The 70,276-nt window shown below is 35.0% G+C and overlaps 6 protein-coding genes and 1 long non-coding RNA gene across 16 annotated transcripts; 4 read left to right on the top strand and 3 right to left on the bottom strand.

The window, feature by feature from the left end:
* The first annotated feature begins 243 nt into the window (after positions 1-243).
* On the top strand, positions 244-19,268 carry LOC142542977 (TATA-binding protein-associated factor BTAF1-like). Of its 3 annotated transcripts, none has more exons than XM_075649919.1 (29): positions 244-392; positions 736-926; positions 1,445-1,539; positions 2,304-2,521; positions 2,689-2,743; positions 2,973-3,054; positions 4,405-4,790; positions 5,037-5,145; positions 5,217-5,784; positions 6,106-6,238; positions 6,335-6,403; positions 7,248-7,459; positions 9,054-9,294; positions 9,498-9,668; positions 10,200-10,622; positions 10,759-11,196; positions 11,335-11,454; positions 11,535-12,017; positions 12,645-13,183; positions 14,922-15,414; positions 15,489-15,557; positions 16,307-16,411; positions 16,516-16,728; positions 16,806-17,069; positions 17,154-17,203; positions 17,379-17,488; positions 17,556-17,638; positions 18,198-18,407; positions 18,720-19,268. In XM_075649919.1, the coding sequence occupies exons 2-29, from the start codon at positions 878-880 to the stop codon at positions 18,885-18,887; spliced, it is 6,156 nt and encodes a 2,051-aa protein (XP_075506034.1). In that variant the 5' UTR covers positions 244-392; positions 736-877; the 3' UTR covers positions 18,888-19,268. The 3 variants fall into 3 exon arrangements, with proteins under 3 accessions (XP_075506034.1, XP_075506033.1, XP_075506035.1); XM_075649918.1 differs by having other exon boundaries at positions 264-406; XM_075649920.1 differs by having other exon boundaries at positions 264-406; positions 4,405-4,742.
* A 179-nt stretch (positions 19,269-19,447) lies between these two features.
* LOC142541522 (uncharacterized protein At4g15970-like) lies at positions 19,448-21,115 on the bottom strand. Of its 2 annotated transcripts, none has more exons than XM_075648046.1 (3): positions 20,661-21,115; positions 20,144-20,515; positions 19,448-20,033 (listed from the first exon to the last, which is right to left on the bottom strand). In XM_075648046.1, exons 1-3 carry the CDS (start codon positions 20,985-20,987, stop codon positions 19,557-19,559), a joined length of 1,176 nt encoding a protein of 391 aa, XP_075504161.1. In that variant the 5' UTR covers positions 20,988-21,115; the 3' UTR covers positions 19,448-19,556. The 2 variants fall into 2 exon arrangements, with proteins under 2 accessions (XP_075504161.1, XP_075504162.1); XM_075648047.1 differs by having other exon boundaries at positions 20,144-20,510; positions 20,661-20,796.
* A 2,511-nt stretch (positions 21,116-23,626) lies between these two features.
* Positions 23,627-29,538, top strand: LOC142542978 (uncharacterized). 5 transcript variants are annotated; one of them, XM_075649922.1, is made up of 5 exons: positions 23,627-23,702; positions 28,156-28,277; positions 28,676-28,746; positions 28,827-28,913; positions 29,009-29,538. In XM_075649922.1, exons 2-5 carry the CDS (start codon positions 28,169-28,171, stop codon positions 29,273-29,275), a joined length of 534 nt encoding a protein of 177 aa, XP_075506037.1. In that variant the 5' UTR covers positions 23,627-23,702; positions 28,156-28,168; the 3' UTR covers positions 29,276-29,538. The 5 variants fall into 5 exon arrangements, with proteins under 5 accessions (XP_075506037.1, XP_075506041.1, XP_075506036.1 ...); XM_075649926.1 differs by lacking the exon at positions 23,627-23,702 and adding an exon at positions 27,461-27,609 and having other exon boundaries at positions 28,162-28,277; XM_075649921.1 differs by lacking the exon at positions 23,627-23,702 and adding an exon at positions 27,494-27,562 and having other exon boundaries at positions 28,152-28,277.
* Positions 29,539-30,658: 1,120 nt separating this feature from the next.
* Positions 30,659-33,308, top strand: LOC142542979 (uncharacterized). Its single transcript, XR_012819609.1, has 4 exons — positions 30,659-31,397; positions 32,200-32,307; positions 32,630-32,675; positions 32,794-33,308. It is a non-coding gene; the product is annotated as an uncharacterized LOC142542979 (long non-coding RNA).
* A 1,272-nt stretch (positions 33,309-34,580) lies between these two features.
* LOC142542980 (uncharacterized) lies at positions 34,581-38,540 on the bottom strand. Its single transcript, XM_075649927.1, has 3 exons — positions 38,035-38,540; positions 35,774-37,359; positions 34,581-34,798 (listed from the first exon to the last, which is right to left on the bottom strand). Exons 1-2 carry the CDS (start codon positions 38,382-38,384, stop codon positions 35,811-35,813), a joined length of 1,899 nt encoding a protein of 632 aa, XP_075506042.1. The 5' UTR covers positions 38,385-38,540; the 3' UTR covers positions 34,581-34,798; positions 35,774-35,810.
* A 19,498-nt stretch (positions 38,541-58,038) lies between these two features.
* Positions 58,039-60,594, bottom strand: LOC142542981 (uncharacterized). 2 transcript variants are annotated; one of them, XM_075649928.1, is made up of 4 exons: positions 60,436-60,594; positions 60,030-60,127; positions 59,029-59,243; positions 58,039-58,463 (listed from the first exon to the last, which is right to left on the bottom strand). In XM_075649928.1, the coding sequence occupies exons 2-4, from the start codon at positions 60,117-60,119 to the stop codon at positions 58,187-58,189; spliced, it is 582 nt and encodes a 193-aa protein (XP_075506043.1). In that variant the 5' UTR covers positions 60,120-60,127; positions 60,436-60,594; the 3' UTR covers positions 58,039-58,186. The 2 variants fall into 2 exon arrangements, with proteins under 2 accessions (XP_075506043.1, XP_075506044.1); XM_075649929.1 differs by lacking the exon at positions 60,436-60,594 and adding an exon at positions 60,282-60,303.
* A 7,118-nt stretch (positions 60,595-67,712) lies between these two features.
* LOC142541523 (serine/threonine-protein phosphatase 7 long form homolog) lies at positions 67,713-68,991 on the top strand. 2 transcript variants are annotated; one of them, XM_075648048.1, is made up of 4 exons: positions 67,713-67,835; positions 67,920-68,038; positions 68,124-68,761; positions 68,852-68,991. In XM_075648048.1, the coding sequence occupies exons 1-3, from the start codon at positions 67,791-67,793 to the stop codon at positions 68,221-68,223; spliced, it is 264 nt and encodes an 87-aa protein (XP_075504163.1). In that variant the 5' UTR covers positions 67,713-67,790; the 3' UTR covers positions 68,224-68,761; positions 68,852-68,991. The 2 variants fall into 2 exon arrangements, 1 of the variants encoding a protein (XP_075504163.1); XR_012819363.1 differs by lacking the exon at positions 67,713-67,835 and having other exon boundaries at positions 67,842-68,038; positions 68,124-68,793; positions 68,852-68,973.
* The last annotated feature ends 1,285 nt before the right edge of the window (positions 68,992-70,276 follow it).

Below are 70,276 nucleotides of genomic sequence, written 5' to 3' on the forward strand. Positions count from 1 at the left end.
ATTGACTTTCGATTACATTTTATTTTTTTTGGACAAAACATACATTAATTTATTGAGAAAAAATGCACCGTCCTCTTGTTTTTCTAGACAGTATTTAAATTAACACCATTTAACTAATCTAAGTCAAATTAATTAAAAATAAAAAATCGACCAACGTTGTCATACAGTAATTATGATATACAAATATTAACAGAGCATAACCCGTTTATCAGAAATCAAGTCGGGTCATGACCCGCTAATGGAAGCACTTTTTTTTTCCTAGTTCTATATAAACGAGCATCATCCCCTGTTATCAGAATCGAAACCCTCGTCTCCCTCAAATCTCTGACCCACATGAATATATAATTTTATCTGGATATATTACGGAAAATTCTGTCCAAAATATCGCTCAGGTGATTTTTGTTTGGTACGGATTCATATCTGTTTACATGTTTTGTAGTTTTCTTCTTTAACATACAATTCCAGTCAAGGGTGGTGGACGAATGGATCCGCATTACATGCTTTGTAGTTGTTTCATCGACCTAGGAAAAGCAATTTGAATTTTTACGTAAAAATCAGTTAAATTAGTTAGAACAGAGCTGTTGTTGGGGGGTCTTTTTATTAGCTTGTTCTTGAAATGGTTACTTTCTCACTTTTGGGTAAGACGATGTTGCTGATAGGATTTTTTAAAATCCTTCAGTTGTTAAAGGAGTAATTTGGGTTGCTTATGATTCAATATTCTTCGATCCACTGTAGGTGTGTTTATAATGGTTGCATAAGCAATGAGCGACCTGCAGGCAATTAAATTTATTGGGAATTGTTCTCGGATGGCTGTTCATGGTTATGTAATATATGTGGGAATAAGGTGGAACCTTGGAATTTGATAAAAGCATAAATCATGGCTCAACAGTCATCCCGGCTGCATCGTCTGCTTACTTTACTGGACTGTATCCTCTATGTATTTTAGTGTGTGATTTAATAGTATTCAGCTGCACCAGTATATTTTCGAATGCATATGTGTCCCGTATTCGTGCTTCTGATTTACGAGTGTAATTTTGTGGATATTTTATGTTGAAATTTGAAATATCCTCTCAACCTGAGTTTTTCTCAACATTGTTGGTATCTGTACTTTTATGCTATCTCTAACTGGAGTCTGAAAATCCAAAAGTTCTTGCGTTTATTTTTCTTCTTGCTATGGCAATATGAAGTTTTGTCCTTTTTTTTTCTTTCAAATTGTGCGAGTCTGAAAATCCAAAAGTTCTTGCGTTTATTTTTCTTCTTGCTATGGCAAGACGAAATTTTGTCCTTTTTTTCTTTCAAATTGTGCTTGACTTACAGATTTCTATTCAATTATCTCTTAGGATACAAGGATTCAAGGATATCAGTCCCGTCCCTCCCCCCCACCCCCTCTGTTTTTTTCCAATTAAGTGTCCACTTTGTCTGTTTCTCTTTAACAAATGCTAAGCTGGTACAACCCAAGCAACAAGGTTTTCAGCAGCAAGGCAGATAGGGGAAATTGCCAAATCGCATCCGCAGGACCTTATTGCCCTCTTGAACAAGGTATTGTTTTGTTGTCTATGTTTTTAGGTTTCTAAGTATTTATCTTTCTATTGATTGAACTTGATTAATTGCATGACCATACACTTGTTCCTTGAGAATGTGTGTTATTATCTCGTCATTTGTGATGGCACTGGGATTTTATGTGCTGTCCGAGGGATACTTTGGCACAAGGTTCTTGTTTTATTAGACGGGCTTGGGTTATTTGGCAAACTTCTTCTTGTTTTTTTCTGAAGTTGGATTATTAACATCTGGCACCCACTATGTACTTCTTTCTTTAACGAATTCCAACAGAAAGTTGGAAATTAGAACATTGGTTTAACTGAAAGTTGATTGATTTTATCCGATGGAACTTTTAGTGCAATGATTCAAGAGAACAATAGATTACTTAAACAGCATGGAAAAAATTAATAATTTTAATCCCTTTCTGTTTATGCTGTACACATATTGCTAAATCCTTTTGTTTATGGAGCCAAAATGTGCCAGTTAATTTCAACTACAACATGTATGTCTAAATGCCATTACTTTAGGAATATGTAGTTATGCACCCTATCTGATTTTATAAAGAGAAGTTGTATGGTGGAATATGATTTTAACTCTGTTTCTTTGTATGGAATGTTTATGTTATTCATTTGTTCATTTGGATACACAATTATTTCTTTTATTTTTTTTATATTTGTCATTGAAGTTCGTTTACTCTTGAATTGTAGCACGAGTAGTACTTTGCATTTTACACCTGGAGTCTCACTTTTCAATTACTTGTGTAGGTGTCTCAATATTTACATAGTAAAAAGTGGGACACCAGAGTTGCTGCAGCTCGTGCTGTGGGGGCCATTGCAGAAAATGTCAAACATACATCTTTGACTGAAATCTCTAGCTGCCTAGAGGTGAAGTTGTCAGGAGTTGGTATTTCTGCGACCTTTGATGAAGTGGTGATTTGGCCCAATTACCATTCTAAAATTGTTGGTGGCACTTCTTTTAGAAGGTTTTTCATTATCTTCAGTATATTTTATATAATTTTTTCTTCTGATTGTCGTAATGCCTGAGCTATTATAGTTACTTGTATTGTTTATTAAGAAACTACGTCTCATCATTACGTTCGGTGAAATTGTTTTGTTGTGTCAATTTCTTCCATCTAATTACCATTTGCAGTTTTGATCTGAATAAAGTGTTGGAGTTTGGGGCTTTGTTGGCATCTGGTGGTCAGGTAATTAATTTCCCTGGTTACCCATCTGCTTGTAGTAAACTGAAAATCTGTATGTTCACAAACTTTTTATATCCTTTGTTTGTTCATTGAGGTAGCTGTATGGAGCTTCCCATATTTGTGAAGCAAAGTTTTTCTCTCTCTCTTATGTCATTAATATATCTTCTAAATTAGAGTGGATTATAGCAAGTATATTGCACCCGATTTTGATTTTTCAACAACTCAATTTCAGGAGTATGATATTGGAAATGACAACTGCAAGAATCCTAGGGAGCGGTTGAGCAGACAAAAACAAAACCTTCGGCGTCGATTAGGTCAGTGTTATTTTCTTGTATCGGTTTTATTGAATACCAAGTGTCTCGATCAATCAGTAACATTTGGAACATATTATTGTTACAAGTCTTCTAAACACATGTATTAAGGTACTTGACGCATTACAAGACTGCCTTGTTTCAAGAGCTCTCTTTTCAACAAAAAAATTATTGATTCTTCAATTTTATGTTGAGATTTTTTCAAGACATTTTTGACCTTGTGATTGGAAGTTCCATTTAAACCTTGTGGACTGTGAACTCTGCTAGGAGAGGGTTGTTCCTAGGGTTGGAATCTCTTTTTGAAGGGCATTGGCTCGTGTGTTCCTATATTTTTGATGGAGATTTCTCTCTGTGATGTACTGATGATTTGATTTTTCTGTGTAAGGTAGATCTGATCTCTGGTTGTATTACTCTATTCTTGGTTTGCTCATCGTATCCTCGTTCCTCCCAAAAGATTTAATTGTCTTGAACCCAAAATATTTCTCTCTTTTTGGCAGAATACTTTTCGCTTTTCTTAGTGATTCTCTTCCACGATTGTTTATAGCTGTTCAATCCCTTACATGTGTTCTAATTCTTTACTAGGTGGCTTACAATTGAAAGTGAAACTTTGAGTCTGCGCTGTTTTCACTTTACTTTCTTTTGGTTAAGATCTTTGGGCAAGTGGAATAATAATCTCTAATATTTGTCGTTCCACTTTTTGGTCTGGTCTAATACCAGCGCTGACTTTTTTAACTGCAATAATTTAGTCTATCTATCGTTATTGATGGTTCAAAAAGTTTTTTCAAGAATTGAAACTGATGATTTATTGCCTTAAACTTTTTTATGAATAAAATTGAATTGTTGCTTGTTTGGTGGATGTTGGGTCGGTGTTGAAATTGGGGTACACTAAGCGATCCAAACACTGCCTTCTATTTTTGTGCCTAAGATGCAGTTCACGATGTCTAAACCTTCTTTTGCTGTATAAAATAGCTGGAAAATCAATTACTGTTGTGTGATTGCTTAAACCATATGGTGTTTACCAGAACAATTATACTTTGTACGATGTTGTTTTATTTTTTTATCCTTATTGTAGCGGGTAAATGACTTTACCTAATAAACATGAAACACGTTATATATCAAATGTATGCACATTGTTTTTAATTTACTATTTGTTTTTATTTTGCTTGTTCTTGTTCATAGGTTACTTGTGGATATTGAATTTTATTTATTATTTGGACGTCCATAGATCAGAAAGAAAGAAAAGAATAGAAAACACACACACATTAGACTTTGGAGAAATGGATGGCTTCCCCCATTGATGCGGTGTGCGGGCATAGAAAATTGTTGTGACATCAATTATCATTTCATATGCAGGTTTAGATGTGTGTGAACAGTTCATGGATGTCAATGATATGATAAAAGACGAGGACCTTGTTTTGCACAAGTTTAATTACCCTGTAAATGGAATTGCTTCCCACTATTATGCGTCACAGCCTCTGCGTAATATTAACCAACTCGTGACGAGTATGGTGCCCACCTCAAGATCTAGGAGGCCCAGTGCCAGGGAGCTGAATCTCTTAAAACGTAAAGCAAAAAGTAATTCAAAAGACCAATCCAAAGGTTGGCCAAAGGATGGGTCCACAGAGGCAACCCAATCACACGATGCTATGGCACCTAGGACTACTTCCCTGGATTCACCGACTGCTCAAAAGGTGAATGAAGAATGTTTTAATATTTTTACCAATATTACAAGGAACAAGGTGAGTAATTTCCATCATATTCTTTCTCAATCATCATATTTCTGTTCCATCTGAAAATCTAGGTGTCATTGACACGTCTCAAAATTTGAAAATGTGTACTTACTTCATCAATGTTTTTGCTTGTCCTTCGTGGTTGATACCCTATGTATGTATATATGCATGTTTTACTTCAACATCGTTCTGTTTACATATTTCTTTGTCTGGAGGATTTCTAAATGCAATCTACTGAAGAAGTTTTTGATGCAGATACTTACAGATACCATTTCCGATGATGACAATATTGAAAATGATGGAGATGGGGGCTGGCCTTTTCAAAGTTTTGTTGAACAACTCCTCATTGATATCTTTGACCCTGGTCAGTAATTACTTTTTGGGGCTTCTGATCATGGTTATGTTAAATTATATGTTAGCTGATTTTGTTACCAGTTTGGGAAGTTCGCCATGGCAGTATCATGGCTCTTCGAGAGATATTGACTTACCAAGGAGCTTGTGCGGGCATCCTTTTGCCTGAGTTCAGCTGTGCATGTTCATCGGCATTTAATTTGCAAAATGAGAGAAGAGAAGGGGAAACTGATTTTGATTTGCAAGTCTCAGTTGATGATTCAGAGCCAGTTTTGAAGAGACCAAAGTTGGAGGATGTTTCTACTTCAGTGGTTGAATCCATTGATGGACTAAATGCCTGTTTAAATGTTGAAGGTGAATTTGATGCAGGAGATGCTTTTCCCATGCATTATGGAGAAACTGATGGTGGTTTTGTGAAGGGGGAACCACGATCTGGTATTGACAGCCCATGCCATTGTGGGTTAGATGTGAAAGAGACAAATGATTATTCTGAAGATAAGGAATTGATGGAGAAGATGACGATAATAAAAAAGATACCTCAAAACTCTGAATTGATGAACTTGGTTATGGAGGGTAGGACTTCTTGGCTGAGAAATTGTGAATTTCTACAAGAGTGTGCAATTCGCTTCTTGTGTGTCTTGTCCCTGGATAGGTATGATTTGTTTAATAAATGTTCACCAGTACTTCTATTTGAATGGTTGGTAGTGAAGTTAACAAAAAAGTGAAACTATGAGGAGAAAAGGAACTTAATGACTTAAGCATGAAAGATATTAACTTGCTATAGCAGATGCTTACATGTTATTACAGAAATTCTTTGGTTTTTCCTTTATCATATATCAATATTCTTCAGTTGGCTGTAATCCTAAAGTTCATTTGTTCATATAATAACAACCGGTCTTTGGAAATCTAAACCTGAAACAAAGATTGAATTTATTGGGAACTTGTTAGATGTTAACATTTTTTTAATGTACAGGTTTGGAGACTACATTTCGGATCAAGTTGTGGCACCGGTGAGGGAAACGTGTGCTCAAGCCTTAGGTGCTGTACTCAAGTACATGCATCCAACGTTAGTACAACAGACGCTGAATATTTTGTTGCAAATGCAGGTAAACATAGAGTAAAGAGTGTTTACTGGAACATTTTTTGTGAGACTCTTTGTGCCTTGCTGCAACATTGTTTTAATTAGCCCTCACTTTTTTCAGCGTAGACCAGAGTGGGAGATTCGTCATGGGAGTCTTTTGGGTGTTAAATATCTAGTTGCTGTGCGACAGGTAGATTGTTGTGCTATAAGATAACTTCACGGTTATTGGAATGCATTTCTCCTTCTGATTTTCTTGGCGTAGTTCTTTTAGTAACTGCTTCATGAATCTGAGTTTAATATTACGATTATCGGTTTAGAATGACAGTTTTCAATCTTTTTTTATTGTTCTGATTTGAATCCATGTAAAGACCTTAAACTGCAGACACAGAGATCATGTGAATGTGAAGAGATATACTTCACCAAACATTTTGCAGTTAATTAAAAATAAACTTCTGATTCAGTAGACTGTTTTAGAAATCTGGTGTCCTTGCTTGACCATTTGTGATACAGCGTCTGTGTTTATTATGGGGTACACAATTATCTGATGGGTAGGAGCAGGAACTGAGCAGGAATTCTGGTCATATCAGATTATTTAATTGTTCGGTGCACTCTCTATGATATAGAATGTGTGTGAGAGAGAATTACTGATGTTGTTAGGTCTTTTTTTGGGGAGAATTACTAAAATGTGAGATGCCATAAAAGGTCTTTTTTGGGGAGTCTTTTCGGACCTATCTCAAATAAGGTTGAAACTTGGACCTAACTCAACCTTAAAAGTTAGCTCGGGGGATCGGATATTGTTTAAGTCCATATATACAACTGCCAAAGACTTAATTCAAACGATGTGGGACATCTAACACTGTTGCGTACCTTGTTTGTTTTTGTGTGTTTTCTTTTCTTTTTACCCAGCTGTAAGTTTCTATCTTTTCTCCAATAGATGACTTGAGCCGGTATTTTTGTACATTTTGTCCATGCATTTTATAATTTTGGCGATTTTGTTGCTTTGACAATGCCTAATCTTCTCGTTATGACTCTAGGAAATGCTCCATGATCTGCTTGGCTCTGTTCTTCCAGCTTGTAAAACTGGGCTGGAGGATCCTGATGATGATGTACGAGCCGTTGCTGCAGAAGCTTTATTACCGACATCAGCTGCTATTGTTTCTCTCAAGGGTCCAATATTGCATTCTATTGTCATGCTGCTCTGGGACATTTTGCTTGACCTGGACGATTTAAGCCCCTCAACCAGCAGGTATTTTGTCGAGTTTATTGTCTTTTGAGATTCTTCTTGCTGGTACATCTTCCTGTCTTTTTGATATTCCTTTTTGCTGGTACATCTTCCTGTCTTTTTGGCAATCCTTTTCGGTTTTTTTTTGGCTATTTTGTAAATGGTCTTTAAAAGTTCATTTTTGATTTATTGTTCCATGCCTTCATGTGTGTGTGTGTGTGTGTGTGAGAGAGAGAGAGAGAGAGAGAGAGAGAGAGAGTATGTGTGTGCATGTTTGACATTTTCTAGCGGATTAATGTCACTATCTTCTTCGGTAATGTCCCTTAAAGATTGAGCTGGATATGTGTTTCGTTGGATCATGCATGGAGTGTATTTATCACCAAAAGAAGGCCAAGTGCTCTTGATTATTATCTCTTCTTAGTTCTTCTTCTGGTTCTTTAGCAGTTCTTTGTTTTTTTTCCTCCAACCTAGTTAACCGTGCAGTCCTACTTCTCCACTTTATCAATTTTGTTAAATAAGATATTTCAATTTTACGAGACATTTGAACCCTAATACGACCACAGATCTACATTTTAATTTATTCTGTTTAATTCCTTTTAGGGATTTCAACAAAATGCTGGTCGATTCAAAACACAACTGTTTTCCATTAGTTAAATACCACAATATTTTGTCTGTTTAAATCTCTCTTCTGTTGTAGAATGCTCCTCCATTTTTCATCAGGCATTGTTCGGTGGATAAAATATTGTTAGATAGCTTTGTTAACCATGGTACTCCACTTTTTCTAGGACATTCTAAACCTTCATATGGATACAATTTGAACATAAAGTTGATAAACCTATCATTTTAGGGCTTGTGTAAATTTGTTAATCTACTTTTGTGGGATTTTTTGCCACGTCTGTTCTTACTCGGGTTAATTAGTTTTTCATACCTCACTGTTTACACTACAGTTTTTATTTAACCTCTAGTCCATTCTTTTCCTCATTCATTCTGCATATTATATTGTTTAATTTAAGGTTTGTGTGCTGTGAAATATAAGAAGGCCCAAACTCATTAGTGCATGGGGTTAATTTGCTGGCTGGTGGGTCCTACATATTGTGTTTCAATCTTCTGTCGTATTTTTCACTCTTGATTTTCTTTAGCAAGAAAAATACTGTTTTACAGATGAAAAATAAAGATTTAAAATTTAATGAATCTGTTTGTACGAAGTTGCCTTGATTGAAATAACTTTAATATGCTTTTATTTATTGTTGGGGTTCAAATGATCAGAGCATTTTTGAGTAGTAAGCAGTTTGTACTGTGATGGATTCTGCATTTCTGGAGCGAAGGCATGGTATGAGACTACTTTTCAGTTTGAATTTTATTGATGCTAGAATGTCTGTTGTGCTGTTAAAAATTATTTTCTTGCAAACATCAGCTTAAGTTAGTTTGTAATTGTGGTATTAACTATGCAATGATGGATATCTAGATTTTGTTAGTTTGCAAACATACTAAAAGTTGGTGCTTGATTGTGAAAGATACAGGTTCTGGTTGTTTTGTGGTTCATCTTAAATATTATTGTAAGTACATGCTTAAATGTAGGTTTTTAAAATGTTTCTAATACCGTGTACTGCTTTTGCAGTGTAATGAATCTACTGGCAGAAATTTATTCCCAGGAGCAGATGATTCCGAAGACTTTTAGTATGTTGGGTTCCAAGGAGAAGCTGGAACTTGACCTTAACGAAAGCAGTCACATGGCTGATCATGATGAAGGGACAAGTTCTCTAGAAAACCCTTATATGCTGTCAATGTTGGCACCACGATTATGGCCATTTATGAGACATAGCATAACGTCAGTTCGCTTGTCTGCAATCCGCACCTTGGTAGTGTTTATTCTTAAATCTGACCTGTCATTTTCGTGACATTTTTTCTACTGTTTTTCTTTTCTCCTGCGACCTTGAATGATTTTTTTCAAATTTGTTGCATTCTTTAGGATATGAAATATCTTGCTTATATCAGAAAAACTGTGAATTTGCTGCTTTGGTTTGCCTTATTTGGTTTGAATTAAACTATGTACGACATGCAGGAACGTTTGCTTGAAGCTGGTCACAGGAGGAGCATCACTGATGAAGCTAGCTCATTTTGGCCTTCTTTTATCGTTGGTGACACTCTAAGGATAGTGTTCCAGAATTTACTGCTCGAATCAAATGATGAGATTCTGCAATGCTCAGAGAGAGTTTGGAATCTCCTAGTCCTTGTATGCAACTTGCTCTGTATTCTCAGTTTTACTGATACTTGCCATTTCATTATTTTTCTGTGAGCCATTAATTTATGACAGCTGTCGAAACATTCAATCTTGTAGTTTCTCGATCTGTGGTTTGATTATGGAAGCTGAACCCATGACCCAAACAATCTAGAAAATTGGTAATTTACAAACACAAAGGAAGTTTAGCCAGGTTTTAACTTTTGAGGTCTGGCAGTGATTGTTGTCACGTGAATCAAGCTTGATTTTGAGCACCTTTGTCTCGCTCATCTAATATGATTAATATATTGTAAAAAGCATGACTCAGCAGTCCTCAATTTTATCTTAATTGTTTAATGTTGTTTTGATTGCCCTCCTGCCCTTAATTTGCAGTTTTATCATTCTTTTATAGAATTTATTTTGGCAGTGTAGATATTCAATTAAACTCTATGTGATTCATCATTGTTTAAGAATCATTGAACTATTTTAATCTATTAATTCCTGCCTTTCCGGCTTCACTACTAACACAGTTCTTCCACTGGTTAGTGCCTGATGGAAGATTTAGAAAATGCTGCAAAATCATACTATTCTTCATGGGTAGAGCTGGCAACAACTCCATATGGGTCCCCATTGGATGCTTCCAAGATGTTTTGGCCTGTTACCCTACCTCGTAAATGTCATTTCAAAGCTGCAGCTAAAATTAAAACAGTTAAGTTTGAAAACGAAAATCATAAAAATAAATCCTCAGAATCCTTGGAAACCATGTCAGCAGGGCCAAATGGAGATGCTCCAGCAAATTCATCTAAAAATATTGTCGGTGCTGATTTGGACATCTCAGTAACTTGTACAAGAGTTGTTACAGCAACTGCTTTAGGAGTTATGGCTTCCAGGTTTAGTGGTGCATCCTTGCAGTATGTGGTTGACCCATTGTGGAAGGGATTGACTTCTTTATCTGGAGTTCAGCGGCAGGTTGATTCTTTACTGACAAAATCATTTAGTGTATCTTTGATTTTCTAGTCTAATAAAATCCTGGGGTAATTCTTGGGTAAAAGTGTTGCCACATTTTATTCTACTGATTGCATTGTTTCTTTGTTGATTGTGTCAGGTGGTTTCAATTATTCTTATATCCTGGTTTAAAGAATTGAAAGGCCTTTTGAAATCGGATGAGGTTTTTGCTGGCATTTCAAATAACTTTCGGCAGTGTTTGTTAGATTTATTAGGTTGCAGTAACCCTGCTTTTCCTACAAAAGATTCTCTTCTACCTTATGCTGAACTCTCTAGATTATGCGGTAAGATGCGGAATGAGGCCAGCCAGTTGTATTTCGCTACAAAGTCATCTGGCTTGTTCAGTGATCTTCTGTCGTGCACCATGGTGGACCTTGAGAATATGACTGCTGATGATGCAATGAATTTTGCATCACGACTCCCATTTGTGAGCAATAAAAACACTGGACTAGAATCTGATGGAAAGAATTTATTTGACGAATTAGAGTCTCTAAAGCAAAATCTTTTGACAACTGCTGGATATCTGAAATGTGTTCAGGTCTGTCAAAATATCTACTCTTCTCTATCTGAAAGAACACATGCTTTGATTTTGCATAGGTTATTATATGTTGAATTAGTCCACTGGCCAAGGAAAATATTTTCTAACATTTCAGTCTTGCTTTTTGAGTGGTTGCAGAATAATTTGCATCTTACTGTCTCGGCTTTACTAGCCGCTGCATTTGTATGGATGTCTGAGCTTCCTGCAAAACTCAATCCAGTTATCTTGCCTATAATGGCTTCTGTTAAACGAGAACAGGTAATTTAAAGGTTATGGTGTATGAGTGTATCTTTACTGGGGAACACCAAACTTTGACTAAAATTGTGTTTTGTTTTAAGGAGGAAATTCTGCAAAATAAGGCTGCTGAATCACTGGCAGAACTCATCCATCAGTGTATTGAACGCAAACCTGGTCCCAATGACAAGCTAATCAAGAATCTGTGTACTTTATCATGTATGGATCCTCGTGAAACACCCCAAGCAGAAGTCCTGAGTTCTGTGGAAATAATTGAAGATCAAGATCTTCTGTCCTTTGGAAGCAGTAGCATTCGATCAAAGTCAAGAGTTCAGGTGCTATCTCCTGGTGAAGACCGATCAATGCTTGAAGGTTTCATTAGTCGACGAGGATCTGAACTTGCATTGAAATATCTATGCTTGAAATTTTGTGGTTCTTTATTTGACAGACTTCCTAAGATGTGGGATTGCCTTGTTGAGGTCCTTAAGGCTTGTAATATTGAGGGAAAGACACTGGAAGATGAGAAACTGATTGATCAAGCTATTGATTCTGTTAAAGATCCTCAGATTTTGATAAACAATATCCAAGTAAGCAAGCATGTCAGACTTCACTTGACCAATTGTCAGCTTAAACATCATGTTTAGAAAATGAATGAATCTGTTTACTTTTAGGGTCTAGGGATGCTAACGCCTGGCCGTGTTGAATTGGAACCAAACCGGAACAGTAAATCGGTTCTACCTGGGTAGAATCGGTCGGCCTAAAAAAATTTGGAATTGGTTACAAACTGGTAGGAAATGGGTAATTGTGAAAAAGGTTAAAACACAAATGGAACCAGTAGATCGATTCTACCTGTTGGATTCAGTTCGGTTTCCAGTTTTTTATAATTACTGTAGTTTAGAGTTATGACTCAAAAAAAATAATGAAATTAGCGGTTTTTGCAAAATCTTATGACTCAAACCTCGAAGGTCTCTTAAAGTTTCTGGTTGGTGCCTTTTATGTAAGGATTAACCTGAAGTCTTGTGGAACTTAGTTCCTCAGTTATTTACTTAGGTATTCTTCCTGTGTACTTTGGGTTCTATCCTCTTCTTACCCCCTTCACTGGAAGATAATTCTACTGGTTTACTGTATCATGACGCAAGAGTTATACATCTTTCTACTTCCATCCAGTGAAGATTTTGGCTGCTCCTATCTGATGCTTCTTCACTTCTGTGCAGGTGGTTCGTTCTATTTCTCCTCTACTGGATGCAAGTCTAAGACCAAAAATTCTCACTCTTCTACCTTGCATTTTCAAATGTGTGCGCCATTCTCATATTGCCGTAAGATTATCTGCATCAAGATGTATCACGGCAATGGCCAAGTCTATGACTTTGGATGTCATGGGCGTGATCATTGAGAATGCTATTCCTATGTTAAGCGATGTGTCATCTGTACAGGCTAGACAAGGAGCTGGCATGCTAGTTAGTTTGCTTGTACAGGGGTTGGGTTTGGAACTGGTCCCATATGCTCCGTTGTTGGTCGTTCCTCTTTTGAGGTGTATGAGCGACTGTGATCATTCTGTCAGGCAGAGTGTGACACACAGTTTTGCTGCCCTAGTACCTTATCTTCCGTTGGCACGTGGTGTCTCTCTGCCTGATGGCTTGACTGAACGTTTGTCTAGAAATAATGAAGATGCACAATTTCTGGAGCAACTAGTTGACAATTCTCACATTGATGATTACAAGCTCTCCTTTGAAATAAAAGTGACTTTGAGGAGGTAACTTTTTGTCTTTGTTGGCAATCCTCGCACTATTATTCGAGGTGAACAGTTTTGAAAGGAAGGGAGCGCAAGGAAAAAGGTTATGATGGGGATTGATCTCCATTTTTGCATTCTAATAAGTGGAGGTTAAAGGAAGGGACTGATATAAAATCGGACACAATTGTTTTACAGTTGATATGTCTGTTGCCTATTTATTTCTTAGCTTTCCTTGGTGTGCAAGTGAACTCAGCAAATTACTTTTTCGTAATGTGTTTATTATAGCAGCATGTTTCGTTTCATTGTTTTTCCTTCCTCAGCTATGGCTTCCCCCTTCCTCTCAACCCCACATCTACTTCCGCACGCATCCAGATTTTGTCAAGGCTTTACCAATACACATTGGTATCAGCTAAATGGATATCTTTCTTTCATTCTCAGGATCAAGTTAAATCAAAGAAGCTATTATCATATTATGTATCTCAACTAATGTCTGTTAAGGTTCACCTGTTATTATATGTGCAACGCTATGCCCAATTCCATCTCAGTTGAACCATATGCAAACCTTATGACAATCTTCCCCTACTTTTTCTCCTTGCTGCTAGACCTTTGTAATGTGCGAATTGTAGCCTTTGCTTTGGGGAAGGATAAATTCTCACTATTGAAGGAGCTAGATAGTTCCGTCTTTCGAGACGAATAGTAACTTCTGTGGCATGCTGCGTGCTTGTGAAATCGAGGAAGCATGGCATGAAACAATTTCAATGGTGTCGTTAAGCTTATAGTTATATATAATGTCACTTCTGGATTTAACATTAAGAATACTCAACAATAATTCATAGTTAGTTATTTACCTACATAATTAGTTTAAAAGTTGTATTTCCTGTTATCGGAAGTATGATCCAACAATGCTCTGGTGGGATTGTTTGCTGCGGAGAAATGAATCCCCCTTGGAGTTCACTAAAATGTGCCAACACCAAGGGCAATGTCAATGATTCATCATCATCCTTACCTAATCTCTCAAACTAGTTGATTTGGCTACAATCTCTCTTCCCTATCACTCTGTTTTTGAAATGGGGCATACTTAATAGCTTTACTTTGAGAACTCACTCTTTCTATTTCTCGGAGGTCCTCTATTTGCATCTCTTCCGAATTCCTCAACAATGTTGATTGGTGTAGGATTGAGTCTTTAGGTGTTAATATAGAATAATGGTCTTACAGAGATTCTTATAAGTTTGATCTATTGGTTAAGCCACACAAATAGCACCTCACTATCCTAAGCATTTTTAATGTCAATTACATGAGGAATTGGAACATTTGTTTATTGGGCTTCTGAACTTGCAAAGATGGCATTGGATTTACCTACAAGGTGGTTTGCACCACAGTGCTTGCACTTTGATGCTTTTTTTTTCCCCGAAATTCAACATTCTTGTTCTTCCTTTAACACTAAATTGTTGCTTAGAAAGCTGGCTGGTACACTTGTCCTAAAACATCCAAAAAGCTATTGTCTTCCTCCATCACTAATTTCTATTATTTTCTTTTGAATTAAAAAATTTAAATTCTACTTTTGGGTGTCTAGTTACTGTTATCTCTGTATTATACTATTTAGCGGTTGCCTATGCATAAAAAATCTTGTTTTCTGGGTATGATATTATTATCTGCTGATAGAAGTAAATTCAAGTTTTATTAACTTGTATCGCAAATTTGTGTTTCTAATTCAACTATACATCTCGGTTGTTAATCTGCTCTATTTTCGTGGTTTCAGGTACCAACAGGAAGGTATAAATTGGCTAGCTTTTTTAAAGAGGTTTAATCTTCACGGTGTTTTATGTGATGATATGGGTCTTGGTAAGACCCTTCAAGCATCAGCAATTGTGGCATCTGATGTAGCAGAGCACATTGCTGCAGATAATGGCAAGGACTTGCTACCATCTTTGATTATATGTCCATCAACACTTGTTGGGCACTGGGTTTATGAGATAGAGAAGTTTATCGATCCTTCTTTGTTAACAACACTTCAATACATTGGTTCTGCTCCTGAGCGTTTATCTTTGCGACTGCAATTCGATAAGCATAATGTCATTGTGACATCATATGATGTTGTCCGCAAAGATATTGATTATCTCAGACAGGTTTACTGGAGCTACTGCATCCTGGATGAAGGACATATTATTAAGAACTCGAAATCCAAAGTCACAGTTGCTGTGAAACAGTTGAAGGCTCAGCATCGCCTCATACTGAGTGGAACACCAATCCAGGTTTGTCATGAAGCTCAACTTAGAATTACATTTTAAGTTTGTACTGTTGCTGATTAATCTGTATTGGGTTGCAGAATAATGTGTTGGATCTGTGGTCTCTATTTGACTTCCTCATGCCGGGGTTTCTTGGAACTGATAGACAGGTATTTTACATTGCTGCTTTCCTTCATTCTTTAAAATTGTATTTTCTTGGGTTTATCTGTGGCAATATTAAATCTTATATTTTAGTTGGTAGAATGAACAAACAGGAGCCCGAAAGTAGAAAAAAAGGCCTTGTTTCTGGTTTTGAATTTTTTATTTATTGTTTCTCTGGAACTAATGCTTCCCTAAATGACTATATGTGTTTGTTTTTTCTGGTGAGATAAAAAAAAAAAGAAACCTTCAGCTTCCAGGCCTGCAAAGTCCCAAAACATGATCCTCGGGTGTAATATTTTCAATGTGTTTGTGAATGCTGATATGTGTTTGGATGCTCAATATGCGTAGCTAAAAATTCCTGAACTGTTTCGAATATTTTGCTGCATAGTATTTATCATGTTGTTTTTGATATTTCTGGTTCTAACACTCAGAAGAAAATTTGTTAAGGATTGTTTTTATTCGTGCATGGAGGTGAAACTGTGAGAATCAGTGGATTCTGTTCCACTTCCAGCGTGGTTGTTGTAAGAGGATATGAAATAAAAACTTGAATTCTGTAATAAGAGCAGTATTCCTGCTATATCATTCCATTCTCCAGCAGTTGGGATTTCAAACATAGACTCTGACTGATTAAGACTTTCCTTATTTAAGATGGTTGCAATGATGACCGGAAGTGGTTCTGTTCGGAGTTGTAATTCTGTAAATTATTTCTAGCACTTATGGTACACTGATGCTATAAAAACATCTGTTGTTTCTACAGTTTCAAGCTACTTACGGAAAACCCCTGTTAGCTGCACGAGATCCTAAGTGTTCAGCAAAGGATGCGGAAGCTGGTGCCCTTGCCATGGAAGCATTGCACAAGCAGGTTCATGATTTTTAGCTTAAACCCTCTTTCCTGTTCCCACTAACCATTAAACTTTTTCTCAAGTTTCTTGCATATGCTCTTATATGGAGTTTTTTTATCATTAGGTCATGCCTTTCCTCTTACGCCGAACAAAAGATGAAGTTTTATCTGATCTGCCAGAGAAGATCATTCAGGACAGATATTGTGATTTAAGTCCTATTCAACTGAAGTTGTATGAACAATTTTCTGGTTCACATGTTAGACAAGAACTTACAAGCATGGTTAAGCTAAATGAAAATGCAGGAGGGGCACCTAAGGCAACTCCTCATGTTTTCCAGGTAAGTTGAGAGAGTGCTACCATTCCATTCCATTTTATTGTTTTTCTTTCCACTCATTTCATTTGTTTCGATTTCAGGCACTTAAATACTTATTAAAACTTTGTAGCCATCCATTACTTGTCCTTGGTGAAAGAATTCCGGACTCACTCTTGCCTATGCTGTCAGAACACATTCCTGCCAATACTGATATCTCTACAGAGCTCCATAAAATAGTACATTCCCCTAAACTTGTCGCTCTTCAGGAGATAATGGAAGAGTGTGGAATAGGTGTGGATGCATCAAATTCTGAGGCCAACGTCGCTGTTGGCCAGCACAGGGTTCTAATATTTGCTCAGCATAAAGTAATCACACTTCATTTCTCTTTCAAATGGTATTTTCTCCATTATATTTTGTGCTTCCCTTGGTTAATTTTTCCGTTCGTGCAGGCCTTCTTGGACATTATTGAGAAAGACTTGTTTCAAACTCTCATGAAAAAGTAGGCCCTTATGGATGCTTCTTGTGGGATAAAATTTGAAGTTCTCTTTTCTATTGTTTTTTTCCCTGTAGTAATTTATTTTCCTTGTTTTGTCTTGTCCTTCCCAAGAAATTTTTGGGAAGGAGCTTTTTTTCCCCTTAAATTGTTATGTAATTGCTTTTTTGGATCAACACAGTATTACATATTTGCGGTTGGATGGATCGATTCAACCTGAAAAACGCTTTGAAATTGTCAAAGCTTTCAACTCAGACCCAACAATTGATGCTCTGCTGCTCACGACACATGGTACTACTTCGAAATTGATGATTACATACTAAAAAACCACCCGTAAATCTAATGATAGCTATTGCAGTGGGAGGGCTTGGTTTAAACCTGACATCAGCTGATACCCTTGTTTTCATGGAGCATGACTGGAATCCTATGAGAGATCATCAGGTAGGGACCTGTGTTTTCTTTCTCACAGCTTGTTCTTGACTTCGTTTTTTAAATAACTCTTCTTCAGTTTTGTAGGAGTAGTATATGTACAGACCCTAGATCAATGTAAAAATCAGTTTACGGTATATGTTTGCTCAGAGGCACAAAAACAATTCTTCTTCAGTTTTGTTAGGAGTAGTATATGTACGACCCTAGATCAATGGTAAAAATCAGTTTATGGTATGGTTTGCTCAGAGGCTTGACTAGTGCATTTTTATCTGATCTGAAATAATAATGTTACAACCCCATCGTCTTCATGACTTGTGTTTTAAGTAAATTGTTGGTGTGGCATTTCGTAATCTTTGATTCTCTGTATATCTGGTAAATCATTCATTTGCCTTTGAAATGAAAATTGGTAGCAATTAGATGGAAAATGATCTCCTTTTTTAGATGGCCTAATCTTTTTTTTCTTGATTCTTGAATATTTACATATCTTGTTATTTAAGAACAAGGTCTGCGCCTTTCTTTCAGTTGAATAAGCATGATTGCCATAACATCATATCCGACAATAAACTTGTAGGCAATGGACCGAGCACACAGGTTAGGCCAACGGAAAGTTGTTAATGTCCACCGTCTGATCATGAGAGGCACCATGGAAGAGAAAGTTATGAGCCTTCAAAAGTTCAAAGTTTCAGTGGCAAATGCTGTCATAAATGCAGAGAACTCAAGCATGAACACGATGAATACAGATCAATTACTTGATCTGTTTACTTCTGCTAAAAGCAATAAGGTATTTAATTCTGCAGTTGACTCGATTTTTTCTTTGGTTGTTTTTCCATCATATCGGACGTTGTTCTAGAGTATGCCGGATAGGCGTCCAAAGGAGGAACCCCAGTGTGTTCAATCAGAGGAGCCCTCGAAATAAAATAAACTTCAAACATGAAAATTAAGATGATCGAAGTGTTAGAACTTTGAAATACAAGCAACTAACTCAATGGATTGTCCCTTGCCGCTCTATGCTACAAGCCTGAGGCTTTTGAACAGCTAACCAGTTTAGCCTGTTTCTGTGTTCATTATTTTGTTTTTTGTTTTTATTATTCAGGGGGCAAGAACGTCAACATCTTCAAATGGAGTTAACATGGACGCAAGATTATCCGGTAGGGGCAAGGGACTGAAAGCCATTCTTGGTGGGCTAGAAGAGCTTTGGGATCAGTCACAGTACACCGAGGAATACAATCTAAGCCAATTTTTAGCAAAACTAAATGGCTGAAGTATGCAAAGTATACCCAAGTGCTTTCGAGATTTTGGATTTAAGGATGCAACATGATCGCATCATTTTGCAGTGGATACACGAGCTGCACAGATGTGCGGAACTGTAAATTTTCCATCGCCGCAGCTCCAATTTTCAAGGATAAGTTATTGTTGTCTTTCCCCTGTATTTTCATGTTATTTCCCTCTATTTTATCTGTTCTTTTTCCTGAAATTTAGTGCTTAAAAGAAGCGGTGTAGAATTAGTTCCTGGGGTTTTGGTTGGGCTACTTGATGCCGATATCTCATTGAGGGTTAAAGAATATGTAAATTTTGGATACTGTAAATACATTCAGACATTTTTTTGGAATGATAGATGCGGCAAAATCAGTTGACTTCTCAAGTTATGATCTTTTCTAACTTGTTATATCCTTTGTGTTTTTAATTTCAGATTACTTACTTTTTTATGCACTAAGTTTTCGATACCACCAAAACCATCTAAATGTTTAACCATCTAAATGTTTGTGTTTGTATCTGATTTTTTTTTTTTTTTTTGAATTGAGTACAGTTAAAAACATCCTATAGATTCAACTTCAGTAGTTTTAACTATAGATGATCGATCGCATAAACATGAAAATGTTAAGAATCTATTCTATCAGTTTGTTTGTGGCCAAATCTAGTGATTGGATTTTCACCTACATTGCCATGGAGCACTCCAAGATCCTATAACAGACGTGTGCGAAAGCGCCATGTATCTTCTCCAATCTTCAATCACCATTCTGAGATCATGAATCTTCTTCCCCAACCCAACACAGCAATTCGCATGCATCGTGCACACCAGATCCAGATCTTTACTTGGCTCACAGAACCCACTAAAAGAGGCGGTGTCCAAATACCTCATCTCCAATTCGATTTCGCTAATGTAAGGATGCATCTTTATCATGTCCAGCACATCTTGATCGTGTTTTCCTGGGAAATACTGCCTCCCTCTGTACCAAAATCTGTAGAATTTGATTGTACGATGATTGGATTTGACGTACTTGAAGCCTCCATTGGGGATATTGTCTGGATCGGTGGAGTTGGACTTGTACACATCGCAAGCAATTTGGAAGTCGGCGTCTGGGTCAAATCTGGGAAATGGATCTCTCAGCCACATTACATCTGCATCCTGAAAAATAGATATATTTTTTTAAGTTTAATTGTGTGATTTCAGAATGTGGGCAAGCCTCAATACTTTTGGTGATGAAAATTTGACAACAGATGTAGATAAGAACGTACCGAAAATATGAAACTATACCCCAACTCAAGAACCACCCTGAGGAAATCAATCCTTCTCCACATCATCTTCAAGTAATCCTGAGACATGAAGGTGGCCTCGCCAGAGAAGTCGACTCCGGAGGTGGTGAGGGCAAAACAGTGAGGATGCACGGTGCGGCAACGGGAATATGCAGTTTGATCCAATGCCACAACCACCACATGATTCACAAGGCTCTGTGTTTGATATCCGATGCTAAAGCTCTCAAGAAAAATATCAAAGATTGAGTTTGGCTCAGTCCATGCTGCGTTTAATGTGGTGATAATCACTGTTTTGCTGTTTTCCATTGCTGCTTTCTTTAATGCACTCTCCAGTTTCTTGATTTCATCTCTGGACTAATCAATCGAGACAATGTCAAAATTACTGAGTCCAACCGAATATATTCGTGTATTGCATGTGAGAATTATCAAAATTTAAGTATTCTAATATGAAATTTTCTAAAAAAAAAAAATAAATAGAAGTAAATCGAAAGCAACTTACATAAGATGGTAAGTCTTCATTATTAGACGTAAACTCATGTGTCTTTACATTTGATGAAGATGAAGCAGTCTCTCGATCTGGCTTACAAGTTGGAGACAAGCAGTTCAATGAATAAGATCGTCGAAGCAACTGAATAGGAAAAGAAGAGTGGCTTAGAACAAGATAAAAGAGGCCAACCACCATAGATAACAACAAGATTCTAACTCCTAGTCGGGAGAAGCCTGCGGTGGTGTGGCGGTGATGGTGGTGGCCAAGGCGGCTAGGCCTTGACTCGTGGTGGTTCCGGTTGGTGCCACCATCTTCAAAATTTATCGGCATTTTCCTCATCTAATAGGCATGCCCATTGATAAATGTGGAGTCAATCTGACGATTTTATCATTCAATATTATTTTACACTTATCAATACACCATTTTCTAAATCATATCACATGCTTCGTTGCCTTTTATTTTATTTTAATAATATAAGCATCCTTCCCCGAATGATTTTATATGAGATAATGCGAGTCTAGGTTGTATTTGACTAAAAATACTTTTTAATTATGAACATACAGAAGACGTGTTTATTGATGTGTGTATTTTTATATATAGGGAGATGGTGATAATAGATAGTATTCAATATCTTTGATATGTATCCAATTAATTTCGTAGAGGGTTTCCTTTACCAATATAATATATTAATGAAAAATTCATATGTGATTTTATGTTATATATCTCTAATTCGATTCGATTCATGAAAAATATTATTTTTTTTTCAAAATATTATTTTTTATTGTAAAAATATCATTTTATAGTTACGTTATGAAAAAATATTATTTAATATATATTGATTCGAGTAAAAAATATTATTTTTTTAAGTCAAAATATTATTTTTCACCGTGATAATAGATTGAGTCAATTCATCTCACATATACAAAAATGAATCAGGTTAACTCGTCTAGAGCATATTCATATATTATAGGTATAATCTAAAGTTGGTTTAAAAGATATTAAACTTTGAATTCATGTTTATTTGTTTATTGCATTTACTTTTCATTTCCACTGTTTTCAAAGATGCATTGTTGAAACGTTTTATGTATTCTTTGAATACCAAAATATTGCATACCAAATGTTTGATAAAATGCTTCAACCAAAATATTTTTATTCATTCAACTTGCATATATTTTAAATATTTTACAAAATATATAATCGGTTTCTATGAATGATTATTTCGAGTGTCTTTTACTTGTTTTGAACACCGTGGCTATTTGCGACGGTTGTTGTGGGGACTCGGACGCTAATCATTTTCTTAATCATCATTTAGGACAATTTAATCAATTATAATAAACATGGTCTAATTTTTTTTTTAAATACATTATTAAATGCGGAACGTAATGGAATACATTATAATATACATGTCAGTATTAAAGTACAAGTCTTGTACTATATGCAATCATTCAAATTAAGGTTTAACAACTAAATATCAAGTGTCCAAACCCTATCTCTAATCATGGTCCGTAGTCTCCACTCTAATCACGATCTCTCTTCATCTCCTCGACCCCGATTCTGTCCCACATGTTTCCATGCACACATACAAACACGACAACAGCCGGATAACTTCGGTGAGAATAAAATCCCAGTATAAATCAATGAAACATGCAATCATATAATCAATATAGAGCATGAAGCAGATATTCGTAATATGTATCAAAATCTGAAACCATAATCAGTATAAAACTGTCAATCAGACTCGTGACTCCAGGCTCAAACTAGACTCAATCCTAGTCTAGGGATCCCGGTTTCCAGACGTTGGCATTCCTATATCGAATTCAGTAATAGAAGAAACTCCAATTATATTCAATCGATATAACCAAACATCCGGTGTCTTGACCTATCCGTTACAGACTGTGGCACTATCGCCAATTCACTATCTTGTGACAATGTGCAATGTGCCAGTGACAATTCCATCACTATCGGCACTTATGTCACAGTTATATATAACCGTCGCTAATTGTGACAGTTTCGCATAAACCGTCGCCCATCCAGATCGGCGACGGTTGATCAAAACCGTTGCTATTAACGACGGTTTAACTCAAAACCGTCGCTAATGGTGACGTGTTTGTAACAACTGTCGCTATGATATCATTAAAAATGATTAGAAAAATGCTGACTTTAGCTGTCATACAAAAATTGTATCAAAATAAACGAAAATTAAATTTTAATATATCAAAACAAAACTTTATTTTACGAAAACAAAAAAATTAAACAAGTTATAGGACCGAGAATATTATTTTTTTCTTAAATAATTTCATTTATTAATGGGGTAACATAAAAGGGAGACTATATTTTTTTGTTTTTTGTTGTACATTTTATGATTCAATTATGAATATAAAAATATATTATTAGTAAACTACCAAAAGGCACCAAGCTAGTGTAACAGAGAGCATTTCTTTTTCATTAAAAAGCAATTAAAGAGTGTAAATCATATGACATTAAATCCATTAAATATAATTTTGAAAAAAGGGTAAAACCCGGTCCAAAAAAAAAATTCATTGTTAATATTAGTAGATAAAAACTGTTGGATTAGCGACAGTTATAGGATACACCGTCGCTAATATACCGACGGTTTTATATAAACCGTCGCTAAATTAGCGGCGGTTTATATCCGTCTCCTAATATTTAAGCAACGGTTTCTCAATAACCGTCGCTATTGACGACAGTTTAATCAAAACTGTCGCTAACAGCGACGGTTATGAAAAAACCGTCGCCGATACAGTTTGGCGATGGTTTATCCAAAATGGTCGCTATAGGCGACGGTTTATCTTAAAACCGTTGCTAAGAGCGACGGATTCTGCTAAAACCTTCGCTTTGATTCTTTATATACCGAGCTTCGCGAACATTTTCGCGCGATTTTCGCCTTTCTTCTCTGATATTAACGGAAATCTATCAATTTTTTCACAGTTTCGATTTTTTTATATGGTACTAACATTTTTGCGTATTAATTTCGTAGATTTGCTCGTTGGTGTGATATTCCAGTGTTACTTTAATCTACATATATTCGTGCACGTAAGTTTTTTAAAGCGTTTTCTTTACAGAAAATTTAATATTTGATTTTTGTGTAGTAGTTTATTTATGAATTTTAGCATAGTAGATTATTAATTTTGTTAATCATTGTTTTTTACTAGGTTTATCTAGACCGTCGCTTCATTAAGTAACTGTTTTTTGTAAGATCGTCGGTGAATAAAGCGACAGTTTTTTAAATAAACCTCGCTAAATATAGCGACGGTGTTTGATAAAACGTTGCTATATATTGCGACGATTTTGTCAAAAACCGTCGCAATAAATTAGCGACAGTTATGATATAACCGTCGCTTAAATGAGCGACGATCTTTGTATACCGTCGCTAAACGACCATAAATTTAAAGATAGAAATATAATAATTATTTTTTAGCTTCAATTATTATAAAATTTGAGTTAAATGTTGAATGATGTAAAAATGTTTATCTCATCGTCCATGACAAACATTGGCTTAGGCCTTACGCTATGTTTGGTTCACATGATTAGGTTTTTATTGTTTCATTATCATACCGTAACTTAGACATGCTTAATGGGTCGGTTCGACCCAGAACTTGACTGGAACCGGAATCAGTTCGACCGTACGAGTTCCGAAACCACTCCGAATCCATTATTAAATGGATTGAGGCGATTTTTTAAAAAAAAAAACGGTTGAAACCGATTTGAAATTAAAAATAAAAAAAATTAAACAGCCATTGGCCCAACGACTAGAACCAAGTTGCAAATTATTTCCCTCACCCCCTCCAAATTAAAGTATAAATATGTGGTTATTTTTAACATTTTCCCAAAACAATCTCATTCTTCCAATTCTAAATTTCTTTGTTCTAAATATCATATTTGTTATTATTTTTTTACATATTTTCTACTTGCTATTATTTATTATACACTCACTAAATTTTATTTCAATGATGTCGACTTCAAATCATAATATCGATGGTGGTGATGGAGATGCACGGCGGCCGGGTGTGCATGCATTAGAATTTGGCTAAGATTTTGGATACATTATTGAATTTGATGACGTCGGACCCTTTGAGATCACTTCTAAATTTTAAAAACATGTACAAACGACTCTTTTGTAACATGTAGAATTTGGAAAAATAGATATTCTTACAAAACGAGGTGGTTCTGGTGGTACCAGAACTTTGAGAAAAGAGTTAGTCAAGATACATAAACTTGACTCTGATACCTTACAACCACTCGACAGAGAAATAACTCAACAAAAAAATAAATCATTTAACTAATTGATCTCCCACAAGCTAGCCTATCACATTTGTAGGCCCAATTTGAGTCTATAGACAAGAACTAAGGTTTGGATCTAGCTCTAAGTCGTAATGTCGGCCCATGAGATAGGTGGTGGAGGCAAGACAAGTTGGTTAAGTAAGTGCGAGCCATGGGATATGAGCCATAGGGCGTACCTGCTCATGTCCATAATTTAATTAAAAAAATTGTTCGGAACCGGTCCATCCACTACCGGTTTGTGTAGTGGATCGGATTGGTTCCAAGGTATATAACTTGTACCTTGGAACATGAACCGATTTGGATTGGAATGATTCTTACTAATTTTGACATTGGTGGATCCGGAACCAGACCGAACCCCATAACCAGTAAACATGCCAACCGTAACCTATGTTTGATTCATGTTTTGTAAACCGTAAGCCCGATAAAAGTCGGACTATACATGTAAGTGGATGATGATGTATCCCTTCCTCAAGGTGCGATACCATATCATTTGGATATTATAATAAAGTAGGCCTTTTGTCAAAATACCATCTATTAGGATCGAGTTATTGGTTAGAAGCGGGTGTTGAATAAACAATCACACTAGCTTGTCCGAAAATTTGGTTGGGTTAGCAACTTTGAATTTTGTAATTCTCGTCAATATCAGTTGGCTAATCAGATAAGTTTTGTACGAAAAGAAGCTAGAATGACATATTGAACACCAAAAAATTGTTAAGTAAGAAAGACCGTTGAGTTATCAATGGTAAACTGGATGAAATGTAAATAACACAAAAATGTTTCTGGATGTTCGCATATTTGAATAGCTCAGACGTCACCCCTTTTTTGAGAGAATGATATTATTAGAAGCTTTTGAAGATTACAGCTTTTGTAACAAATCGATTCAGTAGGACTTTATTATTGTCTAATTGAAACTCCTAGTTTAACTTACTTACCTAAGCAATATTGAAAAGTACAATAACTGTCGGTTTACAAGTAATTCGAAATGAAAATACTAAGCACAAATTGATTCTCAATTATATGATGTATAACTTAAGTGTGTGCTAAGAAATCTTGTAAGCAGTTGTTCTCTTGAAAGATTGAACACTTGAACTTATGCAATGAATCCAGAGAGCCTAACTGATTGATAAGTTCCTCTATTTATAGAATTTGATTTAATGGTCAGTAAAATCAAATTATATCCGTTCCAAATATAGTATTCGTTAATCTCGTCTTTATCCAGTTCATCGTCCTTGCTGACAATCGTACATTGTAGGTAGTACTTGAGTATTACTGACAAATCAGGTATTGTTGGTACGAAATACTTTATCCAATAATTCAGCTTTGTAACTCTGAGTAGTCCAACTGATTCTTCATATTCATTTACTCAACTATCTTTTAGTTCACTTGGTCTTCAGCTGATCAGTTCGATAGACTTTGATATTAACCTCCTATATACTATTCATTGTGTGGAAGCAATTTTTTTTTTTAACTTCACAATTATTTATTACCTTAATTTATGAATTTTATTTTGTTAACAATAATATTGCTACGTATTTCACAAAATCATTTCTGATAGAGCTAGTTCAAAATGAAAATGTTTACCTCAAACCATTAATTAATTTTCACCAATTTTTGCTAAAAATAATATGATTTTCAAATCTAGCTTTAATTGAATATATATTTAAAATAATATAATATATGTTTACTGTGATGCCTTGTTTTTTTTAAAATAATATAAAATATGTTTACTGTAATATATGTATTCCGATTTTATTACATCCAAGTTATTAATTCTACTGTGTACTCTCCACAAAACACTATTCAATTCATGAGTAGGTATCTTGTCAGACGGTCTCACGAATCTTTATTTATGAGACAGGTCAACTCTACCGATATTTACAATAAAAATAAATACTCTTAGCATAAAAAGTAATACTTTTTTTATAGATGACCCAAATAAGAGATTCGTCTCACAAAATACGACCCGTGAGACCGTCTCACACAAGTTTTTGCCTCTATTTATTTTTATAATATAAATGTCTTTTTTTTTTTACCGTTGGACTTATTGCACTTATAATTATATATATTTTTAAATCTGCATAATATAAATTACATTTTTCATAAAGCCTGTAAAATAATTAAGTAAAGAAAATCTAGTGTAAAACTTTTATTCTTATTAGTTTTTTATTATTAAAATTCAATGACAAAACAAATTGTTTACAAGTTTTAATTCAATTTCATTTAACGATTAATATAATGTATCCGAACTTATTTATGTAATATATCCCATTCAAATTATTCCAATATAGTCTTTTATAAATATTTAATTATTTATTATTTATTTTATAGGTGATTTAGTAATTATTAACATATGATGACGATAATTTGGTGATGATAATACAAATCAAAAAATTATTTTTTCGATTTAAAATCGTATCAAAAACCATATATTTTATCATAATATTTTTTTTATCACTCGTAGAGAAGTAATGATTGGCCCAATATCCGAATGAGTTATTGGGCTGCGATCATCATATTAGATTTAATGTATTGGGCCACAGTTCTAAAGCGGTGGCTGTCGGTGTGCGGCGGAAATAACGATCCGCTCAAGTTTCATGTATTTCGATTTTCAGGTTTAGTTTCAGATTTCTAGGTTTTGCCTTTCCGATGCTTCTTTCAGGTTTTCTGTGTACATATTTGGATTGTTAAAAAATCTCGCTGATAGCTTCACAAAGGGTTGTGTTTTTTTGTTAGGGTCTTGCCAGTTGGGGGAAAACATAATTGTAGTTGGAGACAAATGGTTTAAATTTGATAATTTAGGTGGGAAATTCAGCTTAAACTTGTTTCATGACATCCAATGTGATAAAACATGTGATTGGTTATGCTATATTTGATGGGAAAAAGGGTGAAACGTGACAAGTTGAAGTAGCAGAAGTTTTTTTTTTTTTTTTTACTTGGCTATTCACCGGTTCTTGTTTTCAATTTGGGGAATTGTCTCAGTGTGTGGTTCCTTCTTGTTCTTGTTCTTGTGCTATTCTACGAGAACTTCCTTTCGTTATGCATAATGTTATGGTATATTTACCATGAATCTTTTTGTGAGCAATTCATGGACGTTATTATGTTTTTTGTTTATTCAGTACATAACATTTTATATTTATTTGCTCTCGAATTATTTTGTTGAATTAGGCTGTTATTATTTTGTTTTCCTTTCACCTTTGCAAGTAAGAAGAAGGATATAAATGGCTAAGAAGGGGCAAGGAGGCAATGCACGATCTTCGGCCGCTGCTGAGGATTCCAAGGAACCAAAAGTGGATATCAAGTCTATCCTGAAAGATATTGAGTTTTTGGGTATTTCGAACATTTAATATTTTTGATTGATATTCCGATATAATGTTTGTTTCATGTAGTCTTTAAAATTTCTTAGAAAGTTGTTGCAACCTGACCGACCTCTTCGGCTTGAAGATGGTTCCCTTTTGTATTCTTGTTACGGCGATTTCACTTCTGTCGCATTTTATACGTTGGGGGAATCACTGCTTTGTTTGACACTGTTTTGATTTTGATTAATTAATGAAGATGTGTACTATTACCCCAGAAATTCGTTGTTTCAAATATTATGTGGTTCAACCTATTCTCTATTTCTCGAAACTGCAAACTAGACATTTAATAGATCCCAAATTGAGGGTGTTTTTGTTTCCAAAATATACACTGAATTAATGTTGTTACCTACTTACTTGAATGTACTTCAGAATCCTCTCATATGACATGGAAACAAAAGAAGGACTTGGAGAACAGGAAAGTAGTCTCTCTAGGTGGAAAGGTGACTTTGCTTGTCCTTGGGTTGTTGCTGCATAATTGAGCTTGGAATGTTCATATATTAACTATATGTTTCTTTAACAGCCCCCAAAGAGGCATCGGTTACCGCTTAGCGTGGCACGGGTTGCAATGAAGAAACAGAAGGAAAGAGAAGGAAAAATGCTTGAAGAGGTTACCGCCAACATTTTCTTCAGTTTTATCCCTGGCTGTGATTATGTAACATCGTGCTTTTCAACGATGACATTGCTAAGCAATTGTTATTTCAGAATGCCATCCTAAGAAGATTTGGAGTTTATACTAGCAGCAGTTCCACTAAAAAGGCAGTAGAGAGGCGTCAACCAGGGGACCGAGTGTTTAGGACAATTGAAGGTCACTTCAGAAATGGCGTCCTTGATGTCAACCACCTGCTACAACGTTCCACTCCTCGAGTTAATGACAAAGACATCAAGCATGCTATTGGTGAAGGGAATAAAAAGAAGGGCGGAAAAAAGGGCAAGGGTAAAGGAAAAGTTGGCGGTAGAAAACGACACTAAAATTCTCAGTAACTGCATGATCGCTAATCTGAAAAATGGAGAAGAATTTTCTCAGTCCACCATCGAAGGGAGCATTTAGCCTTGCTTTCCGGTTGAAAATGTCTGTTCAAGTTTTATTCTGCGTAGCAACCAGTACTTGATCTTGAAATTAGGTCTTAAATGTTATTTTATGTGTCCTAAACAAAGAGAGCATAACCATGAGAATCGTTTGAGCTTTTCATTTGTTAAGGTATTATATGGTGATGTCTTGAGAACGCTCATTTTGTTTTTCATTGTATGTATGTTCAAAAACCTTCATGTTCTGATCCCAAGATTTGGTGCCTTGGAATAAGCTATATCTCTGCCAAGGGTGAGTAAAACATTGATTCAATCGGTTATTCGATTGAATTCTGTTAATTTGGTTTGTCAGTGCGGAAGTGTGATTTTATTTTTAAAAAGAGCAAGTCTTTTGTGAGACGTTCTTACGAATCTATGGGCAACCATACCGATATTCACAGTAAAAAATAATACTCTTAGTAATATTTTTTCATGGGTGACTCAAATAAGATATTCGTCTCACAAAATATTTTATCCGTGAGATCGTTACATACAAGTTTTTGTCTTTTAAAAAAGCATCTGTTTGTTAGGTTTGGTTTCAGATTTTAGATTAAAAGTTAGGTTAAACTGAATGAATGGACTTTTATATATAGAAAAATGTAATATTATTAATTTTTTTAATAAAGTTTAGGAGACATAAATATTACAAAATTATAATAAATTTTACTAGACAATAGTAGTAAAAATAATTTATTTTAATAAATAAAATTTAAATTTATCTAATTCAATTTTTATGCTACATTATTTATTGAAATATATTTATTAGAAAAAATTATAAAAGTGTGGTTATGAAACAAAATAATTGATTTTTCATCGGTTTGGTTTTACTAATTAATCTGGGTCTGTTGAGATAAATTTGTTAAAAAAAAATTGGTTAGTTTGATTTTAAATTCTGTTTTAACCGGTACTTGTTCTTAATACCAACACCATTGGCTATTTAAATTTTTTTATTTAAGTCTTTCTGTTTGGTGGTGGACTTGTGGTCTTGTGGATTTAGGAAGAAAAAAACGAACATCGACTCGCCAAATGGGTTCATGTTTTCTGTTTCCATATTTCTTGATTTGATTTTTGTCAAAATTAGTTCGGTTTAATTCTAGTCTTGTTTATGTTTAGGATGGTTAAATAAACAATGAACATATTGCATACACTTGGGACATGCTTTGAAAATTTCATAAAATTAACATTTATTCTACAAAAATCTGAAAGTAAAAGGAACCGAAAAAAAAAAACTCGTATGCTTCAAGTCTCCATGATTTTATTTAAAAACAAAATTTGGAGAACTAAGGCCTACTACTTTGAAGGATCAAGCAGATATTTCTATTGAGAATTCATTGGAGAGCACTGAGCCTAAAAATTTGCCTTCCCCAACTGCCCACTTCCAAAGTCAATCAAAACATTAAAAATTTGTAGAAAAACTCGACCTTTTTGTTTCCTCTTCTGTTCATCTATGGCACTGTAAATTACTACAAGCTATTAATTATATAAATATTGATGGCATCAACTAAGTACCACTCTGCATCTTCTCCATTACTTGGCCATCTTATTCAAGAATCCTTCACCTCCACAACCAGGTATTTTATACCCTTTCAGTCGTATTTTCTTGTGTGTGTTTGTGCTGGGACAAAGTGGAACGAGAGTGACACTCGTCTTGTTAGAAATAATGCTTCAAATTGAATTTTTTTAAGCTCGAAGAGCTACTGATTAGTGATTATCCCGTTTGAGTCCTTTTTCTTTTCTTTTTTTTTTTTCGGGCTAAAGATTGAGTATTTAGTGTAATTTTATAGGAGGAGACATGGGGGAATGACATTGAGTTTAAAGTAAGCTAAGTTATCAGAGTCAAACGCTAAGAGTGCAAATCTTTCTGCAAGAAAGAAGGAGAGAGTCAAGCTCCCTGATTATGCTGATGCTTATGGTGGCAATATCATTTACCATATTAGTAAATTTTTTAGCCATCCTTCTGGGATTGAAGCAATCTTGAATAGAAGGGCCTTGCAGAGTTGTGAGTCCTTGATTCCAATGTTTATAGGTAATTCATTATTATATTTTCACTTCATTTTTCTTGATGTATGATGGACACATAAATTGAACGTCGTAAATGATAGCATTCTTGGGCTTGAAATGTGAAATTTCCTCATCCATTGGTAAGCAAGTGTTTGATGAAGTTCTGCAACAAGGGTGGTGAAATCTGTAATTTTAGTAACATTTGATAAGTGGATTGTGGAGAATTTCTCACCTTGAAGGGATGGACCCTTGATATTTGTTTGGGAGGGAATTATTGTACTTTCTTAAGGTGGAACTTATGGTATATTACATGTGAATTTGAACTATTTTCATTTGAGAGACCACCATCCTTGCATTTCTATTGAATCCATCTCAGGCATCACAAACTATTTTCTTTAGAATTTCTAATTTCACCGTAACCAAGTGACTGAAATATTGCTTAATATGACACCTCTCACTGTTACGTGATTCAAAAGTTACAACCTTTTTGTCCCTAATACAAGACTACGCACTATTGGTGTCTGTTTAGTAACCAAATTTATATGGAGTATCTTGACTAAAAAATAATGTTTTATTCGGAAAAGTTGTGAAACCAGTTTTCACTGTGTCCCCTCTTGAAATACCAAAATATATTGGTTAAAAAAACATTGAGTTAAGATTACATTTACTTTCACGCACAACTTGATTGATGGAGTATTAATACAGGTGTATCAGTGACTCCTATAAAACTTATTTTCTGACTAGTACCAGCAGATAAAATTGTGTCATGTTATTGCTAAGTCCCTTGCACAAAGATTGTTTCGATTAATGATATCAGATATACACAGGTGCATGCTGCCGCAGATTAAAATTTTCAATTTTGAGGTTGCACCGTTTTAGACTTGCAAGTGACTCCAACAAGTGAAGATTGCATATTTGAGATGTTGTCTTGCAAGGTAAGCATAGGATAATGAAACAGAAGTAGAATTGCCTTTTGGTTCATTAGTGGTTCCAAATTTATAGAAGAGTTCAGGCTCTAATATATTTTGGTTAATGCGCATTTTGTTGGGTAGCACCAACTGCCACTGTTGTCCTGTTTGACACAACAATCAAATCTCACTGTTTGAACTCCTGTATAGTTTAAAAAATTTGAATGGTAACAAGACCTCCGACTACATCTTTGAGTGCAGTGATAAGGATTTGTTCAATCTTGTGCTGCATATCTATTTGGTTGGAGTCATTTTTCTTTACATCATGTTGAACTTTTGTGGATTGCAGTTTGAGGGTTCTGATGTAATGGAACGCCAGAATGAACACTTCTCAGGTACATTTAATTTCGATAGTTTATAAATTTTGAGAAAACGGATCATACTCTTGTCGTTCTGCATCATAGTGATGTTCATTGGATTGGACCTCCACAATTTGTTTTCAAATCTTTGCAGCTTTCATGAGGAATCATATAAAATGGGAAACTAGTTGATGCTAGACCATATTTGGCCTTCGATGTGAAGTTAAATCTTGCCCTTTAGGTTGTTACTTGAGCTAATTTACTCTAATTTTATTATACCATTTTCATGCTAAAAAGGGCCATTTTATGAAGCTGATAATTGCAGGAAGCCTGCGGGCTGGATACATGTGTTCGTTGCATAGAGCCCAGTTATTTTATCACGAATCCTTGAGCTGGTTCTTTTATATTCTCATATTAATTTTGATGATTTGGTGCAGATATATACACAACCATTCACAATGCTGCCAGTATCAGCAGTTGAAAGTCCTGGAAATATTCACGTACAAAACAAATTGCATTTAATAAAGTTTTATCCTCCACTTTCACTTTACGTACAGCTCTAATATAATTTTTTATCCTTTCAACTTTAAACCCTTGTATTTATAGTCATACATTCACCTTAGCATTGTTTTGGCTTGATCTTTCACGAGTGAGAGTGGTATTAGTATGAGTGAGTCTCTTGGGAAGTTCTCATGGGTCAAACTACGTTCCGTCGTTTGATCTGGTTGACTACGTAGACCATACAAAAGTGATGTCAGATCCTAATGGGTATTATTATCTTTCCTGAGAACAAGGTCGGCAATATGAAAATAATAAGATTGATCTCTAAAGGATATGAGACAACATCAACAGATAGAAACGCACCTCTCCGGACTCATGGCCTGATATCCCGACCAGTTAACACCTAAATAGGTGCATTCTGCGCTGTCACGAGTATAATGAAATAAAATTGCATCTTGGCTAACAGCTATAACTTTTGGTCTAGTGGTGAGCGTTTGATTCTAACAATTGATATTAGAGCGAAGTAATGAATTCAAGTCTCCCAATAAATATATTTATATACTTCTTGGGGGATCTTGCGTTAAGCGTGTATGAGTGATGGTAGTACTAGGATGACTGACTTTCGGAGAAGTTCTCGTGCGTCAAGCCGCTGACGTTGTCCCACTTGATCTGGTTGGCTATGTGGACCGTAAAATAGTTACATCAACTCTAATGGGGAGAGAGACGACGATAAAGAAAATGTAAGATTGATATATAAGGACTATGAGACAACATCAGCACGTAATACGCACCTCTCCGAACTCATAGAACTAACAGCCCGAGGTATTAACATCCAAGTATGTGCACTCTACACTGCCATGATTATAAAAAATAAAGTAGCACCATGACTAACAGTTATAACTTTTAATCTAGTGATAAATGTTTGATCGTAACACATGCATATGTATTATATGGGAGAAATTCCTAAAATAAACTTGGTACTTTTTTATTTAAGAAAATGATGTGTATTTGAGAATATCATTTTCTTACATAAATAGTTGACCTACAAATAGTTGACCAACGTTAAAAAATAAAATATTCCTTTGTACGGGGCAGTTTTTATGTCCGAGCATTCACTATCATATAGATACATTTTACAAACGTTCGTAGTCACCTCCAACAGTGACTTTGAACTCTTCGATTTCAGGCCGCCTTGAAACTATCTAACATTAAAACTACAGGAGCAAATGATGTTAATTTTATAGGGAGCCAGTGATTAGAGGGTAAGACCATTTCTGTAAAGCAACAATTATATCTTTGAATTGCTATCGTGCTATAGTGATGCTACTAGTGAACACGATCCACTAGTTCTAAACAGCCGACAATTTTGTGGATCTTGTGAAGCACTGAAGAACCAACAAAGCTTAGAACTCCTTGAATAACAATGGATAAGACACTTGATAAGCAAAAAAAGGTAGGAACTCACAAAATGCAATACATTCGCAAACCAATTCATCATACATATCAAAGTCAACGCACGAACAAAAGCAAGCACTTCCTTACAAGCTCTTTTTACAGTAGAATTCAATACAGAACGATCCAAAAAATTTTGCCTGCACCAGGAGCAGATCTTAACTAGTTCACCACATGTACCAGCTACCATCACCAAGATAATTCCACTGCAGAGAAAATTAAATCGAATGTCAAACAATGCATTTTGTATCAACCATGTCCACAAGGAATTTGACTCGTCAATAATCAATGTTTCCATACTTTCAATAATAAATAGATTTCGTATTTTCTAAAATGAAACATAACTTGTCCGCAGACTATGCATTTTGTATTAAATCGAATGTCAAAACAAAGTGTTTTGTATCAAACCATATCCACGAGGAACTTGACTCATCAATAGTCGATGTCTCCGCACTTTCAATAATAAATAGATTTTGTACATATAACTTGTCCACAGACCATAACTCAAAATGCTGAACTGTTTACAATCAAGCGAGCGAACAGCTTATATGACCACTATATGGCCGAGTGAGTCAACAGCTTATATGACTACAAGTGGTAATTTAAAAAAATGCTATGATGGGCTCACAAAGCACACAGATCAAGAGAAAAATCGGAAGCAAAAAATAACACAAACTTGACAGTCTGTGCCCATGTTGGTCTTATAGATGACAACAGATACACGATCCTGTCCTAAGTGATTGAAACATAAAATAGAGAAAATTGCACTGCAAGCTAAAATCTTCATGATGAGTAGGCCTAAGTGAACAGGGTAATGGCTTTGCCACACCAGGAAATACTCCCTGTGAAAGATAGCCATTGGATCGGGGTGGATTCCACCTCCAGACATGGTCTAGATGGACAGTGGCTACATCGAGAGTTCTTCTCCCTGTGTAACATATATTTTGCCATTGAACAGTGTGGGAGTTGACTCATGAAATACCTATATGGCCAGATCAACTGCTGATGTTATTAGGATGTAAATCCAGTAATATTCAACTTCCTTTGGTGTGAACATTGAAACTCCACAAAAAATATAGTTAGCATAAAATCAAAAAATTCTGGCAAAGAAACTCAAATCTTAACACATAATTTCAAGATTCGCAAATAAATGTGCAAGATGCAGCAGAAATTAAATTTACCGTCCTCGTCTCCAATTGCAAGACATATCGATCAGGACTACGACCGGTGTCTAGGCCTCCTATCATCATTCCGATTATCGTCATCTCTTCTTCCTGTAGAACGTGCATCATCATACCTAGCTCTCTTCAAAGTGTTCTCTCTCTCTCTCTCATCTTTTCTACTCCTGTGCTCCTCTTCCTCATCTTTTCCATGTTTTACCTGTTGGTGCTCTAACTTTTCCTCACGTTTTCTGCTTGAATCTTTACCTCCATCTCTGTCATGTTTATTTCCACGGAGGTCTTCTTCATCTCCCCATTCTCTTCTACTTCGTCCATAATATTCACGATAATGGTCATCTCTCTTATCGTCATTCCGTGATTCCTTCCTACTGCGTAGTGCATCCCCATGGTCATCAGTATCAAGGTTTTTTCCACTGTGTCTTGGTGGTCTTGAATATCTGGCATTATTCTCTTCCCTATATGATTTATTCTGTCTATCCAATTCAATCTCAGAACCCCCACTCCCCTTGTCTTTTGTTGGATATAACTTTTTTGCCTTCCCATCAGGTTGTCCATCCCATCTTCCCCGGTCACGTTCATCTCCAGATTCATCTTCCTTCGATTTATACAGTTGTTCCAATTTCTTAAATGTGTCGTCAGCTCTATTAGAATGCTTCTCCGTATCATCTTTTTTCGATCTGTCGTCATAGAGCTCATCATCAGAATCATGCCGCTTGCTCCTCGAAGGTCCTTTTAACCTCCGAGTCTTATTTTTTGGACCTTCATCAGAACTAACATCAGAGACCTGCTGCCTACTGTACCTAGGCTGGGTTCTCTTCTGACTATGGTGATTGCCTTCATCGGAACTATCATCATCATAAGAACTGCGACGTTTGCTTTTTGACTTTTTAGTCTTGTACCCACGGTCTTCATCAGAACTATAATCATCACGTCGTCTACGTTTTGAAGCATGCTTTAGCTTTGAACGATTGGGGCTGGAATCAGAACAGTTGTCATCATCTGAATCACAACGCTTATGAGCTTTTCCATAATGCTTGTCACGGTCAGACTCAGAACCAGAATCGGAACTATGCCCAGATTGAGATTCTGAACCAGAAGAATCACTGTTGTGTTTTACGGATTTTTTTTGTGTCCTTGATGTCTCTTCTCTCCTCTTGTGAACACCAATCTTAGAATCATCATCGGTAACTACTCTTCTACTGTCCTTTTTGGGTTTACTCTTTGCCTTTCTCCCACGCTTCTGGTCGCTGTCTGAGTCAGATGAATCATTATGTACCCCTCTGATTTTGTCCTCTCTCTGAAACTTGGGTTCAACCCTGCTAGATGTATCTGTCTTAAAAACCTTCTCAGTGTCATCCTTCTCATCTCTTACATTCTCTACATGATGCTTACGAATATCAGCAGTATTCTTTTTGTGAACATTTCTCGGTTCATCCTCATCATCATCCTCTTCAATGCTTGTGGCCATGGCATCATAGCGCTTCTTTTCTCTATCACCTTCAGATTCTATTCCAAGAGCAGCTTTTAGCGTTTCCATCTGTTTTTCCTTCAGTGCAGCAATCTGGTGAGTCTGCGTCTCTGAAACCCTAATTAACCAGAAAAAAATACACCCACACTAATTCAATACATAATTCAAAAGCTAATTGCCAAGATATAATGGTTTCCGAATAAATTCATGACAGCATTGGAGGACAAACCAGCATAAGCTCCATAAATATGTTCGAGCAAAATTTATTGTGGTTTATATGAAGATAACCAGCAAGGGCAACACCATAGTTAACTATGATACTCTGTTTGCAACAAATAATACACAGCCTCGCTCAAATTATTTATTTATGAAATGATCTTTCCACTCAGATTGAATCAATAACTTCCGTTCAGAAAACCATCTTATCAAAATAAGGTCCAACGGTCTTAATTGAAGCCTTCAAGATACGAAAAGTTTGCTTCTTGTTTCAATTTTAAACCTTTCCCAGAATGTCACACCAACTGATACCAGATGGCCAAATCCTTCAAACAAGCTTGTTGATTTTTACCATACAAATAAAGGGACACAAAAGGGGGGGAAACCTACTAAAATCGCAATTATTTTTACCTACTTCACAAAGATGTACGGATTTCATGCGAAATACCCAAGTTTAAACCTATACCATACCCAGTACTTCACGGTCTATATAATAGATTATTAGTATACTGAACCGAAAAAAATCATATCGGAAACAATTCTTATACGAAAAAAGGAAATCGAGAAAATTCAACACCTTTCCAGGATGACAGCTGAATTACTCCCTTCATCAACATTATCCTTAGCCTCAAGCGACTTCCTCGCCTCATCAAGCTTCTCCGCAATCTCCGCATCAGTGTAACCCTGATCGATCAGCTTCTCCTCCAACACAAGAAGCTTGAGTTGAATCTTACGCTTACGGTCGTGCTCCAATATATCCTTATTGGCTTTTCGGGATACTCCAGCCATTCCCTCACCCGATTCGAAGCCTTTGTTCGACTCCATAGCAACTTTGTTGGTCCTCGGCTTGATGAAGAACTTGTTGGTTTGGACATATCCATTGGTGCCAGAACCTCTCGCTGTCTGCAATCCTATTCCGTTGTACATATTTCGAGCTTCGGATTTTGAAGAAACTCCCCAATATCTGAATCGAGTGGATGAAAACCCTAACCCGAGAACCCAAAAATATCAATTTCCACAGGATAGAAAGGCTCAGAAAATGGGGATGAAATTTTAGGATTTAGGTCTAATTTTTATGAAGACGTTTTCCATTTCGATTTATGGGTTGGGCTTTTTATCAGTTTATCATGGGCCCGTAGACTCCAAAGAACAACAAAAAATTGCAATAAACCTACGCTAAAAAAATTTATATTTATTGAAAATGTGAAAAATATTTGTGTTGAAAATTATAATGTTGAATGTTGAAAATCAGGTAAAATTAGGTGTTGAATGTTGAAAATTAGTGTGTGATGATTTATGTAATGATGAAATTGTTTTTGGATTGTTTTCCAAAGAAATCCTATAAATAGGTCTCCATTTGTAAAGATTTGAGACAATTGAGTTGAGAGAAAAAATATTATAAAGTGTGTAGTTTGATAATTTTGAGAGTTTGAGATTTTTACTTTTTACCATAAATTTTTACTTTTTCATAACACGTTATCAGCACGAAGTTCTAAAAGTCCTCCATGTTTTTCCAAGCTCCAAAACAGAAGAAAAAGATAACAAAAGTAATAATAATTATTTTACTGTTTATTTATTTATTATGTATCTATTTAATATATAATATAATGTTATTCAGAAATAATAAAAATAAATTTTTCAAACACTTGTTATAAATCCTGAGATGATGTTAAGACGACATCCCACACTCCCGGTAAGCGATACGACAAGTATAAAAGCCTATAAGGTTTTTAAACAAAATAACTTATGACACCTCATTATAATAATGTGATATGATATACATAATTATTTAAACATGACTAATATTATATACATCATATTATTACCATAAAATTATACAAATACATACATTTATTTTTTTGTACACCAACGGTCATAAACGGTAACAAAACGGCTAGTTTCTGCCCTATAAATATGATCTCACAAACACATTCAATCACTTCAACTTTCTCTTCTTCTCTAAAAATTATTCTTCATCAAATTTTCGAAGAAAAAAGAAGATGTCTTTCTCAAAGATATTTTTAATTATTTTGGTTATCATACTCACGAGTCTTGTATTTATTGGAGAATATCATCATCGTGTGTTTTCTTTATTTTTATGGATGCTTGTACTTGTTGTTTATCCATTACTTTGTATTGCAATATTCATTAACTAATAAAATGCATCATAAATTTTTTTAGTACCACCATGACAAACTTGGCAAAGCTCGAATTCATTGCTCTTGATATTACGGGAAAAAATTATATGTCATGGACCCTTGATGTAGAAATACATCTTGAGTCATTAGATCTAAGCGAGACCATTAAAGAAAATTGTATATCTTCATCACAAGAAAAAGCAAAAGCTATAATATTTTTGCGTCGACATCTTGATGAATGTTTAAAATGTGAATATTTCATCGAAAAAGATCTAATGGCACTGTGGAAAGGATTAAAAGAAATATTTGAACATATAAGAGAAGTTATACTTCCGACCGCCCGTGATGAATGGAATATGTTAAGAATCCAAGATTTTAAGAAAGTAAGTGATTACAATTCAGCGAGGTATCGAATAATCTCACAATTAAAATTTTGTAGACATGAGGTTACGAATCGGAAATGCTTGAATAAACATTTTCCACGTTTCACGCATCAAATATAACTCTACAGCAACAATATAGAGTGCGTGGATTAGCGAGATATTCTGAACTCATCGCCTGTCTTCTTGTGACGGAAAAAAACAACGAGCTGCTAATGAGAAATTATCAGTCCCGACCCACTGAATCAACAGCATTTCCTGAAGTAAATGCTTGTAAGTAAAAATGAATTTAAACCTGAAAACCAAAATCAAATTCAAAGACAAGGTTTTGGTCGAGGTCAAAGTCATAGTCGTGGACGTGGACGTGGAAGTGGAATTGGCCGTGGTCGTGGTCGAGATCGTGGTTTTGAAAACAATCGAGATAGTTATTTTTATAACTCATCTCAAAAGGACGTCACGAATCACCCACTGAAAAGGCATCATGAGAACATGAGTGTTATGAAAATCACTCGAAAAGATTTGAAAGTTCTTGTTTCAGATGCGGCACTCCAGGACATTGGTTTCGTATTTGTCGAGCCCCTGAGCACCTTTGCAAACTCTATAAAGAATCGATAAAGGGGAAGAAAAAGAGACCAACTTCACTGAATGCAGTGACCGTTTGAGTGATTCAAATCATTTTGATGCTGCTAATTTTATGAATGATTTCTCTGTAAATGATCAATATGTTGGTGGGATAGAAATGAAAAATATTGATGCTGCAGATTTTCTCAATGATTTCTCTGAAAATGAACGATATATTGGTGGAATATAAATGTACAATAATTTATTTTTCATGTATTCATATGATAGTGTTTTATTGTACAATTATGATACGTGTTATAGTTACATATGTATTGTCAGTAATTTTTTTTCATTGCATATTTTTGAAGTTCAAATATGGAAAATACCATGAACAAAGCTAAATAAGGAACTAATCCCATGGAAATTTACATACCTGATAGTGGTACAACGCACACTAATCTTCGAGATAAAGATATTTCTTGGAACTAAAACCAACAAAAACAATGATGAATACAATATCAGGTCCTGTAGACTTGATTAAATAATGCGGTAAAGCACAATTTTTGTTACCTAATGGTACGAAATTTTTTTATCAATGATGCTTTGTATTCACCACAATCGAAAAGAAATTTGTTGAGTTTTAATGATATATATTCCCATGGGTATGATACTCAAACAATGAATGAAGGGAATGAGAAATATATGTGTATTACCACATATAAATCCGGAAAAAAATATGTGATTGAAAAACTATCAATGCTCCCTAATGGATTGCATTATACACATATAAGTCACATTGAATCAAACATGATAGTTGATAATTCTTCAATATTAACCAATTGGCATGATCGATTAGGGCATCCTGATTCAACAATGATGCAAAAAATTATAGAAAATACACATAGTCATCCATTGAAAGACCAGAAGATCTTTCAGAATAATAAGTTTCAATGTAAAGCATGTTCTCTTGGAAAACTTATTATAGGACCATCACCAGCCAAAATTCAAACTAAATCACCAATGTTTCTTGAACGTATTCAGGGTGATATTTGTGGACCAATTCATCCACCATGTGGACCATTTAGATACTTTATGGTATTGATTGATGCTTCCAACAGATGGTCACATGTATATTTATTGTCAACTCGAAATGTTGCATTTGCAAGATTACTTGCTCAAATAATAAAATTGAGGAATCAATTTCCCGATTATACAATCAAGAAAATTAGACTTGATAATGCTGGTGAATTTACTTCCCAGACTTTCAATTATTATCGTATGTCTATGAGAATCATTGTTGAGCATCATGTTGCTCATGTACATACACAGAATGGATTGGCTGAATCATTGATTAAACGTCTGCAAATGATTGCTAGACCAATGATTATGAAAATAAAGCTCCCTATTTCTATATGGGGACATGCAATTTTACATGCTGCTGCATTAATTCGCATCAGACCAAGTGCATATCATAAATACTCCTCATTGCAGCTTGCATTTGGTAAAGAACCAGACATTTCTCATCTGAGAATTTTTGGATGTATGGTGTATGTGCCTATTGCACCACCGCAATGAAAGAAAATGAGACCTCAAAGAAAGATTGAAATTTATATCGGTTATGATAGTCCATCAATCATTAGATATCTTGAACCTCAGACAGGCGACGTGTTCACAGCACGTTTTGCTGATTGTCATTTTAATGAGAAAATCTTCCCAATGTTAGGGGGATAACAGAAACATACCGAAAAGAAAATTACATGGTATGTATCATCATTGTTACATCTGGATCCAAGAATAAAACAATGTGAAAAAGATGTACAACAAATTGTGCACTTGCAAAGAATAGCAAATCAAATACCAGATGTATTTGCAGACACAAAAGAGATAACTAAATCATATATACATGCTGCAAATGCCCCTGCTCGAATTGAAATTCCGAAGAAACAAATGAAGATACTCATGATGTCATTAAACGCCTGAAGCGTGGAAGGTCAGTCGGTTCCAAGGATAAAAATCCTCGAAAAAGAAAATTCATAGAGAAACACGATGATCACAAAATAGAGAATAATGTTCCTGAAGAAACACATGCTGATCACAAAATAGAGAATGATGTTCCTGAAGAAACACATAATGATGAAAATGTTCTGTCAGAACCACAAACTGACGAGAATCGTGAAATCTCTATCAATTATATTAATACTGGAAAAATATGGAACCGAAAAGATATAGAAGAAATTGATGATATATTTTCTTATAATGTGGCAATCGACATCATAAATGATAATGAAGATCATCAACCAAAATCTTTTGGTGAATGTAAAAATCGGCAGGATTGGATAAAATGGAAAGACGTCATTCAGGTTGAATTAGATTCGCTAAATAAACGTAATGTTTTTGGACCTATAGTCCTTATACCTGAAGGTGTAAAACCTGTTGGATACAAATGGATTTTTATTCGAAAGCGAAATGAGAAAAATAAAATAGTAAGATATAAAGCTCGACTTGTAGCACAAGATTTTTCTCAAAAGCCTGGAATTGATTATGAAGAAACGTATTCTCCCGTGATGGATGCAATTACGTTTCGGTATTTGATTAGCTTGGCAGTATCTGAAAATTTAGAAATGCATCTTATGGATGTTGTTACAGCTTACTTATATGGATCACTTGATAGTAATATATATATATGAAAATCCCTTAAGAATTTAAGATGCCTGAAGCAGAAAGTTCAAAACCCAGAGAATGTTATTCTGTGAAATTACAAAGATCATTATATGGGTTAAAACAATCCGGCCGAATGTGGTATAATCGACTAAGTGATCACTTGATGAAAAAGGGATATGTAAATAATTCAATATGCCCTTGTGTTTTCATTAAGAAAACAACATCCGGATGCATAATTATTGTTGTATAAGTTGATGATTTAAACATTATTGGAACAAATAAGGAAATTCAAGAAGTTGTGTCATACTTGAAGGAAGAATTTGAAATGAAGGATCTTGGAAAAATAAAGTATTGTCTGGATTACAAATTGAACAAAAAGAATGTGGAATATTTGTTCACCAGACAAATTATACAGAAAAGATTCTTAAACGTTTTAATATAGATAAATCAAATTCTTTAAGTACTCCAATGCTTGTTAGATCATTAAACATAGAAAAGGATCCATTCCGTCCATGTGAAGATGTTGAAGATATTCTTGATCCAGAAGTACCATATCTAAGTGCTATCGGTGCCCTTATGTATCTTACAAATTGTACAAGGCCTCATATATCTTTTGCCGTAAATTTATTGGCAAAATTTATCACGTATCCAACAAAGAGACACTTGGAACGGAATTAAACATATATTTCATTATCTACGAGGAACAACAGACTTGTGACTTTTATATTCAAAAGATGCTAATCCAAGTATAATTGGTTATGCCGATGCTGGATACTTATCTGATCCACACAAGGCACGTTCCCAAACTGGATATGTATTTACTCGTGGAGGCACTGCAATTTCTTGACGTTCACAGAAACAAACGCTCGTAACAACTTCATCAAATCATGCCGAGATTATTGCACTACATGAAGCAAGTCATGAATGTGTGTGGTTAAAATCAATGACCTGACATATCCAAATCTCATGCGGATTATCATTCGACGAGAAGCCTGTGATACTATATGAAGATAATGATGCATGTGTTGCTTAAATGAAAGAAGGATACATAAAAAGCGACAGAACTAAACATATTCCTCCTAAGTTCTTCGCATTGATCAAGGAGCTTGAGAAGAATAAATATATTGATGTTCGTCACATTCAATCAAGTAAAAACTCATCAGATCTCTTGACAAAGGCACTTCTTACGACAATATTCAGAAAGCACATATATAATATTAGGATGCGCAATCTACGAAATTTGTGAAGAACTGTTCATGTCAACATGAGGGGGAGTTTACATGACTGCACTCTTTTTCCCTTATTATGATTTTTATCCCAATGGGTTTTTCCTAGTAAGGTTTTTAACGAGGCAGTATAAAAACACGTAATGAAGACGATCATTGTATTATGATCATCATCACAAGGGGGAGTGTTGAAAATGTGAAAAATATTTGCGTTGAAAATTATAATGTTGAATGTTGAAAATTAGGTAAAATTAGGTGTTGAATATTGAAAATTGGTGTGTGATGATATATGTAATGATGAAATTGTTTTTAGATTGTTTTCCAAAGAAATCCTATAAATAAGTCTCCATTTGTAAATATTTGAGACAATTGAGTTGAGAGAAAAAATATTATAAAGTGTGTAGTTTGATAATTTTGAGAGTTTTAGATTTTTACTTTTTACCATAAATTTTTACTTTTTCATAACAATATTAGATTAATTAGATAAAAGATATATATAAAAATAAACCATGCTATTTTATACAACAATTTCTTCAAAACGATATATTTTTTTTGTCAAAAAAGAAAAAGAGTTTCTTTAAAATCCTTTCAAATTTCTATATGATAAAAATCAATATCATTACTCCAGGTTTAGACTGATTTGAAATGTATAGAAACACAAAAACTCATATGAGATAGTTTTAAAAATCAATTTTTTGATACGGATCTCTGACTTGGCACAACTCCTGAAAAATATTATTTTTTATTTCAAAAGTATTAATTTTCATAAGATGTATAAATCAGATTGACTAATCTCACAGATATAGACATGTGAGATCGTTTCACAAGAGATAACTCGATAGGAAAATAGATTGTTTTCAAATTTAATCTTATTATTACTGATCGTATGAATTTTAAAAATTATGTACAAGAATTGGACAACGAAGACACGTAAAATGAGGAAGAATGCTTTTAAAACTGAATTACTGACTGGCAAAAAATTTGACCTTCGTTGCAAAACAAAAATTGAGTAACTTATATGTTGAGGATCGGGTTGAGTTTAGAAGGGGGGGGGGGGGGGGTTGAATAAACTTTCCAATGGCCAACTTATTAATTCGTTTCAACGATGATGTGCTAAATCCTGTTAGCAGATTTTAAAACTATTCTTGTTCAGTATAAAGAACCACATATCACAGATAATTCGGAAAACGCTCTGTTGGTTAGTGGGTGAAAATGTAAAGTCTAAAAGCAGTAGAATAGCATAAGGTGTTTAAGATTTCTGAAGTTCGAAGATGAATCTTCTACGTCTCCCCTTCTTCTGTTTCAAGAAGGTATCACTAAAAGACTTTGGTGAATACAACACAACAATTGTACACACCCACTTCAATAGGACTTGCCCTTCGCCTATTGAAACTTAGCTTTACAACTCAACTTCTGAATGATCTTAAATTCTGGAAAAGACTCTTTCCAGTTACAAATTCTTCTATCAATGAATTGATGAAATAAATAGCTTAAGAAGATATAACTGAAGTAGCTAGCACAATATGATCTCAATGATCAACAGCATGCAATGAAGCGTGTGCTGCCTTTTCAGTGTTGAGCTCTTTAGATAACTGAAAGTTCTAACATGCTCGAATGATGTTTTTCAATTCAGATTTTTGTTCAAGCTTCATTTTTCTTCACAAAATCCTAATCTCCATATATAGTTCTTTTCAACGTTCAAAAATTGAACGGTTCTTTTCTTTTGGTGGTTCAGCTTTATTGCTTAAAATGGACCCTGCAGAATACATTAAAAGTAATCAGTCGCAGTTCATACCAAAAATGGTATACCGTCTTAAATGTTCTTGTATAGCATTTAATGGCATTTAATGAAGCAATAAATGCTGGTATCACGTTAATAGATCAACGGTAATATTTAGAGACTTTGAGATACGCAAGATTCTGTTAGTGTATATTTCGAATTTTGTATCCTTCTAGTTCTGGTTTTAGCTAAGAAATTATTTAAGCATGTTTTAGCGCGATACAAGTACTTCTGGTTTACAACATCTACTGGTTCTACTGGTTTTGTACTAATCCAACATCTACTGGTTCTACTGGTTTTGTACTTAATCCAACATCTACTGGTTTTTCCTTAGCATCTCCACAATAAATTTAATTCTAACAATTTTCCCCTTTGTGGTGATGCCAAAACCTAGATGTTATGTGTTAGTAAAATAGAGATAAGAACGGATTAGATAATCAAAACAATTTATATCCAGAGAAAATCACATAAAGCATAAATATAAAAGAGACACAAAGAAAAATTAGTTTGTTCCAATATCCCTGAAGATGGCTTCATCTGGATTTTGATCCCTTCCAGTTGGTCTGCTGCTACTTGCTCCAGTTCTATCGTCTTCCCCCTTTTTGGCATCATCAAGAAGGACCCTAGCAAGTAATTCATCCATTCTCCCAGATAAGTTGTGAATGCCATTTGTCAGCATCTCCAGATAAGGAGTCTGATTAGAAACTCGATCATTAATAGCAGTGAGCGTTTGAGATTGAGAATCAATCTTGGCATCCATCAGGTCCATGGTGGTGGAGATTGATCGAAACATTTCATCATGCTCGGTGATCCTGGTAAATATATCAGATTGAGCAAGCGCGATCTGACTGGAACTTCTGGATATGGCCTGTCGAAAGACGATGGTCTCAGCATGCATTTTACTCAGAGATTCCGCAGTGTTCTGTATTTCCTTAGACATGCGTTCTCGGAAGAATTGAGCATCATGAAATTCGGCGGCATTTTCATAAGATATCCGCTTGACTAAGTCTGAAAGATTTACAAGATCTCTTTGGAGAGCATCAATTTGGAATTCTAGATCAAATGGTTCCATAGCTGGGGAAGGAGTCCTTGCTTGCAATCTTTGTCTAATTTCCTCCATTCGGGCAATGCGCTCAGGAGACTGCAAAGAAGGAATAGAGAATGGTGCAGCTTCTGCTTGAGTCGTAACATCTGGTTCTGGTTCAGCAGAAGGTCCTTCTGAAGCAGTAGACTGTTCTGTTGGCCCTTCGTCTGGTTGCCGCAAAACAGCAGCAGGTACAGATACAGCTTGTGGCTCAACAACAGAGGGTGAAGTATGCAACAAAATTGCCACATCAGCTTGGTGAGCTTCTGAAAAATGCTCAAGTGCTGGAAGAGACGATGAAGCAGTAGTCATAACAGTAGCACTAGCAGCAGCAGTTGCAGTAGCAGTAGCAGATTTTGGAGAAGGATCAGTAGTAGTAGGAATAGCTTGAAGCAATTCATCTTGCGCTGTTTGGGTCGGCATAATCGATTCGATTACCTCATCAACAGAGGCCAGATCATGTACAGAGATCAGAGATGAAGATTGAGTAGGAACTTCTACTGGTACAGGAGTACTAGAGACCTTGACTTCAGGAGAAGCTTTGGTCGGTTCCTCAACTGTCTGATTCTTCAAAATTGCGGAGACAGAAGTGAGACTGAACTTTGGAGGCCGAGAAAAGGCCTTTTCCTTATCAGCAATTTGTTCAGAAAGAATTGTCAGCTTCTCCGAAAAAATTTGAATGACATTCTGGTCATGAAAAGCAGTAGGACTTGCAGAGTCAAAATTTGACTTTAAGGTTTTCAGAACAGTGTCCATCTTCTGCATTTTGAATTTTTCCAGAATGTAATTGCGACGATTTATAGCTTCTATCACATTTCGTGTCCCGGCAGCATCAAAAACCTTTTTCTCATTTTCTATTGTTTGAGCATAAACACCAGTAGTTTTCAAAAATGTGATTGGGTGGTAGACTCGTACCTTAAGCCAATCGTCAAAAAATTTCATATCTTCTCTGGTTGAGATCTCAACTTCTTCCAGATGTAGATTTATTGCTGTTTGGATTGAGGAGGGAGCCACCGGTGATTCAGACAACTCAGCAATCTTACCTTTCCCTTTTCAAGAAGAGGCAGAGACTACTGGTTTAAAAGCAGAAGAACCAGTAGCTGATTCTCGAATGACCAAACTAGAAGTTGGTCTGAAGCTTTGAGCAGGTGAGGGCCCTGATTCAATAGGTTTGGCTTTGGTGGATGAAACAACAGATGGAAAAACTTGGCGGAGAGGAACATTCTCCAGTTCAGAAAGAACTGCTATTTTCTTGATGCTGATTGTTGTGCGAGGCTTCTTCTTAGCTGGGGTGGGAGGCAGTGAAGCTTGCTGAGTGGGTGCTGCTGATTCTCCAGATTCTGTTTTGTCCGAATCAGACAAGACCACAACTCTTTTTCGTTTAATTTTCTTCTGCCCCTCAATTTGAGATTCTCCAATCTCCTTCTTAATGGCCACAAACTCACCAACGGTTAGCTTTGGCCTTAAAGCAAGCACGCTATCAGCATCAGTCATTGTTACCGAAGAGCCATCCTCTTCTGCTGTTCCAGGAAAACCAGCATCTTTCAACATTGTACTGATTTGTACAGCAAATCCAGTACTTTTCCTGAGAATCATATCCTTCATAATGCGAAACAGAAAACGTCCCCAATCCACTTTCTTTTCTGATGTGATGGCCACCATCACTTGAACCTTTTCTTTTGTTAGTTTGTCAAAGGTTCCAGCCTTAACTAACAAGGCTTTTGCTACTATATCAGCGAGTACCTGGTACTCAATTTTCAGTAGCTTTTTGAAGCAAGAGGGTGAAAGTTCTTCTCCAGTGGCTGAAAAATTTGTCAAGGCGATGGACATGTCTTCCTTTGAAATGTCCGAGAGCTCGGAAAGGCCAAAAATCGGTAGGAAGAAAGTGGAACCCAGAAGTGCAGCATCAATAGAGATCGATGCATCTCCCTATGTATAGGTAATCTTGCCTTCCACAACTTCTGCTTTGGCATAGAAATCCAGAAGAACAGACTTGTAGATAACAGCAGGCGATTCCAAGAATATTCGAAGCCCAGACTTTTCCAATGATTTGAACATCTTGACAAGATTCTCATCCTTAATAGTGAGAGCAGAAGCGAAATTCACCTGATAAGCATTCAACGTATATGTTGCGGCCATTTCTAAATTTGAAAGAGAATAGAAGTATGTTAGCAGTAGATGCGAAAAAGCAGTAGAGACAAGGAAATAATCTGAGTTCGTAAAGCGTAGTGAAAAAAAAATGAACGGTTAAAGCAAAATATACAGCCGTCAGTGAACATAGGGACACGTGTCGATATGTTAGAAGAGAGAGAGGCAAAAGTGTCAGTTACTCTACTCATTTTAAAATATTTTAAAAATTGGCGGGCTGTCCGAGGCGGTTGCTAAATAAACAGAAGCTGATTTGTCATTTTATGATAATATCTACTGGAAGTAGATAAGATGCTGAAACAAATGCAGCACTTCAACAACTTCTGGTAGGTATACTGTTTTATCGAAAGGACAAATCAGTTTCTAATATAAATTCCATAAAGATGTTTCCCCTCAATTAATGCAGTAGTAATGGATATTAAATACTAAACGACTCTTGGCAATCTTTCAATTTAAACCGTTGAATTTGAACAGTCGCAAGGATCCTTATCTCCTTTGAATATCACTATAAATACCTGCAAGGGTTAAACAAGGTTAAGTAAACATAAAAATCAAAGAAAGAAGAGGTAACAACTGATCCGGAAGCAGAAGCAAGAATGTTCAGAAGACAGCTTGCTGCGATTTCTAAGAAGATGTTGGAAAAAGTCGTTCTGCACATAATGATCCTTGGATCATACTCCTGGAGTTGTAATATTAACAATCAAAAAGATTGTTTGCTTTCATTGAGATCGATATGTAGAATCGATCCCTTCCAGAAGCATGCTAATGCAATAAGAGAGTGCTGGTGGATCGATAATGCTAATATCATCTATAATGCCCTGTAAATATCTGATTATACATTAGTGCTGACAAGACCCAAGCTTGCTAGATTCTTTGCAAGACCTAAGCTTGATGGATTCTTTTCGAAAAAGACTCTCCTTCTTCTGCTGAAGTACTTTGCAAAAATACTACAAGCTGCTGATATTACTGAAGACATAAGCTTGATTAGTCTAGAATTTCAGAAGACGTTTAGATTTCTGTAACTTTCGCTTTGTTTAATGTACTGGAAAATTTCTAATAAAATTTCAGTTGAAGTACTTGATGTTCCTTTATTCCTTTCTGCAAACAACTCAATGTTAGAAGAATAAAATGAATAAATGATTACGTTCAGAAGGAAGTAAGTTGTCTTATGATAGCTTCTACTGGAAACTGAAGAATGCCTTGTTTTGTTAATGAGACAAAATACCTTCTGCATCTGACACAAAATCACAGAAGATCAGAATAAAGTTCTACCTAAATTAGTGCAATTATTAAATGAAAATACTTGGTAACTGAACCGATGATAGCTTGATATGGGATGTTTCATATATATATCTACTGCAGTCAAGACTTTCTCGAGCTTTGGTGCCTGATTTTCATCTATAAATATGAACATAGGGGTAAACCAGATAATCATTCTTTAAGAGAAATGGCAAGAGATAATAGTCCTGATTTGGCTGATGAGTTTATGAGGGAGGTGACCGCTGCAAGAAAGAAAGCAATAGAAGACAAAGTGCTGAAGAAGACACTTGCTACCTGGACTAAAATCCAGGAGCTTAAGTCCTCCTTCGAGAGTGGGCGAGCATCTTCCACCAAGGAGTTGTTAATGATGAAGAAATATTATCGACGTCTCCATAGTGCTGATAGTGCAGACGTCGTCTCTGATGATGACGTTTACCTTCTCATGCTCTTAAAGGAGCAAAAGACTCTGAAAAATATTGCTTTTTCAGAGGAGTTTCTACGTACCTCTACTGGAGAGCTGACCACTTTGTTGGCATTCTGGAGAGTTTACGTTAAAACAGAAGTGAGAAATGTACGCCCCCGCTTCTATTACTTTTAATGAAATTTTATGTCTACTGATTAGCTCTATCGTTCAGTTTTTACCTTCTGCAAAATTAAAAACTGAATAATCACAGAGGAAAAGTTAAGCCATAATATCAGATGATGATAAATAATCAAGTTCAATCTATTAATCCAAGTGTATTTCGAAAGTAAGAAAACTTATTCTTAGGCAGAGGTTTTGTAAAAATGTCTGCTGCTTGCTGATCAGTAGGAATGTATTCCAGACGAATGTTCTTCTTTTGCACATGATCTCTGATAAAATGATGTCTGATATCAATGTGCTTAGTTCTGGAATGGAGTACTGGATTATGTGATATAACAATTGCACTGGTATTGTCACAAAATATTGGTGATTCAGAGGCTTGAACTCCATAGTCTTTGAGTTGTTGCTGTATCCAAAGTATTTGAGAACAACAGCTTCCAGCAGCAAGATATTCAGAACCAGGAGATCAACCTATCACCAAGAAATTGACAAAAACCACTTGTGCTTTTTCTATCCAGTTTACATCCTGCATAATCAGCATCTGAGTATCCAATAAGATTAAACGACGAGTCCTTGGGATACCAGAGGCCTACATTTTGAGTACCCTTAAGATATTTTAAAATTTTTTTACCAGCAATGTAATGTGATTGTTTAGGGTTTGATTGAAATCTAGCACAAATGCAAACAACAAACATGATATATGGTCTACTGGCAGTAAGGTATAACAATGAACCAATCAAACCACGATACTGAGTTACCTCTACTGAAATTCCCCCTTCATCTTTATCAAGTTTAGTAGATGAGCTCATAGGAGTGGAAGCAGCAGAACATGTTTCCATTCCAAACTTTTTCAGTAGTTCATTTGTATACTTAGTTTGGTTTATAAAGATTCCAGTATCAAGTTGCTTGATTTGAAGTCCTAAGAAAAATGTTAATTCTCCCATCATGCTTATCTCGAACTGGTCTTGCATTAACTTAGCAAACTTTGCACATAATTTGGGGTTAGTTGACCCAAATATGATATCATCAACATAAATCTGAACTAACAATATGTTTTTGTTTTTGGCTAAGGTAAACAAAGTCTTATCTACAGTACCAACGGTGAAACCATGATTAATGAGAAATTGTGAAAGTGTGTCGTACCAAGCCCTAGGTGCTTGTTTCAGACCATACAATTCTTTATATAATTTAAAAACATGATTTGGTAACAAATGATTAGAAAAACCTGGAGGCTGTTCAACATAGACTTCCTCTTGTAGTAGACCATTAAGAAACGCACTCTTTACATCCATTTGATATACTTTGAAGTTTTTGAAAGCAGCAAAGGCTAAGAATATTCTGATAGCTTCGAGCCTAGCTACTGGTGCAAAGGTTTCATCATAGTCTATTCATTCTTCTTGTCTGAATCCTTGTGCAACCAGTCTTGCTTTGTTTGTTACAACTGTTCCTTCCTCATTTAGTTTGTTTCTGAATACCCACCGAGTTCCAATGACAGCTTGGTGAGAAGGTCTAGGTACTAGAAACCAAACTTTATTCCTCTCAAATTGATTCAGCTCTTCTTGCATAGCTTCTATCCAACTGGGATCCAGAAGAGCTTCTTAAATCTTCTTTGGTTCATCTTGAGAAATAAAAGCAGCATGCATGTATTCATTTATCATCTGTCTTCTAGTCCTTAATGGAGCTGCTGGATTTCCAATTACCAAAGATGGAGGATAAGATTTTCTCCAAATAAAAGGATTTAGATTGTCTTCATATAAGGTAGTAGATTATTTTGGAGTATCGACTGCTGGTTCTAGAATGTCAGCTGCTGGTTCTGGAGTATCAGCTGCTGGTTCTGGAGTATCAGCTGCTGGTTCTGGAATGTGAATGTCTAGTTCTGGATTTTGAATATCCTTGACACTTGCTTCTGCATCATCTTCACTGTCTAATTCCAGATAAACCCTGTCTAATCTTTTACTTAAATTAGATATGTTAGTAATCTCGGGAACACTGCTGTCTTCATCAAAGACAACATAAATAGATTCTTCAACATTAAGAGTTTTATTATTGAAAATTCTAAAAGCCTTACTAACTGCTGAATATCCAAGAAATAAACCAGTGTCAGATTTTGAATCAAAAGCAGCTAAATGATTTTTGTCATTATTGTGCACAAAGCATCTACAACCGAAAACATGAAAGTAAGATACGTTCGGTTTACTTCCTTTCCATATTTCATACGGAGTCTGATTGTTTCTCTTGTTGATCATCGTTCTGTTTTGTGTATAGCAAGCTGTATTAATAGCTTCTGCCCAGAAGCGCTGAGAGATGTCTGCATCTGCTAGCATTGTTCTAGAAGCTTCTTTAAGTGTTCTATTTCTCCTCTCAGCTACTCCATTTTGTTGAGGCGTCCTGACAGCTGAATATTCATGATGAATGCCCTGTTCATCTAGATATATCTCAAGAATCTTGTTAGTAAATTCAGTACCTCGATCACTTCTGATTCTAATGACAGAAACTGATTTTTCATTTTGAATCTTTTTCAGAAGTTTGATCAGGAGGTTACTGGTTTGATCTTTTCCAGCAAGAAAAATTACCCAAGTAAATCTAGAGAAATCATCAACAACAACAAGGGTGTATCTCATTCCCCATAAGCTTATGATAGGGATTGGACCAAATAAGTCCATATGTAATAATTCTAAACATCTTGAGGATGATTTGCTGCCTTTATTTTTGAAGCTAGATCTTACTTGCTTACCAAGTTGACATGCAGAACATACATGATTCTTAATAAATTTTATGTCTGGCAATCCATCGACTAAGTTCTGCTTTTTGAGATTGTTGATAGACTTAAAATTTAGATGATTCAATCTTTTGTGCCACAACCAGTGTTTATTACTTAGAGATGCAACTAAACATGTAGGAGCAATGATATGATCTATGTTCCATGAGATTTTATAGGTGTTGCCTTTTTTTACTCCGGTTATAACAGTAGAATCATCAGCATTTTTAACTGTGCAAGTGTGCTTCTGGAATGCTACTGAAAATCCATTATCACATAATTGACTAATACTGATCAAGTTATAACAAAGATTTTCAACTAAGAGCACATCCTTAATAGTGATGTTACCATGGATAATCTTACCCTTACCCATGGTTTTACCTTTTGAGTTATCCCCAAAGGTTATCTCTGGTCCAGCACAACTTACTACTTCTGATAGTAGACTTTTCTGTCCAGTCATATGTCTTGAACATCCACTGTCCAAATACCATGTTGAGCTACTGATCTTGGTTTTCTTCACCTGTTCCTGCAAGCACAAATTTTAGTATCTGGTACCCAATCTATTTGGGTCCAAGCCTTATTAGTCCCTTTGGAACCCACATTTGTACAATTTTTATACTTCGGGTATCCATGGAGGTGTGTGCAACAGAGGGTCTGTTGTTTCTAACATTGTGCATCTTAGTATGTTGTTCTTCCCTTCTGTTTCTGTTGTTTAGCCTGTATCTCTTCTGAACAGGTCTAGAATTGTAGTACTGGTAGTTTTTAACCTTCATAGGAGGTTGTCTTCCTGAGTTGAATCCTCTTCTGATTCTAGAACTCTGGTCAACTTTTTCCTTAGGTTCAACATAACCCAGACCATAATGCATCCTTTTGTTCATCTGATTTACATTCCTTTCTACTGAAGCAGTAGGTACTTCTGGTTTCTGTACTACACTGGATTTCACAAAGTGAATTTACTTCCCTTTGCACATATCCAGTTTTGGCTTAGTATTCATTTCAGAAGTGCCTTCATTATTACAAAATCCGAGACCACTCCTGTCTCCAGATTGTTTTTGTAATTCTTGCATCTTTTCCAGTGAAATAGAGGACTTGTTCCAAACATTTACCAGTAGTGATAACTTCTGGTTTTCAGAAAGCATCTTCTGGTATTCTGCTTTTGCTCTTTCATTCTCCGTTTTTAATTTACTTATCTCAACTTGTAAATCATTACAGCTGTCTACTTGCAAGCAAGTTAACTTACTGTTCTGATCTTTTAAGTCCTGATTTTCGATCTTAACTTCCTCGAATGATTGAGAAAGTCTAGAATACTCTTCTACCATGTCGTGTAATGCTTTGACTAACTCAGTGCGTGTAAATTCATCAGAATCAAAGTCAAATACCTCTCCATATGTCGAGGTTGAATCAGTATTTGCCATCAGACATTTGATCTCATCTTCATCACTTTCACTCGAATGGCTTTCAGAACCAGAAGATTCAGAACTTGAGTCTGCCCATTTGGACTTATTTTCTTCTGCAACCATTGCCTTCCTGTCTCTTCTGGTCTTTTTATCATTGCGTTTGACACCCTTCTTCCTCTGGTCATCCTTCTTTGGTTTTGGACAATCAGCAATGAAGTGTCCAACTTTTCCACTGTTAAAGCATGCCATATCACTAGGTGATGATTCCTTTTTGAAATTGCGGTTGAGACTTTGAAATGTTCTATGATTCTTTCTCATGAATCTGGAAAACTTCTTAACAAATAATGACATTGCGTCATTGCTTATCTGTTCAGCACTTCTCTCAGAAGTGTTCTCTAAAGCAGTAGCAGAAGATGAGCTTGGAGCAACTGTAGTAGTAGAGTTAACAGTAGCTGCGAGAGCTTTGGTTGGTGGATTTGCTAAGGGCTCTTCTCCACTTCGAACTTCAAGTTCAAACTCATATGCCTTTAAATCCGAGAACAAGTCGTGTAGTTCTAACTTGTTGAGATCCTTGGAAGCTCTCAGTGCCATTGTTTTGACGTCCCATTCTCTGGGTAGGCCTCTCATTACCTTTAATGCAATTTCTCTATTGCCAAAGTCTTTCCCAAGAGCTGAGAGTTCATTAACGAGGCTGCTGAATCGTTCATCAAATTCATTCATAGTTTCTCCAGCCCTCATCTTCATATTCTCAAACTTCTGCATGGCTACAGATAGTTTGTTTTCCTTTGTTTCTTCGTTTCCTTCACAGATCTGAATTAATTTTTCCCAGATTTCCTTGGCAGTATGGCACATCTTGATTTTGCTGAAGGTATTTTTGTCGAGTGTCTTGTATAAAATGTCCTTCGCAATGTTGTCAAGATTGGCTTTCTTCTTGTCCTCACTTGTCCATTCATATCTTGGTTTTTCAAGCATCTGAGGTGCACCTTCGGTGATAGCAATAGCTGGATTTGGCTTTATGATCTTTAATGGACCATCAGTGATGACATACCACATGTCATCATCTTGAGCCGCAAGAAATGAGCGTGCATTCTGATTTTCCAATCATCAAAATCTTCTTTTGAGAACATTGGAACTTTGCTGAAATGAGCCATGTCTATTAAATATTTTTCAGAACAAGAATAACTCTGCTCTGATACCACTTGTTGAGGATCGGGTTGAGTTTAGAAGGGGGGGTTGAATAAACTCAATGGCCAACTTATTAAATTCTTTCGAATGATGTGCTAAAATCCTGTTAGAGATTTTAACGATTCTTGTTCAAGTATAAAGACCAGCAGATCACAAGATAATGTGCAGAAAACGATCTGTTGGTTAGTGGGTGAAAAATGATAAAGCCGAAAAGCAGTAGATAGCACAATGTTTGTTTCTGGAAGTTCGAAGATGAATCTTCTACGTCTCCCCTTCTTCTGTTTCCAGAAGGTATCACTAAAAGACTTTGGTGAATATAGCACAACAATTGTACACACCCACTTCAATAGGACTTGCCCTTCGCCTATTGAAACTCTTAGCTTTACAACTCAATTCTTGAATGATCTTAAATTCTGGAAAAGACTCTTTTCCAGTTACAAATTCTTCTATCAATGAATTGATGAAATAAATAGCTTAAGAAGATATAACTGAAGTAGCTAGCATAATATGATCTCAATGATCAACAGTATGCAATGAAGCGTGTGCTGCCTTTTTCAGTGTTGAGCTCTTTAGATAACTGAAAGTTCTAACAATGCTCGAATGATGTTTTTCAATTCAGATTTTTGTTCAATGCTTCATCTTTCTTCACAAAATCCTAATCTCCATATATAGGTTCTTTTCAACGTTCAAAAATTGAACGGTTCTTTTCTTTTTGGTGGTTCAGCTTTATTGCTTAAAATGGACCCTGCAGAATACATTAAAAGTAATCAGTCGCAGTTCATACCAAAAATGGTATACCGTCTTAAATGTTCTTGTATAGCATTTAATAGCATTTAATGAAGCAATAAATGTTGGTATCACGTTAATAGATCAACGGTAATATTTAGAGAGTTTGAGATACGCAAGATTCTGTTAGTGTATATTTCGAATTTTGTATCTTTCTAGTTCTGGTTTTAGCTAAGAAATTATTTAAGCAGGTTTTAGCGCGATACAAGTACTTCTGGTTTACAACATCTACTGGTTCTACTGGTTTTGTACTAATCCAACATCTACTGGTTCTACTGGTTTTGTACTTAATCCAACATCTACTGGTTTTTCCTTAACATCTCCACAATAAATTTAATTCTAACATTATATTTAAGAGGTGAAAGATCACATTAACTAGTGTCCTCATGCACACATCTACATGAGAATATTTCAGAAGGATTGCAAGTGTGTAATTTTAAGAAGATATTGGGATTTTATGTGCATAAATTCCGATGACGAAATTACTTAATTTTGCCAGAAAATTCTTTTCCAAAAATAAAAATATTTATTTGCCAAAAAATTATACAAATATTTTTTTTTTATTTTATTGTTCATTTTATAACAACCATGCACGATGCGGAAACGTACATGAAAAAGATGAGACAAACAGATGGAATCAAAGAAAAAGAGAACGCCAAATTGGAACTAAATATCGACATTCAACAGTTCAAGATTCGAATAATACAATGTATTCAGATAATATTATAGTCTTCAAATACCACATTCGGAATCTATATGGAAATTAGAAATAATTGCGTGCTTTAGGCACTGCCTTTTATAGCATCATCAGTGCCATAACCGGTAGCAGTTTTCTCGACGGAATCTCCAAAGTAATCCTCTCGGGTATTGTCAGCTAACATCAATGCAACGAGCCAGAATAGGCAAGAATCGAGAGATAAAAACGCCCCTCCACCTAGAAGACCAGTCTTGGCCGTGGGGCACTCGGTTGCAAGATTGTGATGGACGTTGCGAACCTGGTGAAGTTGTTCTGTGATGGTCGGCCATAACAACAATGCGGCGGCCAAACCAGTAGTCGCCCTGAATGATAAACCAGGAATACATGACGAGCAAAGAAATAATAGCGGTAGGATACGACGGATGGATTATGACAAATAAATTAGCCAAAAAATTTGATCTATCACATCAGTTCTACAAGTAACTGTAAAATGTTTTTATAAAATCAAGAATCTCTCAAGTCTTAAAAACTAGTCCATCTCGGCTCTCAGCCTAATAGCCTGACAATTTCTTGAACGCCCGTATTTTCTTGGTTCATATACAAAAACAATCCTCTGTTTACTTGTCTTTCATTCAACTACTTTAATACAGCTTGAAGTATATTTTAATCCCCTAGAGCTAAGCAATCTTTTTTTGAAAAAATTATCAACATTCAATCCTCTGATTGTCATAATCAGTATCAACTTGGCAAGTGGGCTCTAATTAAACTAGACCAAAACAGGTGTCCATATAATTTACTCTAACAAAAAACACAAGGAGATAAAGGACTATAATACAACAAGAAAAGAGTCATTAAACCAAATAAGATCAAGGGTGGGGTTTGGAGGGGGGATGTAAAATAATATAAAATGCTTAGAAGTATACTCACAAAGCAACATTGAAAAAGATGAGAAAGCTCGTGTTTTGGAATAGAGCCGCCTGTGGAATTGACTTTCCTTTGTATGGATAGAACAAGGCGAAATAACTAAACCCAGTGGAGACGGCAAGGAAAGCAACAGACAAATAACCCAAGATAACGGTAGGGTCAGCTGGATACTTGCAAATGACAAAGCTCTTCCCAGTTATGATGTTGCCAGATGCCGGCTGCAAGATATGAGTAGAAGATAACAAAAAACATCAGGGTTCACTACTTTTAAACTAAAATAAAGCGGTGTGATGCTGGTGAAAACAAGATACTGAAAGGGGAAAAGACGGATAGCGATACAAGCCAACCATGAGGCAAAACATCTCATCATGAGAAACAATTAAAGAAAAAATCTTTTGCTTATCTAGTCTCATCTAGCAACTACTGCTTGGTACGAGTAGATGTAACAAGTAATGAAAACGTTTTGAGTTCCTAATGAAGAATAACACTTCAATTCCCCAAGAAAGTTGATACGGACACACTCAAAAACGTTTCAAAAAAATCACCATACCCTAATGGAGAGTGCACATCGAACATGGAAAAAGCAATTTTCAGATTCTGGTGATGACAGATACACGACATAGAACAAAAATCCATAAACTCAAGAAGCTGATTGAGTCTGCATAGATTACATAACGATTGAACACCCAAACAACTGTTATTTCTATTCCAAAAGGAAATATCTCAATCATTCTACTTTCCTTTCGATCTACTCTCACAGAATCAATCCACCAAAGTAAGAGCAAAAATCTATTCCACATTCTAATACAGAAAGTAAACTGGAATAAGAATATTTATTTCTTAAAATCCAATACCCAAAATAACAATTGTCAGCTCGTCGAATTGCTTAGTCACAGAAAAAACAAATTTATTCCAATACCGCATATACATTAACATGTACGTATCAAAAGAGCACTGGAAAAAAGCATCAATTATATAATTTTCACTCATAATAAAAAGACAACCTTCTTGTTCTCCGCAATAACTCCAAATATGAAGGAAAGCACCCCAAGAGTCGCCACTATCAAAGAAGTTTGCTTGATTGTAAAAGCCATTGATTTGACTGCAAAAATTTGAAATTCAAAAAACAAAAATAAAAGAAAGAAAGAGGAGACGGTCCAGTACAGATTACAAAGAAAATTGTAAACATGAAATCACCGCTTTTCTCGTTAATTTTTACGAAATCAGATCGGACTTGAACCAGAATCCTTACACACAAAAAGAAAATCTTGAGATATCGAAAACACAACCCTTTCCAAAAAAATACAGCCTTGGAAAGATCAATCTCACCCCTTTACCACAAAAGCAAAGAAAATCGATATGAATATCACCAATATAACGAAATCATCATAAATCTAGTGGAATCAATACCTTAATATTTCAGAAAAACAGATTCCTAAAGGCTAGAGGGAGCAATGGGAAAGGATATTATGTAGAGTTGGAAGACTGCTTGACTGCTGACTTTTTATTTTGGGAAGATAACAAATAGAATCCTTTCGGGATTCCGTTCATAAACAAGAGGGGTTATATGGTGTGTGCTAGCCCACGAGAACCATGAATGTGGACGCATGTACGTCGCGGTTATTCACATGATTTTATTTAACGATTTAATTTATTATTATTATTTTTTATTATTATTATTTCTCCAACTTAAAAAAATTCATGAAATGCGGGAAATTAAATTATTATATAAATGTTAATGATCTGATAATAGGTGTTATTTTTTTTAATAATAAGTAGTTCTAATACTTGGTTTGAATGACATTTTTGCTCTTATTTATTTATATTTAAAAAAATTTGCTACGATATGAATGTCGTATTTCCATATTCTTAAAAAAAATGATTATGCATGAACAAACACTAGCGTAAAAGTTGGTTGCTAAAATTTGTTGAGAATGCTAGGGTAAGATAAATATTTTACTAATAATTTATAAATCTGAATATATGTATGGGCTACATGTGCGTTTATAGACATGTTTAACGGACTGATTTGATCTGGAGCAGAATCGGAACTGACCCATTAACCCAGAATTGGAACCGGTTCAACCGCAACTGTTTTGAAAGCGCACTGAATCCATTATTAAATGAAAAAGGGGTTATTTTTTCCAAAACGGTTGAATCCAGACTTATATGATCTGGAACTCGAACTAGTTCAATTTTTTTAAAAAATGAAATAGTATTTGGGCCAACGACTACAATTGTAAAGAAAAATCGGTTACAGCAATAAAGTCCAATAAGATACAGATCTATCTAAGCAAGTTATTTTCAGATCCAGAAACTTTTGGTGTTCTAGAATGATGTACGGTAAACTTTGCAACTTTATCCAATTTTAAGGTCAATTTCAAAAGGTGTCTTAGGAGTTCAGTGTTCAAGCGTTACTTTCGGATCAACATTTTCAACATGTGACAGAATCATTAGCAAACTCAGAATAATTCAAATTCGAAAACTCTTACCATGATAACATTTCTACAAGATTGGTTTGCAGCAGAAAAAGGCATAGGACCACCGAAGCGATAGACAAATTTGCAAACTCAAGTTTCGAAAAATATCGTGAGTATTTCAAATATATTTTAGTAAGTCGTGATAGATTTTAAATGTTTAATGTAAACATCAATTTTTTATTTATATTTATCTTTTTTGTATGATGTAAATTTTCAGTTCAAAGTATTTAATAAAAATAATATTTTTCTACCACTTGATAAGAATTTCACATATTCGCACTGGCCCGGCGCAAATAGCTGTGATGTCCAATTTTATTTTGTTCTATCTTGTGCTTTGGCGTTCGAAAAGTACCACTCAAGCGCAAGATGCTCTGCTTTCATGCTTTGACTTTCATCGATGTGTGTTAGGGTGGTCGAAAAATACGGTCCTAGCGCGTGTCATTCTGCTCCAACATTAATCCTTAGATCGGAATCGGTCTGGAGAACTAGTTTTGAACCCGTTCTTACCAGTTCGGACACCCGTAGATTCGGAACCGGACTAGAACCTCGAAACCGTTAATTATGCCAGCGTGTATATATCATGTAAGAAACCGTTAAGTATATCAGCGTGTATGCCAGTTGATCATACAAAGACTAATATTTGACTACTAGAATTTTTATCACTTAACTTAAACTAGATAAAATAAATAAATTCAAATAGAGAAAAATTATTAATCCAAATTAACTAAATTAGATAGTTGCAATTAAATATGATAGATTCAATGATCAGAGATTAATTCAATTCAAATAAATTACTAAGACATACAACATTATCAAACGCTACTATGTTGACATATATTAAAAGCAAACTAATTATTATATTTTTGCTGACTATGAAGCTATGATGTTGGCCAATCATCCAAACACATCTGAAACCACCAAGAATAACATTAAAGGCGGCCGGAGATGGTCTGCACTAGGAGTGTCAAAATCAGACATGACCCACCAATCCGACACGGTTCAACCCGAAAAAAATTAGTTTTACGTTTGAGGTTTTCGGGTTTGGATCAGATCGGGTTGGACCCGATAGCTGACCCGAAAAAAATGATCGGGTTGAGTTGGGTTGGGTTCGGGTTGACCCGAAAATTTTAATTTGTTTTTTAATAAATATAATCAATAAATATCGCTCATATTTTTATATATTGTATGTTTGAAAAAATATTTATTGTATATTTATATCATAGATTTTCATAATTTATTATTTATTTTGAATATTTTTTATTTTTAAATAATTGTTTATTTAATTTAATAAATATATTTTATTTTTCTACAATTAGATTTTCAAATTTAAATCATATATATGAGAGAGATTTTATTATTATGTGTTTAAATTAAAATATTTGTATTATTTTTTTGAATTTTTAATTTTCTTTTAAAAAAATATATAAAAAATTGAAAATCAGGTTATACGGGTTTATCGGGTTGATTTGGGTTCAGGTTCGAGTTGAGTAATTTTTGAATAGATACTGTTGCTCAATCCAACCCAACCCAACCGAATTGACCATGCGCTATATTTCCTCTCTCAAATCAAAAACTCAAGAATTATATATTAAAGAGAACTGAAATGCAAAAAATTGCCTATATTCCACTTGAAAAGTCCTGTACTTATAGGGACAAGAGGTGTTTTTGAATTCCCAGAGAATACTCACTTTGATGATTCATGGTGTCACACCACTGAGATCGAGAATTGAGCCTCCTCCCATTTTGGCTGATTCAATCAGCCTACGAGATCCTATTCTATGGGAGATGAGGAAAATAATTAACCCTCGAAGCCAGGTCGTTATCAGGAATTTTCGAACCATGAGCTGACCTCGGATACCTCGCCAACTTTTATGGAGGATTCTTCCTGTTTTCTCCCATCAGTTGCACATCCGATTAGTACAGATCCTAAAGGATTCTACTTTCCACTTTAAGCTCTTTGGCTTTATCTGCCCTTCACCCTAGGTTGATACATTGCCCTATCTAATGAAAATCCAAGACAAGATAGGTTGACCAGCTTAGGAATTAATGGGTGAGCTCTGACCTCCTCATTCTTCATCATTTTCCTTTGGGCACCTAATCTCGGGCGATATCTGATCTTATAGACGTAGTCTGATAGGACATCCTGTCGAGCTTGGATCTTGTGAGCCGGTTTAAACTTATTGGACCTGGGCCTTATTAGGCGTCCTCACGCCCATGATCAACAAAGTTTTTGATAAAACAATATATATATATATATATATATATTACTTTATTAAGTTTGAGACATTTAGAATAACTAATTTTGATGTCATTATCAGTTTTAATAATTATATATATTAATAAAATGTTAAAACTTTAATACAAGTTATATGTGCTTTAGTAAATAGAGTCATTGTTTCTTCGAGTTTAAGTTATAGATTCAATTTTCACTGAGGTCATTTTTTTTATTTTTTTATTTTTCATTTTATTTTTTAATTTATATATCAAAATTACACTGTAGTCTCTCACTATTTCTTATAATTATATTTTGATCCTCATTTAAATCAAATAAATTTTAAAAAATATTATACAAGCACGCAACGCGTGCGTCGGTGCACTAATATATATAAAGAGTTCTTCGTTCATTATCGGTGCACATTGAGAGGGAGATTTCGAAGTGTTGGTTAACATACTCATGCAACTATTGGTTGATATTTGTACTTTTGTTTGTTTCGATACAAACGGGGAGTAAGTTATTTTTTTGTTCGCATGGTTGTGTTCAAATCAAAAGCAAAGGGAAATATTATTAATTGGACACTCTTTCGAAAGTTGTATAATTGTATTATTTGGATATTCTGATAACTTTATCTTAGAAGATTCAGATAAAAATTTTGTTAAAGATATACATATCTTATATAATAATATATTTGAATAACATGTATATCTTTTATTGTCATATCTTGAGATTTGATGTTGATCATCTTGATTACAATATCTCCAATTTTAGAAAATTATATATTTGTGTGTTTAGATAAGATCGATGAATATATGTTAGAAAAGTGTTTAGGTTCGTGTTGCTAATATTACAAACTTTAGATTCGATAACGATGAGATGTAGATAAGATTTGTTTAATTTATTGATGAGATTTCTTGAAGATACATTCATGTTAATGCCTATATAATGTTATGGAAGTACCAGTTGGAGGACATGACTTGAATGAGAAGAAAACGCTTGTTGTTCATTATGTGTTTGTTGCAACAAGATTTTGACAACACCACTACTGTATTCATTCTGATTTTGAGAGTTTCAATTGCTAGTGGTGCACACACATGGAAAGCTTCGGAAATTCGTTTCTTATGAGAGAAAGGTGTTTTCGTGTTTTTTATTTTATTATTTATTAACTTGATAAACAACGATAAAAATCAAGTAACTCGTACCGCAAGAAAGTTCAATCGAACTATTGATTTTGATTATTCTTTTCATTATCTGGTCAATAGAAATATTTGTGAAAAAAAAATGACGTGTTATCATCATTTCAAGACATCATAATATCACTAGCTAGTGGAGATCGGGCTTGTAGCCCAGTGGTCTCATCCGTCAGATTAGCTGGCTCCTCTCTCCAGGTTCGATCCCCCTATCCACGTGTGTTGTAATAAAAAAAATATATTACTAGCTAGTGTGGTACACTGAAAATACTTGAGGATTACTCTTATCATGCCAAAAACAAAAAATTATGTCATTTTGATCACATTTTGGTAATTTAAATATAGATTGTAACAAGATATATTTTATCGAATCTTTATATGATCATAAAGACATGGATCGAAACTAGGCTGAAAAGTATCCATTATTTATGTACACTTACATAGATATCCCTATAAATTGATCATGTATGATTTCTTGAAAGAACATATTTCATATTGTCTCGTGTTTTTCTGCGTCATCGAAGTAGGGTTTTTTTTAAAAATATTATAAATTAATAAAAGTATTTTAAAAATGTTGCAAAGTGAGAAGATTTGTAAAAATATTACAATCCGTGTAATGTTGCACCGGATTCTAATTTTTTTTTTAAAAAATAAAAAAATATTCACGGTGTCACGGATTCTTCTGAATCCGTGGCAGACTGAGAGTCCATGGCAGAAGGTCACGGATTCAATATCCGTGACCTTCTCCCCGTGAACGAACGCACCCGTGACTTTTGTATCCGTGACTTTTCAGTATTTAAATGCGGTGCCCTCCTCTTCATTTTCTCACCGAAGTCGAGTAAGCCGCAGGAGCAAATTTCTTCTTTCTTTCGAATACCGAGCATCGAGCACTCTTTCCAGCACCGGTCTTCAGACTTTTTCATTTATTTATTAACGTAAGTCTTCGGCATTTTTCAGAATAATTAGAGGTAACGATATTTTTTGTTGTTTATTATATTTATTATTGTTCGATCATTATACCAGTTTTAAGTAATAACAATAAGTATAATATTAATTGTATTATTGCAATTATAATAATGTGATTTAGAAATTTTGGAATAATAATAACTACACTTAATTTAATTACGATAATTATATTTACGTGATATAATCTTATATCTACAATAATTACAATAATTATATTTAATTTACGTGATATAATATTATATCTACAATAATTACAATAATTAATAATTATACTTAATTTAATGACAATAATTATATTTACGTGATATAATCTTATATCTACAATAATTAAATTTAATTTACGTGAAATTTAATTACAATAATTATATTACGTGATATAATATTACAATAATCACAATAATTATATTTACATGAATATTAATTATTATTGGAATAATTATTTACGTGAATTGGTAATCATATTTAAATGTTAATTATTTAATTGTTAATTATATTTAATTGTTAATTATTATTAATAATTATTTATGTGAATTATTAATTTTATTTAATTGTATTTAAAATAATTATATTTACGTGAATATTAATTATATTTAATTGTATTATTGGAATTAGAATATGTGTATAAATTACGGATTTTATATTTCCGTGAAATTTTATGTATATTATATCTATAATTATAATATTAATTTTGTTATAAATTACGTAGGTTAAAATTAAGTGAAATTTTTAAACTTATATACAATTTGTTTTATATATATTTTTTGATTTATGTTAATGAGTTCTATATTTTAAGAAAAAATGATCTAGTGGCAAAAATTATTATTAGTGGCAGTAATTAGCTAAAAATTTACTAAAATTAATAGTAAATTTATAAAAAATGTCACGTATATATTATTTAATAACATGTAGTAAATCTCCCGGATTAGGATAGAATTGTCCTTATTCTTATTAATAATGTATTTATTATAAGTATGTTATTACGAATGTATTTATTATAATTAAATGTTACGTATTATGAAGTATTATTGTTTTTTAAAAGAAATTATTTAATCTACAGTAATTATTCTTATTACTAATTTGTCATCAACAAATACGTTTTATTTTTTCGAGTCTGAAATTTCAAATAATTTTCGTTTAATTAAAAAAATGTAGTTAAATTTTGTTGATTAAAAATATAATATTTGTTAACTAATGATTTTTTTTGTTTGCAAGATGGCTGAAAATACGGATAATGTGTTGTATTTGCGGGGTAGACACATATCAAATAGTATCAACGCTGAGAACATGGATGCACTAATTCCGCCACGTCGGTCTGACAAATGTCGTTGGAGATTGCTTAATGCTGGGATTCACCTCCGTGTCCGCCTATGTCTTGCATGCATGGGCTTCTATAGTGTCATTCAGTGTGGTCCTATTAAATATTATGATAATCATTTGCTTACAGCCATTGTTGAGAGATGGCGTCGTGAGACACACACATTTCACCTTACCGTGGGCGAGGCAACAATCACCCTGCAGGACGTTGCTCTTATTTGGGGGTTGAATATTGATGGCATTCCCATCACTAGTGTAGATACCGCGTACAACAAACATACTTTACAACAGCGCTGCGCTACTTGGTTGGGTTTTACGCCCACATCTTCTCAGATTAAAGGTGCACATCTTTATCTGACCGCTTTGCTAGACCATTGCCTAAATAATATAATTAATGATCAAAGCAGTGAAGAGGACGTGACACAATATTCTCGTTGTGTTGCATTAATGATCATTGGTGGATGTATGTTTCCAGACTCGGAAGGTGCTGCTGTAAAACTTATGTATATGCAGTTCCTTGATGACATAGAATTAGTGAATACCTATAGCTGAGGTTCTGCTGTGTTGGCATATCTTTATAGAGAGCTGTGCGACACATCAATGAGATTAAAGATCGATTTGTGTGGCCCAGTTCAGATATTGCAGGTATTTGTACACTTCTACGGTCATTATATTTGTTGTACTTATTTTTTCTTATGATTTGACTATTTCTGTTGTATGTTATTGCAGATTTGGATGTGGTCTAGAATTACTCTTCTTTGCCCTGATAGAGCTCAACAGGTATCTATTTCAGAAGAGCAGGCTGCGGATGTGCTTCAGGGTCTACCATTCCTACCATATGGCGCACGGTACTAATAAGAAATAATTAACATTTATTATTATTATTTTGTTATTTTGTTTAAATGAAATATTGTGTACTTTTATAAATTGCAGGTGGAGACGCGGATTTTCTTGGACACACACGGCCCATCATTCGGTCCGTATAATGAGAGATATGCTTGACAGGATGGTAGAAGGTCAGGTAGATATATAAATTAGTTGTTTAGAGTTTGAAATTTTTTTACAAATTCAGTCTTAATTATATATTATCAAATTGCTAATCTTTTTTTCATTTTATTTGCTTCAATTTCTATGGACAGTTTATGATATGGAGTCCCCGGAGGTTGGCAGAATTCTTGATGGAAATAGAATTCATCTATGTCGGTCGGCATGCGCATTGATTAATTTTCATATAGTTGAGATGCATAGACCAGAGCGGTGTCTCCGACAGTTTGGAATGCGTCAGGGTATTCCGCTACCTGCTACTAACTTCGACAATTTCCATAAGCTGACTCGACAAGGCTGGAACAACTTTGATTAGGGTGACATATCACAAATATTTTGTAAAAATATGGAATGACAGATATAATTTTGTGATTGGTGGGGATTATGTCATACCTGGTACACCCGCTATCACAATGGACTATATTGGTTGGTATCATCGCATTTCATAGATAGTGCTCTCGCCGCCAGTGGTACCTTCGAACATCATGGGCTACCATCCTGTTGATGCAAACTACCGACAATTTATCGTAAGACATGTTCAATTTATCTACATATGAACGTAAATTTAATATATTGTATTAAATATATGTTACATAACATATGCATCTATGTCACAGACACGCCCAGCTCCGGTGCAATATCCACCGATGTGGACAGGAAATGAGTTTGAACCCGGACCATCATCTTCAAATATGGCATACACTACTCCGCCAGTGGTTTCATGCTTTCCATCGTATGACACTGGTTACTACACTCCATTTGCTGGTAGTTTTACACAATTTTTACAAAGTGACTTTCGACCGGGTATGAATGAGAGTCGCCCTACTTTTAACACGTCGCCCATACCATTTCAACAATATTCTGATACAGAAGGGTATGAGGTTGGTGGGAACATTGCCGATACCAGTACATCTGCAGTACAAACAAGTACGTATGGAGATGATGAACAGATGTTAGGTCGTGGACGTAGAGTAATCAGGAGACCACCGTGTGGCACTGGGGGGCATCGTTACCATCGACATTAACTATTTATTTAGATATGCACAATTACTTACATCGTATTGTTGTATGTTTTTCAATTTTTTTATTTTAATTACAAGTTGTTGCTGCAACATATTTTTTCAACATTCGTATACAATTTTTGTATTATTGACTTTTTAAATTTGTGGAATGTATTGATTGTGATTTATTATTCTTTTACGAATAAAATTACGGATAAATTTATAGTAATGAAAAAGCATAAGTGTAATTGCTAAATCAAGTCAAATAAGTCAACAAACTACATATTAAAAAATCTTCATAACAATACAACACTAAATTGTCATAACAATACAATATTAAATTGTAAAATCTGCGTCACAAACATAATTATTTGGCACCATTACTCGATCTTCTCACCTGCACCTACCTGCAATGAACAATATTAATAAACACAATTTTGTAATTACATTAATAACTTCACATGTTATGGTTTCAAAATAAGGTACAATACGTTATTGTAGATCTTTTACCTCCCATGTTGTCTCTCCCTCGTTGATGGCTGATCCATCTAGTTTCTTATGCGTGTCGTGTGATCTCTACCAGCCTGCCTCCTTTGTCGACGAACACCATTGTGTTGTAATTGGAATGTAGGTTCATCCCAATATTGTTCATCATGAATAGGGTAGAATCTTCCATCGTATGTGTTCACGTATTCGCTCAATGTAAACCATGGTTGTACAAGCTGTGTGGGATTCAAACCAAACCATTTCGCTGCACATATAACATATGAACAAGGAATTCCAAATATTGTGAATTTACCACATGTGTATTCACGCGTAGAAATGTTCACAGCTTGTACGTGATGTTGACGACCCGGTCTTCCTCCTGTCGCGACGGATGCTGTTTTATCCCTTTGGTCAAATCTTACTACTCGATGTTCAATTGACTTTTTTGACCACATATCAAATTTAGAGTATGCATAGTCGGTCCATGGTTGATTCTTTTCCAACATCTTATCACTTCGCGCTCGCCGTTGAATGAAATAGTGAACGCAACGCTGT

Source organism: Primulina tabacum, chromosome 4 (assembly GCF_025594145.1).
Source record: "Primulina tabacum isolate GXHZ01 chromosome 4, ASM2559414v2, whole genome shotgun sequence".
In the NCBI taxonomy this organism is placed as follows: Eukaryota; Viridiplantae; Streptophyta; class Magnoliopsida; order Lamiales; family Gesneriaceae; genus Primulina; species Primulina tabacum.

Bases quoted from the DNA above. Each gene is read 5' to 3' on its own strand.
- LOC142542977 (XM_075649919.1), top strand. From the start codon at position 878: ATGGCTCAACAGTCATCCCGGCTGCATCGTCTGCTTACTTTACTGGAC. The intron at 13,184-14,921 runs GTAACTTTTTGT...TCGTGGTTTCAG, and splicing joins ATAAAAGTGACTTTGAGGAG to GTACCAACAGGAAGGTATAA. The intron at 15,558-16,306 runs GTATTTTACATT...TTGTTTCTACAG, and splicing joins TTCTTGGAACTGATAGACAG to TTTCAAGCTACTTACGGAAA.
- LOC142541522 (XM_075648046.1), bottom strand. From the start codon at position 20,987: ATGAGGAAAATGCCGATAAATTTTGAAGATGGTGGCACCAACCGGAAC. The intron at 20,516-20,660 runs GTAAGTTGCTTT...TCGATTGATTAG, and splicing joins ATGAAGACTTACCATCTTAT to TCCAGAGATGAAATCAAGAA. The intron at 20,034-20,143 runs GTACGTTCTTAT...TCTATTTTTCAG, and splicing joins GGTATAGTTTCATATTTTCG to GATGCAGATGTAATGTGGCT.
- LOC142542978 (XM_075649922.1), top strand. From the start codon at position 28,169: ATGGCTAAGAAGGGGCAAGGAGGCAATGCACGATCTTCGGCCGCTGCT. The intron at 28,747-28,826 runs GTGACTTTGCTT...TTTCTTTAACAG, and splicing joins TAGTCTCTCTAGGTGGAAAG to CCCCCAAAGAGGCATCGGTT. The intron at 28,914-29,008 runs GTTACCGCCAAC...TTGTTATTTCAG, and splicing joins AAGGAAAAATGCTTGAAGAG to AATGCCATCCTAAGAAGATT.
- LOC142542980 (XM_075649927.1), bottom strand. From the start codon at position 38,384: ATGTACAACGGAATAGGATTGCAGACAGCGAGAGGTTCTGGCACCAAT. The intron at 37,360-38,034 runs GTGTTGAATTTT...CTGGTTAATTAG, and splicing joins TCAGCTGTCATCCTGGAAAG to GGTTTCAGAGACGCAGACTC.
- LOC142542981 (XM_075649928.1), bottom strand. From the start codon at position 60,119: ATGGCTTTTACAATCAAGCAAACTTCTTTGATAGTGGCGACTCTTGGG. The intron at 59,244-60,029 runs GTTGTCTTTTTA...CATATCTTGCAG, and splicing joins TTATTGCGGAGAACAAGAAG to CCGGCATCTGGCAACATCAT. The intron at 58,464-59,028 runs GTGAGTATACTT...TTTATCATTCAG, and splicing joins ATCTTTTTCAATGTTGCTTT to GGCGACTACTGGTTTGGCCG.
- LOC142541523 (XM_075648048.1), top strand. From the start codon at position 67,791: ATGAGATTAAAGATCGATTTGTGTGGCCCAGTTCAGATATTGCAG. The intron at 67,836-67,919 runs GTATTTGTACAC...ATGTTATTGCAG, and splicing joins GCCCAGTTCAGATATTGCAG to ATTTGGATGTGGTCTAGAAT. The intron at 68,039-68,123 runs GTACTAATAAGA...TATAAATTGCAG, and splicing joins TTCCTACCATATGGCGCACG to GTGGAGACGCGGATTTTCTT.